Genomic DNA, 72,089 nt, shown 5'->3' with positions numbered 1-72,089 from the left:
AAAAAGAGAATAATATTGATCTAAATTAAGGAATTAACCTATTAATTCATACTTGACCTGATAGAACTATAGATCCACCGACTGAACCCCTAACTTGTTTGGAAGAACTGTAAATCGGTTGAAAGACCTAAAAATCAGTTCCTAATCCTTAAGATCAGTAATAACTAAAATAACCCTAAAAAGTTATCTTTGATCTAATAGATTGTTTATTCACTTGATAAATACTCGGTTTGTTCAGAAACATCATGTTCACCAATTTTAATTCCCGAGGCGATAAAAGATATAGAATTTATAATTTTGGAATAATCACCCGATGATTAAATTACTAGAAATGTTATATATATGACTGAATCAAAGAAAAAGATTGGAATACCTTGAACTCTAAGATGAATGAAGCAATCTCGAGTAAACAATGACCCGACTACCCTCATAACCTAGAAATAAGTAAATGTTACTTGATAATTATTGAAACACCGAGAAATCCTAAGTATTATATCGCCCCTGAAGGTTGTGGAGTACGACCCAAGTACGTCATTCATGTTGGAGACTATTGCAATACATAAATTAAACAAATACCATCAGAATACGTATATTTTCTCAAGATCTGTTAAACAATGGTTCTAAAGATGATCAGTTCGATTAGCATTATCAGTATTTTAGGTGTGAATATTCTTAAAGTGCATCGATTTGAGTGGTTGACAGGTATCGTAGTGCTGAGGATTGTTCAGTTCGAGTTGACTGATATCCTAATAAATTAACATGAATCTTGAATACCGTAAATCATCATTTTACCCTTATTGGAATAAGTTACTAAGAATCCATTAGAAATCAAAGTGTCCAAAATACCCCTAATGGAATAAATAATGGAATCGCTCTAGTTATATATGAAATATTAATTTATTTTGATGTAAATGTTCCTAAATACCTTTTTGATACACCTGAAATCCTAAATGGTCCTGAAGCACCAATCTCTGAATGTTTATTTAGATTCGTTAGCAATTAAACCCCTTTTTAGTAGGGATCCAATTTTTGAAATCCAATCAACTTGCAGAAGCTCGTGTTCCATTTCCTAATAATTACTACGTGCCTCCAAAAAATAACTGAATTTTTTAATGTGTTCCATATGTACTATATGATTGTTTTATCGGTCATGGAATATGATTTACTGAAGTTACTGATTTACTGAGTCTTTTAACTACTCAAAATTCTGAATATCTGATTTATTGATTTAATAGCTGTGAACTATGGCTACATGATATATGTCATTTGGTTACATGTTTCCATTGAAAAATATAATTATGCCTGATTTATGGATCATGTAATTTTCTATTTATGATGTGAATCGATTATTGGGATACTATCTGGGTAGGATTATGGAGTATGGAGGTTCAGCTTTGATCAAGATGTTAATTCCTTACATACCTAAGATGACCTTGGGTAGGCTCTCAAGCCGCAAGGCATTCCCTTAGGTTGGCTCCTAGGTCCATTGAGCCTAGGGTAAGTCCTTACGGATGCAGTTCTTGGGAATTGCATATAATGTCTGGGTGGAAGCACTTTTGTGATTTAAATAACTACATTGTCATTTTTACAATATTTTATTTGATCACGATTTTGATATTCTAGTTTACTGCTCAATCTGATTTCTACTAGATATTGTATTGGTAGGAGCCTGATGTACGGAGGCTCAGCTCTGATCAAGCTAGTAATTCCTTACGCACCTAAGGTGACCTTTGGGTAAGCCCATAGGCCCCAAGGTACTCCCTTAGGGTGGCTCCTTTGTTGTGTGCCTAGGTAAGCCCTTATAGATGTAGTGTACAGGGACTGCATATGGACTGTCCGATGAAGGTATTACAATGATTTTAAAAATTTGTTTTTACTGAAATAAGATACTACTATTTTTAATCTATGATTTATTTATTCTGGATTTGTAGGAACACACTAGACATCATATTGTGATATCCTAAACCTGGTCCTCTAAACTTTTTCTCTAAACTTTAAGCTTCCTATCTTTTACTTGAGGAAATATCGGTGAAATCTCAACTCATCACGAAAAACCTGTAGATTTTTGAATCGATAAGAATTTTTTTTATGCTTGCTATTTATCTACATGTTCTTCAACATCACTTGATGGTTCTGTATTACTGAGCTTCCCAAAGCTCACTCTTTACTCACCATTTAGGTTAAAAAAATTGATCCAGTGCAGCTATCAACTTCAGTATTATGAGCTCCTTCGGCGTTGCTTATAGAGTACGGTACAATGTGTAATTAGGGGGCATGTAGGTCAGATTTGATTTTTTATATAATGAGTCTAGAACTTATATGATTTTAATTTCATTTGTAATATATGAATGGTTTTATTAACTTATATTTTATTTATAAGTTGTTTTATTATTTTACATGTTTTAATAAAAAATTTAATTTTTTATTGGATTTTTTTCTGTGGGTCATTTCGGTGGCCCTGATGTGATACCTCAGATCGGATCGGGTCACCTGCATCGGCCTGAGGGTGTTACATTTAGTGGTATCAGAGCTTAGGTTGAGTTGAGTCTTCTGGGTAGATCGGTCGATCGGCTGTCATAGGATGTCTGGTTTGTACATGTCCTTCGATTATGACCATACTCTTCTGAACCAAAACTCTGATGTCAAGTAATCATTTTTTAATAAGTATACCAAAGTATCTTATCTTTTATTACTCAATCTGTTCAAAAAAGGAATAATATCAGTATTCATCCCAATTTTGGTAGTTACCCCGGAGGTAACGTGGGAGATTATTTGTTCGAGAATTTTAACCCGACTCCAGACCTAAATTTGGGTTGTTACCCCCCAAACGTTCAGTGATGATAAACTCGTAGCCAATCTTTATAATTAAAGTTTTGAGATTAAGATCTGCTACCTAAGTAGATTGGGTAACAAAGTATTTGGTCCAAACTTAGACAAAGTGTTTTGCCCCCAAAAGGTTCTACATTGATGTACTGAATTGAAGAATTTTTAGAATTACACTTGTTGAAATTTTACGAGTTTGAAACCCCAATAAGTGATGAGCTTTATACCCCAATGATTTGACTTGTATGATATTAAAGGAAAAATGTTTGTATACTTGGTAAAAGTGTAAATCTCGAGACGATTTCGTTACGTCTAAAAGAAAACAGCTATATATGCATGTTGCACTAAAGTTAAGCAAGTATTATTATTAAGGATTGGTATTTAATGTATGTTTAGTTCTACGAGGAGAATTATGTTTAGATTCTGGAATTTTGAAAAATAAGATATATGTACATAATCAGTTGGTTAACGTTCGGTAGAGGAATCATAACCCTTTAAAAGATACCTGCGATAATGAAGAATTGATAAAACTTAGTTTCCACATTTCTTTAACTTGGGTAAATTTTGTGGACGAATTTTTTTTAAGGATGAGAGAGTTATCACACTCCGAAGTTGAGGCAAAGTTTTAATGGGCCAAAATAGATAATTATAAAGATTTTTGGGTCAAGTTTGAATATATAGGAAGTTTAGGGACTAGCCCCATAATTTTTCCCATATGTAACCTGACACAAAAATTTAAAATAGGGTGGTTGGGGAGGCTTGAACCCATGATTTAAGGGTTGGTCTGCCATCCCTCTACCATCTACCCTATGTCATTTTTTGAGTATAATAATAATAAAAATATATTTTGTAATAAATTGGTTTGGGTTATAACCCAAAATCAAAGGAAAATAACCTCCCCAATTTGTGAATTCATTCCCAGAAACCCCCTGGTCAAGTTTTCCTCACCGGCTTGCCTTCTCGTCAACCCGTCTATGGGTGTCACCACCGGCGCCATCTGAAGTGTTAGGTCACCTTGAAGCAAACCCATACGGTACTCGTCGAATTACCCCACCGTTCGTCGTCAAGGAGCTTTTGAAAGATTCAGTGAAAACCCAAACTCTCCATTCGATTTACCTCATTTTCCGACCGCTCCAACCATTGGTTAGCCTCACGCCAGTCATCGTTGTGTTCCCTAGGAGCTTTTGACCAGAACCTGACCAAAACCATCGCCCATCAGTTTTGTCGACAACCTTGGGTAAACTCTCCGAACCAATTCCGATCATTTTACATTGTTTTGGCTGAATTTTTTATCTGTTTTGGGTTGAGTTTGGCAAGTGAGAATGAGGAGTGCTTGGTCATTCGAAACTAACCCTGTCGCCACCACACGCACCGCCACAAGCTTTCAATGTGCATGGGTCTTCTTGGTCGGCTCATAAAACCTTCTAGATTGTTCGATCGGTTTTAACCGACCCGAATCAGTTTGAATCGGTCCAAGTCAACCCGAACTGACTTTAGTCAGCCAAACCAGTCTGACCCATTGACCTTGACTCGAATCGTTGACTTTGACCTGCCCGTTGACTTTGACTTTGACCATAGACCGTTGACTTTGACCAAAAAGTCAAATTTTCCAAAAAGTCATAATTTATGTTTTTCGACATCCTGAGTCTGAATCCAAAGTTCGTTTTGCCAAAATTCAAACTTGGTAAGTTGTTCTTTGGCATTTCATCTCCAAATTCAATATGAGTTTTCACGTTTAAGTTCCATTTCTAATGTAATTGATTTTTTCCATGTATCCGATACACTATGGGACGTGGAATTAAAGTTCGAGGGGTGATCAAATGGAGTTTAATTGGTTAACCGAAATGGCTCAAAAATTGAGGTAATATTTTACTACCTCTTTGCATGCTTTATAGAACATGTTGATACTAGATAAATGAATGGATGTAAATGATGGGTCTATATGTTTGGTTATGGATGAACTCGAATTGAATACAATTTAAGTGATAAATTATTTAAGACTCAATTGAATCGCACAAAGAAATCTATAGATTGATAACAAATATATTTAAGGTTAGTGATCAAAAGATAAATGAATTAATATTAGAATCCTTAAACTTTGAATATTATTGTTAAAACTTTTGATGTCAAAAATGTTTGGAAAAGAAATTACAAAAATACCCTTGTAAAGTAAAAAGAGAATGATATTGATCCGAATAGTGGAATTAACTTGATAATTCATACTTGACCTGATAGAACTACAGATCCACCAACTGACTCCTAACTTGTTTGGAAGACCTGAAAATTAGTTCCTAATCCTCAAAATTAGTATTAACTAAAATAACCCTAAAAAGTCATCCTTGATATGATATACTACTTATTCACTTGATAAATAATCAGATTGTTCAGAAACATCATGTTTACCAAGTTTAATTCCCGAGGTAATAAAAGATTTAGAATTTCTGATTTTGGAATAATCACCCGGTGATTAAATTACTGGAAATGATATATATATATATATATATATGAATCAAAGAAAATGATTGGAATACCTTGAACTCTAAGATGACCGAAACAATATCGAGTAAAAAATGACCCGATTACCTGATAAGTCCGTAAAATAACTAAATTTCTAGTCTTTTCACTTAAGTTGTTGCTCGTCTAAACAAAGTATGCAAAACATTTTAGTTGCATTTAGGTTATATTTTCTTGTGGTGGAAAAGTTTTACTTCGGCAATATTTATTTAGTTTAACTAATGCTGTTGAGGAGAAAGGGCTTGTGTAGATTGTGTGTGTGCAGGAAATTTACAAAGGAAGAACATTTCAGCCACGACAACATAATTTGTAAGGGCCAAAGGAATAGAGAGACTAAAGAACGTTAGGAGCAGATTTATCTCACCAAGGCAAGGTTTATCTGGAAAGTCTGAAGCGGATATGACGAAATCACCTATGTCAGAAGCCAGCTGGATGACTTCCTTCACGTGCAACCAAGCCCTCAAAATTCTGACAGTCGCCAGCCGCCTTTTTCTTTTTTAGTATGGACAAAGTAATAGCGGTTATTTAAGGAATCTCCAATCATGCGAAACCCTAGAGATTCTCCTCTATAGATATCTAACCGTAACTACCAAAGATGTAGGAGAAAATTAGAGAGCTTTCTCGAGAGTGTGAGTGAGTAACTGTAGAGCTTCTCCACCGTTTACCAACCGACCTTTCTTGGTGTCCTCCATAGTCAGACTGTAGCAGAGCAGTGATCAGGTCTCAAGAGAGGCTGATCACCAAGGCAGGCACAGTGCTGATCAGAAGTGTCAAGACAGAGCCCTCGGTTTTGGGAGTCGTTCTTCCTTTGTTCTTAATTTCTTTACATATTTGGGGTTGTATTAAACAATGATATTTGGATGACTTTTTGATAGCACTATGACTATCTTACTTGGTGTTAATCTTTGTTTTCCCTAGACAATTATTTTATGTTTTATGAATGATGAATTATGTTTTTTCTCATGACTGTTTTGTTCATTGTTTGAATATTTTACCTTGACACTGTAAGATCTTCGAGAGATTGCCTGGGGTCTTGGTGAAACATGTCTTGGGAATGTAAGAGCATCGAGAGATCGCTTTTTGTCTAGATAGTGTTTCTTAGATTCAAGAGAATTAAGATAGATCTACATGAACAATGAAATGGATCTGAGATGGTGATGTTCTAACTTGTCTACCTTAGAGATAAGGAGCGGGTTTCATTCGACTAAAAGGGATAGATTCTAGAGTAGGATAAACAACGACTATAGTTCACACCGAGAGGTATTGCTACAACAACAGTCTGACAAACCAATGGTTGTAGTTAACGCTGAGTGGTATTGACATAGCAACCACTTAAGAATACTTAGTAATCCTGTCGGACAACTTAAGAATGTCATAATAATTCATTATGGACTTAGAATAATTGTTGTCAATGCAAAAGATTAGCATAAGTGCTCCGTGATAAGTCTGAATATGCGAGGTTGTTTGAATTATATTTAAATCAACGTTTTTCCTTGTTTTATTTTATTTCGATAGTTTACAGATTTATTTTGTCTCGACCAAACTTTTCTGCAATTATACTTTATAGTATTTTCTTGTTTTATTAATAATAGCGTTTTAGTTTGATAAGATAGTAGGAATTAGCTTGTGATAACTAGTTCTGGTTGTGGTGAAGCTTAAAAAAATTAGACAAATCCTTGAGGAGACGATACTCACTTATCCTATATTACTTGATTCGATTGTGTTACTTGCACAGAACTGTTTGCTTTAGCATATACATTTACAAGCGATCAAGTTTTTGGCGTTGTTGCCGGGTATTGGCCACTGACGAAATTTTTATTCGCCATAACAAGTTTTTTTGTCACCTTATATTTATCTAGTCTAACGTATTTTATTTCCTTTTGTAGGTTTTTATTATTGCATGACCCTGAGATCTACTGGTAAACCATTGGAACCATTCGACCCTGAAGTTGAATAGACTTTCAGATAGAGGCGACGTGACCAACGTACCATAGAATATTTAAACCAACTACAATTACAAGGAAACAATATGGGAGATCACGATATCCCTGATGTAGCAATTAATCTTCAAGTTGCAAGACCAAGAGCAATACGAGACCATTTAAATCCAATTCTTGATGACCTCAATCCAGGCATCGTGGCACCTGAAATACAAGCAACTCATTTTGAACTAAAACCGGTGATGTTTAATATGCTAAATTCCATTGGCCAATTTGGTGGTTCGCCTAATGAGGATGCTAGACAACATATTCGTGTCTTCCTTGAAGTATGCAATTCATTCCGACAACAAGGAGTGCATGAAGATGTGCTTAAACTAAAACTTTTCCCTTTTTCCCTACACGATAGAGCGAGACCGTGGCTCAGTGGAGTTCCTTCAGGCTCAATGGAATAATGGGCAGATTTATGTAAGAGTTTCCTACTCAGATACAATCCTCCCAGTATGAATACACAACTTCGCAATGATATTGCAAGTTTTCGCCAAAGAGACGATGAATCAATGTACGAATGTTAGGATAGGTATAAAAGTTTACTTCGCAAATGCTTCAACCATGGGTTTCATGACTGGACTCAAGTAGTAATGTTTTACAATGGAGTTAATGCACCAAATCGAATGATGTTAGATGCCTCAACAAATGGCACCTTACTTGATAAATCACCTAAGGAAGCTTTTGATATCCTCGACAGGATAGCAAATAATGATTATCAATTCCCAAATATAAGATTGGGAACCAGTAGAAAAACTTCTTGAGCATATGAACTAGAGGGCAAAGATTCAGTAGTGGCTCAACTTTCTGCCATAACTAATATGTTAAAAAATTTGCAGCGTCCTAATGAGGTAGGAGAAGTCAAGGTGACCAATAATGCATGCATATTTTTTCATGGAAACCATCATGAGTGTGAATGTCCAGAAAATCATGAATCTACCAATTTTGTGGGCAATTACAACCGGAGAAACAATAACCCCTATTCCAACACATACAATCCTGGTTGGAGATAACATCCAAATTTTTCATGGAGTAACCAAGGGAACAATAGCAATCAAGAAGCAAGTTACAACATCCCAAAACATAATAACTCATACCATCAACATTTTTAGAATCAACAACTTCAGCTGCCCTGGCAAAACATTAAAAGTACAGCTTCTTCCTCTAATACTAATTTCAATACTAACTCCTTGGAATTGTCATTATAGGAATTTATGGCCTCAACAAAAGATTTCATGGCTTCAACAAAGACCTTAATGCATGAGCATTCAGTAACAATTATAAACAAAGGAAATTTATTACAAAGCCAAGCTACACTTTTACAAAGCCATAGTTTATCTCTACGAGCATTGGAGAATCAAGTGGGACAAATTGTTATGGCATTACATTCTCTCCCACAAGGAAATCTCCCTAGTGATACTGAAATCACTAAGCATCATGGAAACGAGCAATGCAGTGTATTTACACTAAGGAGTGGAACACAGGTCAAGCAAAATGACAAGTTTGAGGGAAAACTTCTAAATAATTTTCACCGAGGCATAATAGACCTAGAGGATCGACCAGAAAATGAGGAACATGATGGAGCAACCAAAGAGAATGAAAAGGTTGAAAGATCAGAAAACATCATCCAAATAATGAGAAATTATGGCCAAGGCCAGAGATTCCTCATCACCAACAACAGATAATGTGAAACCTCCACCATCGTTCCCTCAACGATTGAAGAAACATAACGATAATATCAAATTAAAAAATTTTGTTGATGTTCTGGATCAGTTGTATATCAATGTGCCCCTACTTGAAGCCATCGAGCAAATGATTTCCTATGCCAAGTTTCTTAAAGACATCATTACAAAGAAGAGGAAGGTAGAACATGTTGCCACGACAACAGAAATCTGTTCTACAGTCAGTAAGCTCTCACGAAAACAAAAAGACCCTGTCAGTTTTATAATACCATGTTCAATTTGTAATAACTTTGTAGGACGAGCTCTTGTTGATTTGGTATCGAGTGTAAACTTGATAACAAAGTCCATATTTCTGAAACTAGAGGGATGTCACGCTTGTCTAACCAAAGTTATCCTACAACTGGTCGATCGGTCTTATGTGCGGCCCGAGGGTAGAATATAAGACGTCATAGTAAAGGTGGACAAGTTCGTATTTCCATTCGATTTCTTCATCTTAGACTGCTAAACCGATGAGAATGCACCTATCATCCTGGGATGACCCTTTTTAGGCACTGGAAGAATCCTAATAGATTGCAAAAAGGAAGAGTTCACAATGCAAGTAGGAGAGCAAAGCATCACAATCAATGTCTTCAATTCCATGAAATATGTGGACAACTCAGAAGAATGCCAATGCATTAGAAAAGTGGACTCAATAGAAGAGGAAGAAAAAGTAACTCTTGGCCATGATGAATCCTTAAAGCTAGACGAATACAACCCTTTGTGCCACGAACCTCTAACCGTATAGCACGAACAATAAAATCTTGGCCCAGGAAAAGTATTTTCAGAAGATGATTCTGAGAGTTATGGCCCTGACAACAGTAATATAATACACAATGGATTCCCTGAAAATGACACCAAGGAAGAAGACAAAGGAAAGTCAAAGAAACAATCAAGTCTCCTTAATAAAAGAGCAGGTACGAAATTTGAACCCTTAGATTTTGATGAAGTTAATTCTCCATAATCATCTTTACAACATGCACCCAATTTAGAGCTTAAAACTTTGCATCACATTTGAAGTATGCATACCTAGGAAGTAATGAAACTTTACCAGTGATAATCTCTGCCAATATAACCTTTGAGCAGGAGAATAGTTTGTTGAATTTTTTGTCACAGCACAAAAATGCTCTTGGGTGGACAATGGCAGATTTGAAGGGAATTAGCCTACCATATGCATGCACAAGATCAATCTAGAAGATATCCATAGTACTTTGGTAGAACCCCAAAGAAGGCTCAACCCGATCATGAAGAAGGTAGTCATGAAGGATATTATAAAATGGCTGGATGCGGGAGTGATTTACCCTATATCTGATAGTTCATGGGTCAGTTTGGTGCAGTGTGTACCAAAGAAGGGTGGTGTGATAGTGGTTAAAAGCGATCAGGACGAGCTCCTCACTACTAGAACAATCACGGGCTGGCGCATATGTATGGATTACAGGATGCTCAATAAAGCCACAAAAAAAGACCAATTCCCCCTCTCTTTTATCGACCAAATGCTTGATAGATTAGCGGGAAAAGCCTTTTATTGCTTCCTCGATGGATACTCAGGATACAATCAAATAGCCATAGCACCGGAAGATCAAGAGAATACTACTTTCACATGCCAATACGGTACCTACACATTTAGAAGAATGTCGTTTGGGTTGTGTAACGCTCCAGCTACCTTCCAAAGATGCATGATGGCCATCTTTTCAGATATGGTAGAAGAATGCATGGAAATATTTATGGATGATTTCTCCGTCTCGGGTGAAGATTTCAACCAATGTCTCAGAAATTTATCCAAAGTACTAAAACGATGTGAAGAAGCCAACCTAGTACTAAATTGGGAGAAATGCCATTTTATAGTAACCGATGGAATAGTTTTGGGTCATAAAATTTCATTTCAAGGCATTGAAGTCGACAAATCCAAGGTGGAAGTAATCACAAATCTTCCTCCACCCACCAACGTGAGGTGTGCGCAGTTTCCTTGGATATGCAGGCTTCTACAAGCGGTTCATAAAAGGTTTTTCTCAAATCTCTAAATGCTTGTGTGTTTTACTTCAACAAAATCATCCATTTGAATTTACCAATGATTGTCTGAATGCCTTTACAGATGTGAAGAAAAAACTTTCAGCAGCACCAATTGTTATCCCACCTGACTAGAATGAACCCTTTGAGCTCATATGTAATGCTAGTGATTATACAGTCGGAGCAGTGCTAGGGCAATGAAAAAGTAAAACATTTTATGTTATCTACTATGTGAGTCGTACCCTTAACAATGTACAAGTAAACTATACCACCACTGAAAAAGAACTTTTAGCAGTAGTATTTGCATTTGATAAGTTTACGTCATATCTCATAGGCACTGAGGTGATTGTGCATACAAATCATTCTGCCATTAAATATTTGATCAACAAAAAAGATGCAAAGCCCGGACTAATCAAATGGATATTATTACTATAAGAGTTCAATTTAGAGATCAAAGATGGAAAGGGTACAGAAAATCAAGTAACAGACCATTTGTCTAGACTAGATAACAAATATGATTGTCATGACATAACATAAATTCAAGAGGATTTCCCTGATGAGAAAATATTGTTTGCCACGGCTGTGTCGTGGTATGCTGACCTAGTTAATTTTCTTGTTAGTGGTAATGTTCCTCTTGATTTATCTAGCCATAGCAGAAAAACATTTCGACACGATGTGCGACACTATTATTGGGATTAACCATTTCTTTTCAAGCAATGTGGAGACCAAATTATCCAAAGATACGTTCTAGAAGAAGAGCACAAAGAAATTCTACTTCAATGTCACTCGTCACCGTATGGAGGACACTTTGGTGGAATAAGAACAGTGGCGAAAGTACTACAATGTGGATTCTATTGGCCAACCCTGTTCAAAGATGCGTATGACTTCTACAGGTCATGTGATAGATGCCAACGCATAGGAAACATATCAAAACGATATGAGATGCCATGGAAAAATATTCTGGAGGTGGAACTTTTTGACGTATGGGGAATAGACTTCATGGGACCCTTTCCCACATCCTTTGGAGATTTGTACATCCTCTTGGTAGTGAATTTGTATCCAAGTGGGTTGAAGCTATTGCAACTCCCAAAAATAATTCCAAGAAGGTGCTAAAATTTTTGCACAAGAACATATTCACACTTTTTGGAACACCATGAGCTATTATTAGTGATGAAGGCACACATTTTGACAACAAATTAATTGGCAAGGCATTGAAAAGATATGGAGTACGACATAGGATCGCTATGGCGTATCACCCGTAGACTAATGGACAAGCCAAATTATCTAACCAAGAAATCAAACATATCCTTAAGAAAGTAGTCAACCTAAGTCGAAAGGACTGGTCGCTAAAGCAAGATGAAGCACTATAGGCTTATCGTACATCATTAAAGACACTGCTAGGAATGTCCCCGTTCAAACTAGTCTACGGTAAAGAATGTCATCTACCTGTGAAACTTGAACATAAAGCCTACTGGGCCATCAAAAAGTTAAACATGGATGCCCAGCTTGTTGGAGAAAGAAGACTCTTCGAACTGAACGAGATAGATGAATTCAGAGCACACGCATACGAAAATGCCCACCTATAAAAAAAGGAAACAAAGAGATGGCATGACAGAAAAATATTTCCTAGGCAATTTTATTCTGGACAGCAAGTACTGCTCTACAATTCACGTCTCAAGTTATTCCCAGGCAAGCTAAATTCACGATGGTCAAGATCGTTCATTGTACATCAAGTTCATTAAAATGGAGCAATAGAAATCAAGAACTGACATGATGGTTCCATTTTTAAGGTGAACGAGCAAAGGCTAAAGGAATACAAAAGAGCCCTAGTTATGTGAGACAAACCGGCATCAACGACACATGATGCCCATGAGTTTGCCTTACTTACTTGAACAAAATTTGTTCCTAGGCAACGAAAATTTGAATTCTGTACATAAATAAATTAAGTTATTTTATGCATTCATTATCTATTTTGTTTTATTTTCTTTCTTTATTTCATGTAGGCATGCAAAGTACACGTGGCATCATGGGGAGATAGTTCACGCATGAAAGGAGAGAAAACCCTAGGGAAAAAAATTTGGGCGGCATAATTAAAAGAGGGAAAGTATCTTTTTCCCAACTTTACGTCCAATCAAATATCACACAATAAATTCCAAATCTTTTCCCCACATGTTTTGACCGAATTACCCCAAAGAAACCACCCAATACTTTTCATCGTGTTTCACTCTCTCTCTCTACAACAAGAAATTTTCTTTCAAAAAAATTTCCCCATCGCCTCTACTAAACCCACTGCACCAAACAAGTATCATTGCTAGATCGAAGGAAAAACCAGCCCCAACACTAAGCTTTGAGCATTTTCAAACAGCCGAAGCACGCTTTAAAAACCTCCAAAAAAGGCAAGTGTATTTAGAAGATAGGTTCGTATTTCCATCAGAATACGAAAAACCATTTGTACCGGAGGTCATTGACGTGATTTGGAAGCACAATTGGGAGAAGTTTGCTCGCCACCCCAAATCCGTAGCACCAACAATGGTTAGAGAGTTCTACGCCCATCTCAAAGACCCATCCAACCAAACGGTGTATGTCCGAGGGAAGCTCCTTCGATTTTCCCCTTCATCACTCAATAGATACTTCAAGTTGGGGAAGGTGGAAGAGCAGCATAAGAAATTTGAGGCTGAGGCTGACCAAGAAACCTACCACGGAGTACTCGAAGATCTTTGCTTCGGGTGGGCTAAGTTCAAGGGGAATGCGCCAACAAGGAAGAGAGTCGATCGACGAGCCCTTAAACCGATCGTAAAGTTATGAAACCATTTTCTCAAGGGTAAACTCATGCCAAAATCTCATAACAAAACCGTGCTCGTGAAAAGACTGAAGCTTTTACACTCGATAATATGCGAGAGAAAGATTGATGTTGGAGAACTCATCTTCAAGCAAATCCATGAGTGCGCCAAAAGAAACCGGGGCAATCTCTTATTTCCCAACTTGATAACTACTCTGTGTAGGAAAAAAAAGGTCCCCAAGGAGCCCTTTGAGGATTTCATCAAATCTAAAGAGGGTATCACCAAAAAGAAAGTACCAAAACTGATGCGTTTCGATGGCAACGCCCCACATGAAGGTCTGGAGCGAGGAGAAAAATCTGTTGTCGTGGCCAAAATGGTAGTAGTGGTCACGTTCACACGAGAAACGTGTAAGAAGATCGGGCGCCTTGAGAATCAAATGGAGATCTTCTTCGAGTACGTCAAGTCACGGGATGCACAACTCAACGCCATTTTCAAGGAGTTGCTCCTGATCACAACCGTTAATCTGTAGTCTTTTCCCACCATCATTCTGAAATAAACTGCTAGGGGCAGCACATTCCATGCTTCGACATCGAATGTTCCCCTAGAAGTACCCACAAACGTTCCACCATTGGCCACCCATGTCTCGTCTATACCAGAGGAAGACCATGGCGACACAGACGAGTTCCTCAACTCCTCCTTCTTCTCAACCTCTGAAAGCACTCAAGAGATTCCACCTAATTTCTTCACCGATGAAGATTTCACTCCAGCCCCAACGCAACCAGAGGAAGCTCCAGTCCAGTCACCCGTCTGTCATGCAATGCCAATCCCCCAAACAGCGCAAAGCCAAGCTTCAATTCCTGAACAATCCACTCCTACCGCAGGTCAACCAACACCAGCACGAGCTCCGAGCAACAAGAGACGCATCAAGCAAACGGCAAGCCATGTATTTCAACCATCACCCTCAATGATAGCAGCAGTAGACTCATGATCCGAGTGTCCCCCTCCGCTTAAACGACGCCAACCGAGGGCGTCTAGTCAAGCCACACCACTTCAATAAGCTCGCATTTAAATTTTTCTCTTTTTTTTTTTGCATTTGTATATAGATTCATGTAGTTTAATTTCTCATGCATTGAGGATAATGCACCCCTCAAGTTTGGGGGATAAATTGTAGTTTATTTTGTTAAAAAAACAATTGATAATATTTAGTTGAAAATTTTGGTTGTCATGACACAAGCATGTTAAGTTTATTGTTTGGAATGGATTAGGGATGCCCAATTATGATTGCATAATTTTATTACTTAGGCCATAATTATTGTTAAGACTATCTAAAGAATAAAACCAACCCTAGGCTTGATTCTTTAAAATTTACAAACACGATTGTAGGTTGTCCCTGCTTAAGGTAGTCAGTGAAATTTTTAGGAAAGAACTATCTTCTTGTCGAGACATAAAAAATATTTTAAGGTTAAGGTTGAACTCCCTAGTTTTTAAAAACTTGAAAATAAAAGGGACACTCCTCTGTGGAAGGGAATAAACGGAAAAACTCCATAAGAAATTGAGGGTTGTCAAGGCATATGAGTGAATGAAAGAAGTCACAGGATGAATCTACCCGACTAGCTTGGGAGTATAAGGTATGCTCCCTTTCACCTAGAGAGTGGCAGGGTAGGTGTGATGAACTGACTCCCCAAAAAAAGAAAAAAAGAAGTTGATAAATAATTAGGAGTATAAACTAAGCCTGACAAATAATTTGATGCCTTGACAAACCAAAATCACTTACTTTAAGTTTTCTAATTACCTTAATGCATAGACTGATTACAATCACGCACACACAATAGCAAGGAATCCTGACTAGGAAAGGGACTCGACTGATAAGACCGTCAAACATGTTAAGGCCAACTATTTTTTACTGAGGACTGAAATCTCAAACCATATGATTTTCTTACCACTGCTTTTCCATGACAATTTTAATTTTCTTCTAGCTATTGTACATTACTTGAGGACAAGCAATAGCTTAAGTTTGGGGGTGTGATAACTCCGTAAAAAACTCAATTTCTAGTCTTTTCACTTAAGTTATTGTTCGTCTAAACAAAGTATGCACAACATTTTAGTTGCATTTAGTTGTATTTAGGTTATATTTGCTTGTGATGGGTAATTTTTGCTTCGGTAAGATTTATTTGGTTTAACTGATTCTGCTGAGGAGAAAGGGTTTGTGTGCATTGTGTATGTGTAGGAAATTTACGAAGGAAAAACATTTTAATCGCGACAACGTAATTTGTTAGGGCCAAAGGAATAAAGAGATTAAAGAACGTGAGGAGCAGATTTATCTCGCCAAGTCAAGGTTTATCTAGAAAGTCTGAAGCGGATATGACGAAATCACCTATGTTAGAAGCCAGCTGGATGACTTCCTTCATGTACAAGCAAGCCCTCAAAATTTTGATAGCCGCCAGCGGCCTTTACTTTTTTAGTCTGGAAAAAGTAATAATGGTTATTTAAGGAATCTCCAATCATGCGAAACCCTAGGAGATTCTCCTCTATAAATATCTAACTGTAGCCGCCAAATAGGAGGGAGAAAGTTAAAGAGCTTTACTGAGAGCGTGAGCGAGCAACTGCAGAGCTTCTCCACCATTTACCAACCGACCTTCCTTGGTGTCCTCCATAGTCAGACTGTAGTAGAGCAGTGATCAGGTCTGGAGAGAGGCTGATCACCAAGGCAGGCGCAGTGCTGATCAGAAGTGTCACGATAGAGCCCCCAGTTTTGGGAGTCGTTCTTCCTTTGTTCTTACTTTCTTTACGTATTTGGGGTTGTATTAAACAATGATAGTTGGATGACTTTTTGATAGCACCATGACTGTCTTACTTGGTGTTAATCTTTGTTTTGCCTAGACAATTATTTTTTGTTTTATGAATGATGAATTATGTTTTTGCTCATGATTGTTTTGTTCATTGTTTGAATATTTTACCTTTACACTCTTAGAGCTTCGAGAGATTGCCTGGGGTCTTAGTGAAACATGTATTGGCAATGTAAGAGCATTGAGAGATTGTCTTTTATCTAGATATTGATTCTTAGATTCGAGAGAACTAAGATAGATCTACATGAACAATGGAATGGATCTGAGATGGTGTTGTTCTAACTTGTCTACCTTAAAGATAAGGAGCGGTTTTCATTCGACTAAAAGGGATAGATGCTAGAGTAGGATAAACAACGACTATAGTTCACACCGAGAGGTATTGCTACAACAACAGTCTGACAAACCAAGGGTTGCAGTTAACGCTGAGTGGTATTGCCATAGCAACCATCTAAGAATACTTAGTAATCCTGTCGGACAACTTAAACATGTCATAATAATTCATTCTGTACTTAGAATAATTGTTGTCAATGCAAAAGATTAGAATAAGTGCTCTGTGATAAGTCTGAATATGCGAGGTTGTTTGAATTATATTTTAATCAACGTTTTTCCTTGTTTTATTTTATTTTGATAGTTTACAGACTTATTTTGTCTTGACCAAACTTTTCTGCAATTATACTTTATAGTATTTTCTTGTTTTATTAATAATAGTTTTTTAGTTTGACAAGATAGTAGGAATTAGCTTGTGACAACTAGTTCTGGTTCTGGTGAAGCTTAAAAAAGTTCGACCAATCCCTGAGGAGACGATACTCACTTACCCTATATTACTTGATTCGATTGTGTATACTTACAGAATTGCTTGCCTTAGTATATACATTTACAAGCGATCACTACCTTTATGACATAGAAATAAGTGAATGTGATTTGATAATTTTAGACACATCGAGAAAACCTAAGTATTATATCGCCCTTAAAGGTTATGGAGTACGACTCAAGTACGTTGATCATGTTGGAGACTGTTGCAATACATAAATAAAAAATATCATCGAAATATGTATATTTCCTCAAGATCCATTCAAAAATGGTTCTAAAGATGATCAGTTTGACTAGCGTTGTTAGTATTTAAAGTGTGAATATTCTTGAAGTGTATCGATTTGAGTGGTTGACAAGTACCGCAATGTTGGGATTTGTTCAGTTCGATTTGACCGATATCCTGATAAATTGACATGAATCTTGAATATCGTAAATCATCGTTTCACCCTTATTGGCTTAAGTTGCTAAGAATCCATTAGAAATCAAAGTGTCCAAAATATGCTTGATGGCATAAATAATGGAATTGCTCTGGTTATATCAGAAATCTTTATTTATTCTAATATAAAGGTTATATGATACACCTGAAATCCTAAATGGTCTTGAAGCGTCAATATATGAATGTCTGTTTAGATCTGTTAGCAATTAAACCCCTTTTTAGTAAGGATCCCATTTCTGAAATCCAATAAACTTGCAGAAGCTCGTGTTCCCCTTTGTGATAATTATTACGTGCCTCCAAAAAAATAACTGAATTTCCTAGTGTGTTCCTTATGTACTATATGATTGTTTTATTGGTCTTGGAATGTAATTTACCGAAGTTACTAATTTACTGAGTCTTTTAATTGCTTAAAATTTTGAATTACTGATTTATTGATTTACTGCTGTGAACTATGGCTACATGATAGATGTCCTTTGGTTACCTATTTCCACTGAAAAATATAATTATGCCTAATTAATGGATCATAGAATTTTCTATTTAAGATGTGAACCAATTATTGGGATACTATCTGGGTAGGATTATGAAGTATGGAGGTTCAGCTTTGATCAAGATGGTAATTCCTTATGAACCTAATGTGACCTTGGGTAGGCTCTCAGGCCCCAAGGCATTCACCTAGGTTGACTCCTAGGTCCATTGGGCCTAGGGTAAGTCCTTATGGATGCAGCTATTGGGAATCGCATATGGTTTCCGGGTGGAGGGCATTTATGTGATTTAAATAACTACATTTTCATTTTTACAATATTCTATTGGATCATGATTTTGATATTATAGTTTACTGCTAAATCTGATTTTTACTAGATATTGTATGGGTAAGAGTTTGGAGTACGGAGGTTCAGCTCTTATCAAGCTGGTAATTCCTTACAGACCTAAGATGACCCTTGGGTAGGCCCATAGGCCCCAAGGTACTCCCTTAGGGTGGCTCCTTTGATGTTTTCTTAGTGTAAGCCCTTATGGAATCAGTCTTGGGGGACTGTATATGGAGTGATCGGGTGAAGGGTATTGCAGTGATTTTAAAAATTTGTTTTACTGAAATAAGATACTATTATTTTTAATCTATGATTTGATTTATTCTGGATTTGTGGTAACACACTAGACATCCTATTTCGATCTCCTGAACCTGTTCCATCGAACTTTTCCTCTAAAATGTAAGCTCCCTATCTATTACTTGAGGAAATATTAGTGGAATCTCAGCTCATCACGAAAACATGTAGATGCTCGAATCAATAAGAATTTTTTTATGAGTTTTAGTTATCTGCATGTCCTTCAGCATCACCTAGAGTTCTGTATTACTGAGCTTCCTAAAGCTCACTCTTTACTCACTATTTCAAGTTAAAAGAATCAATCAAGTGCAGCTATCAACTTCAGTATTGGGAGTTCCTTCAGCATTGCTTGCAGAGTACGTTATAATGTGTAACTAGGGGCCATGTAGGTCACATTTGATTTTTTATATACCGAGTCTGGAACATGTATGATTTTAATTCCGTTTGTAATATATGAATGATTTTATGAACTTGTATTTTATTTATAAGTTGTTTTATGATTTTACACATTTTAACAAAAATTTTAAATTTTTCCTAGATTTTTACTATAGGTCGCTCTAGTAACCCTAATGTGACACCTCGGATCGGATCGGGTCACCCTCATTAGTCTGAGGATGTTACACGCATAACAAATTATATAAGCATAGAAATTTCAATTTTGTATGAAAAAATCCCTAACCAACATGTGTAATCAAAACAGCTTCAGCATTACCCATCAGAAGGGAACTCTTGCTTGTGCAAGGAGTTTCTGCATGAATATTGGATTGATTGTTCGTAATATGGTGCGTTACACTGGATTCAGGGTACCAAGACATATAATTACTCAAAATTGAATTCAACACCATAAGATAACCGACGAAAGCACCACGATGCCCAAACACAGGGCCCCTCGGGAAAGAAGGAGGAGGAAAAGGATTTGAAGAACCCAAAAAATTTGCAAAACCAGAACCAGATGGTGAAGTATAAAACAAAGATCGATTCAGTTGGTGCATTAACACCTTGTCTCTTGACGATCCAATTGTCGAGACACCATTATTGAGAGTGGGAAAAGAAAACGACGCAACAAAACTGGGAACTGAATAAACAGGTCTCAAAATATTGCCTTGAAAATTAGGATCATATCAACCCAATGGAAACGGGCTAAAACCAAAAATTGATCTGAAACCAAAATTAACCATTGGAATAGAACTGGATTAAACAGAAATAGTGGATTGAATAAGAGCAGTAGAAACACGAGAGGCCTATGTTCATCATTCGTCCAAGCAGCGTCACTGGAGGACAAATCACTCTAAAAACTATGATTAAAGCGATAATAACATTTCTGGACAAGGTGCCCAAATGTTTCACAAAATTGACATTAAGGACGATTTTTATTCCTTCCAGGTCCTTGTCCTCAACCATAATCTGCAGAACCACGATATCCACGCATATATCCATGGGAGTCATAAGCCAGAAAAATGAGCTTCAACTGAGGAAGACTACCCACTATCAGTCACACTTGGCAAAGAACCATGTTGAATCGCAATATTAGCTTGAGCAACCAAATTATCATTAAAAAAATCGTTGTAATAAAAGAGAGGGAACCTAACAAAAAACCTAACTGCTCTGCTAAACTACTAGCTAAGGATAACAAATGCTTAAAAAACCTAACATCATCTGGAACAAACCTCACATAATTATAACATACTCATTATATGTATTTGTATTTTGTTTCGAAATAATATTGTGTTTGTGTTGTATCATATTTTGGTTTGTATTAATAAAATTGTGTGACTTATAAAGTTTATTGAGTGCCCATTCACACTTTCAACAAGTGGTATCCAGAGCTTAGTTCGAGTTTACGCATCACTGAAGATGGCTAACATGATTTAACCACAAATCTTGAGATTGAGAAAGACGAACTATGGCAATTGGAGTATCCAAATGAAAGCCTTACTCGGTTCGCAAGATTGTAAGGATATCATCGAGGAAAGTTACGTCGAGTCTGAAAATATAGTAGCAGAAGCAACTTTGACCAATGAAAAGAAAATGGCACTGAAAAAATCCAGTAAAAAGACTAGAAGGTGTTATTCTTTATTTTTCAAGGAGTATATGGATCTACATTAGAAAAAAAATCTCAAATTTGAAGACCGTAAAGCAGGCATAGGAGATTTTACAAAAAAAATCTTTTCAAGGTGTCGAAAAAAGAAAAAAAAAAGTATAAACACTCATAACTGAATTTGAAATGCTGAATATGAAAAAATAAAAAAAAAGTATCAACAATTATATTAGCCTTGTAAAAGCGATTGTAAACAAAATAAAGAGAAATAGTGAATTACTCAACGAAGTTAGAGTGATGGAAAAGATTTTGCGACTGTTAGCATAAATATTTGACTACGTGATAGTTATAATTGAAGAATCAAAAGATTTATCTGAGATATCAATTGATGAGCTTATGGGATCACTCCATGCCCGTGAACAGAAGATGAAACAAAATGAAGATTCTGAAAATTTGGAGCAAGCTTTGAAAAGTAAGATTAATGTCAATGAAGGAGAAGCCAGCAGCACCTACACACAAAGTCGAGGAAATCGTGGTGGTTATTATAGAAGAAATAGAGGTGGATGATAAGTTTGTGAACGTGGAATTCGATCTTATGACACTACTCAAACGAGTGAAATTTTCCAAACATCACGTCATGGAGGAGGATTCTGATGTTGAGACTGAAGAAAATATCAACAAGGAAATAAATCCCAATTACAGTGCTATAATTGTAAAAATTATGGTCACTTAAGCTATGAATGTATATTAACTCCTAAACGAGAAGAAAGAAATAACGTAGCAAAAGTTGAAGAAGAAAAAAGTGAAAAATCTCATGTATTTCTCACTTTAAAAAGAATTTAAGAATTTAAGAAAAAAATTGGTATCTCGATAATTGTGCCAACAACCATATGTGTGGCCAAAGAGAGTTGTTCGTGAAGTTAGATGAAACAACCTATGGACGAGTAACTTTTGGTGACTCGCACACAAAAGTTAAAGGAAAAGGAGAAGTCATGATTACTCAAAGAAATGGTGAAAAGAATTATATCTCAGATGTTTCTTATGTACCGACTTTGAAAAGTAAGATCATCAATATTTGTCAACTTTTGGAAAATGATACGAAGTGGAGATCAAGAATTTCTCCCTTGACATCAAAAATAAAGATGAAGAATTAATTGCCAAAGTTGATATGACACGAAATTGTCTTTTTACCATTGACATCAAGTCAGGATAAGTAAGGTGCATGAAGACTGCAATCAAAGATGATTCATGGTTGTGGCATCTACGATATGGGCATCATGGAATTTTTGGCCTAAAGTTGTTATAGAAGGCAAATATGATGAATGGATTTCCATATATCAATCCTCCAAATCAACTATGTGAGGCTTGCATTAAAAGAAAGCAACACATACAAAGCTTTGAAGTTGGCATATTTTGGCGAGCCCGAAGGCCGTTAGAGATAGTACACATAGATATTGTCGGTCCTTTTGACATCCCATCACTTGGTGAATATAGATACTACCAAACTTTTATTGATGATTTTAGTAGAAAAAATTGGATCTATATTTTGAAAGAAAAATCAGAAGCATTGGAGAAATTGAAAGAATTCAAAACAATAAGAGAATAGCAGAGTGACTAATATTTGAAGATATTTATATTCGACATAAGAGGCGAGTAAACATCAAATTTATTTGAAGACTTCTGTAGAAAGAATTGAATTATTCATCAGCTAACAATTAGTTATACACCACAATAAAATAGAGTTTCAAAAAGAAAAAATCGCACAATCTTTGACATAGCGAGAAGCATGATAAAAGATAAAGGCCTACCAATAAATTTCTAGGCCGAAGTTGTTCGTTGTTCAGTTACCTGTTGAACCAATGTTCAACAAAAAGTGTCAAGTATATTATGCCAAATGAAGAATTAAGCGGTCAGAAACATGGAGTTTGACACCTCAAGATTTTTGGGTGTATCACATATGCCCACGTTCCTGAGCAAACAAGAAAAAAGCTTGATGACAGATGAGAAAATTGTATTTTCATTAGCTACGATGAAAGAAGTGAAGCTTATAAACTACTTAATCCCCTTACCAATAAGGTAATAACTTCAAGAGATGTCGAGTTTGATGAAATAGAATATTAGAGATAGAGAAAAGAATAAAATAAGGTTGAAGGACTATTTGCTAATGAAGATAAAGATGATAATGATCTTATCAATCAAGATGAACAAATGATGATCAAGGTCCTCAATAAAATCCTACTGCATCACTGTCATCAAGTAGCAGCAATAGTGATAGTAGCATAATAGAAAATTTTGAAGCACCTCCCACTGAAGTTCGAAGATCTACAAGGGAGAGAAGAATATCATAAAGGTACAATGATTATGAATTACAAAATATTTCACTTTTCTACTTATGAATAGTGATCGAATAACATATGAAGAAGCGGCTGAAGATGACAAGTGAAAGAATGCTATGGGTGAAGAAATTGCAATGATAGAAAGAAATGAAACGTGGGTAACAAGTCGACCAAAAGGTCAGAACCTAATTAGAGTCAAGTGGAGAAATACAGAGCAAGACTAGTTGCCAAAGGCTACAAATTTGATCTATGTTACTTACATATTGTATCAATTTCATTTTAATTTTAATTTAATTCAATATTTTTTCTCTAAAAAGATGTTGACACCTATTGTTAACTTCCTAAAAAGGCTACTTTTAAAGCCTTTTTCACTTAAGTTATTGTTTGTTTAAAAGCTCATTTTAGTCATTTTAGGATCATGTAGTTGCATATAGTTGCATTTGTGGTGGTTGTACTATTTTATTTCTTAATGGTGTTGTTTGAGGGAAAGGTGCAGTTTGTCTATGGTGTTCAAGGAATAGCAAGAAAAAGGATTCTTTGGGAAGAATGTCGCGGCATCACATGTTGCTAAAGCAGATTGAAATGCCTTAGCATTTCTGGCGCAGAAAAAGACAAAAAGATATTTCTGCATAAGGACAGCTGGCACTGGACAGCTGTCTCTGCACGTGAAGGACTGCTGTAACCACCTGCCAGAGCTGCCAATGTACCACTGCCACTTGGAGGATAAGGTTCATGCACAAAATGTGATCCTAGGGGTATGAGGGGTGTTTTGCACCCAACAAACTCATCATTACCCCTAGATATTTTATTTATTATATATGACACCTCATGGGGGAGAGAGGAGAGGGAGAGAGCACACGCAAGCAAAGAAAAAATCACATTTTTATTTTCTTTTCCTTTCTTCTTCCTGGGGATATTCCTCCATTGATAAAGCTCCAAGGAGTGGCAAGCTAGGCGCCGAAAGGAGCTAGCAAGCTAGGTGGCTCGTGGTGGCCGAGAGGAGACCTCCGGTGGCGCGTCGAAGGCTTCTTCTCACTTCCCTTTTTGCTACTATTTTTATATTATTTTGTGGGTTATTGGAACGAATTTTCATGACTTTGTGTTTGGATATTTCGAACCCCACCATGAACTAACTTATTTGGTGGTGGTTGGTTGAATGGTTGTTTGAACTTTATTTTCAATAGTATATTTAAGTATATTTTGGTTCTTTATTTGCTTTGCTTATGAATGCTTCACTATCTAGGCTTGTAAGAGGCATGGAAATGTCCATCTCTTAGATGAAGGTTAGGTATTCGGAAGAATCCTAAACTAAAAATACTTGTAAGTATTCGGAAGAAACGCAAGATAAGATCCTCATAAGCAATGGGTTATGGTATTTTCAAGGGGCTTTGAACCGGCCTAGGAATATTATAACTTAATCCCTTAGATCTCAGAAGAGACTAGGATAGGATTTCAACGACTAAAAAGGGTGTCCAACTAAAAAGGATGTGATCGATGCTAAGGTCCTGCAATCAGGCTTTTACTGGCCAACTTTGTTTAGAGATGCCCAAGCATTTTACAAAGGATGTGATCGATGCCAACGGACTGGAAACATCTCCACACGACATGAGATGCCGTTGTAAAATATTTTGGAGATAGAGCTGTTTGATGTATGGGGCATCGACTTCATGGGACTATTCCCATCTTTTGAAGGAAAATTATATATATTGCTTGCTGTGGATTATGTGTCAAAGTGGGTGGAAGCAATAGCAACATCAAGGAATGACTCCAAGACCGTACTTAAGTTTTTGCACAAGTATATTTTCACTCGGTTTGGAGTACCTCATGCTATCATCAGTGATGAAGGAACCCATTTTGATAACAAGTTGATTGCCAAGGCATTGCTAAGATATGGAGTTCGACACAAGATTGCCACGGCATATCATCCGCAGACAAATGGCCAAGCTGAGATATCTAATCGAGAGATCAAGCAGATTTTAGAGAAAGTGGTGAACCCAAAGCGAAAGGATTGGTCGCCAAAGTTGGATGAAACACTTTGGGCGTACAGAACAGCATTCAAAACTCCTTTGGGGATGTCACCCTTTAAGCTAGTATATGGGAAAGCTTGTCATCTCCCGGTTGAGCTTGAACATAAAGCTTATTGGGCTATCAAGCGATTGAATTTTGATGTTCAACTAGCTGGGGAGCAAAGATTACTAGAACTTAATGAAATGGAAGAGTTTAAAGAACAAGCATATGAGAATGCTCGGATATACAAGGAGAAAACCAAGAAGTGGCATGACCAAAAACTGATGCCACAGCATTTTCATGTGGGGCAACAAGTCTTGCTTTATAACTCCAGACTTAAACTCTTTCTTGGGAAGCTAAAATCTCGATGGTCAGGGCCATTTGAGGTGCATTATGTCTATCCCCATGGAGCTGTTGACATCAAGAGAATAGACAATGGGAAGATCTTCAAGGTCAATGGCCAGCGTCTGAAAGCCTACAATGGAATTCCACCACCGCACAACAAGGACGTGTTACGGCTGCACGATACTGAAGCGTGCCTAGAGGAGAACCAAAATTCGATGCCTCGGCATTGAATTTGTGTCTGTGCATAAATAAAATTTAACATTCAAGTTTTTTCTTTAGTTTTATTTTATTTTATTTTGTAATTAATTTTTGATCTGATTTGTAGGGACCACACTGCTGCAAACCGTACAAGGAGCGGTTACCAAAGGGAGGAAAGGACAAAGTATTAATTGGAGAGATATTCTTTTGATTTGTTTCTTTTTTATTTAATTTAATTTCTGACATTTACTTTTCTCTTTCCACAGTTTTTGTCCCATCATCATCATTGCTTTTTGGCAGTTTTTCCTTCCCCATACACGCACAACCCCCACCCACTAATTTCTCTCTTAACCGTCTTATCACCCCTTTTCCCTCCCAAATTTTTAACTTTTTCTTTTATCTTTCATTATTAATTTTTCTCTTTCATTATAACTTTTACCTTTTCTCTTTCTTTCATTCATCTTCTTTCTTTGTTATTTCTCCATAGCCGAAATACATCCAAGTTTTTAAAGCTTTCAAAAGCTTATTCCTTTTTCATTTTTCTTACTTCAAAAACACTGAAAATGGTGCGCTCAAGACCGGCTCCAACCGACACGACCGCTTGGCAACAGTTTGAGAACGATGAGGCTAAGGCTCAGTTCCAAAAATTCAAGAATCGAAAACTTTTTTTTGAGTTAGGATTTATTTTTACCGAGGAAACCGATGGTGGTTTTGGACCCGATGTTATGGACATCGTGATGCCGCTCAACTGGCAGAAGTTTACCCGTCATCCTGGTTCGGTGAACGCCTCATTAGTTAAGGAGTTTTATGCGAACATTTCCAAGCCCAATCAACACTCCATCTTCGTTCGAGGTAAGCAAATCCGTTTTACATCCACTGCTATTAATCGTTATTTTCATTTGCAGGATGTTGTGGATAACCATGCCACGTTCGAAGAGGAAGCAGATAGCAACACATACGATGGGATCTTGGAGGACCTTTGTCTCGAAAACACTGAGTGGAATGGTCGCCAGACGAGTAGATACTCGGTCAACCGGGAACGTCTTCAGCCGTGCGCAAAGCTATGGAATCACTTTCTCAAGCATAAACTAATGCCCACCTCCCACAACACTACGGTATCACTTTCATGCTTATTGCTTTTGCATTCTATAATGATATCCCGTTCGATCGATGTGGGTCATATCATTGTTCAGCAAGTTCACGACTGTTTGGGTAAAAAGGCAAGTGCTTTGGGATTTCCTAATTTAATTACCGCTTTATGTCGTAAGAAAAAGGTTGAGGAAAATGCTTTTGATGAAATTTTACCTGGATTATCGGGCATCACTAGGGCTAGACTTCCACTGTTGTTGGGAATTAAAAATCCCAAGTCTAACGACCCTGTTCATGAGCAATCTACAGGTGCTACATAATCGAATGCCGAGGCAAGGTTACTTGCTCTCGAGGAAGCTGTGACGCAGACTCAAGCTCAACTGCATGCTTTACACGGTGACATCCGTAACTTCTTTGGATATGTGAAGCATAGAGATGCTGTGGTGGAATCATTCTTTTAAGAAATCATTCCCCACGGACAACGGAATTTTCCTGGATTCCCAGACGAAATTCTGCCAGCATTCAATGCCGAGGCATCTTCAGAGCCTGAGCACGATGCACCCGATCCTCCTGCTACTGACCCTACTCCTGATACACACCGGTCCGAGACTCCTGAATATCCGCCCACTGTCCCTGTCGAAGAAACACCCAACACCCAATCCTTCTCATGCACAACGTAGTGGTCGCCGCACCAAGACCACAGCTGGACGCATTGCGCACTATTACTCCAATTATTCCGAGTCCAGCCCAGCACCTATCCGAAAGCGCACCCGACAAGGAGCTGCTAGCACCTCCAAGGCCTCACCACCACGTAAATATTGAGGTACCTCTCTCGCATCCATTTTCATTTAGTTGCATTTCATTGCATAACATATAGTTTATAGTTAGTTTAGTTCTCTTTAAAGCATTGAGGACAATGCTTCCCTTAAGTTTGGGGGAGGTATTGTTCTTGGTAGGTCATATGAATGATAGCATTAGCATAGTATTATGCCATGGCATCAGAAAATGGTAGGACAGTTAGATAAAATGTTTTGAGGATACCCGATGATGATAATGTTGTTAGGCTAGAATCTGAATGTAAATGACTGTTGAGAATGATAGAACTCACTCTAGGGCTTGATGCTTTGTGAAAAATATTTACACGATTTGTATATTCTCTATACTTAGAAAATTTAGGAAATTTTTATGAAGGAACTTTAGTTAGTCTTGGCATTGAAATATAGTATGGTGTTTAAAAGAAAAATCAAAAACAAACTCCCTTAGAAATGAAACTGTGAATAAATGCTTAAGCATAGTTGTAGAGGGACACTCCTCTTTGCCGTGGCATTTCCTGGAACTTTCTTTAATAAATGGAAGCCTTGTGCATATGAGTGAATGAAAGAAGTCACGGGATGACTCTACTTAACTAGCTCGGGGATGGAAGGTATGCTCCCTTTCATCTAGAGTGTGGGAGAGTAGGTGTGATGAGCTGACTCCCTTCGTAACAGTTTAAAAAAAATCAAAGAAAAGGGAGTAAAAATGTGCTTAATGATAAGTAAATGCCTTGACAAAAACTAGGGGACTTGATTAGAAATTGTCTAAATTCGCTAAGTATAGATTGGATACAATCACGCACACACACTACCACAAAGGATTTTGACCTAGGGAAAAGTACTTGAATTCTTGATAAGTCTAGCATGTTGAAGCCTATCATTCTGAGGGTTGAAATTCAATTGTGTCCTGTTGTCTTACTATCGAACTTTGCCATGACATTATGCTTATGTAACTGCTATCCATTGCTTGAGGACAAGCAATAGCTTAAGTTTGGGGGTGTGTTAACTTCCTAAAAAGGCTACTTTTAAAGCCTTTTTCACTTAAGTTATTGTTTGTTTAAAAGCTCATTTTAGTCATTTTAGGATCATGTAGTTGCATTTGTGGTGGTTGTACTATTTTATTTCTTAATGGTGCTGTTTGAGGGAAAGGTGCAGTTTGTCTATGGTGTGCAGGGAATAGCAAGTAAAAGGATTCTTTGGGAAGTAATGCCGCGGCATCACACGTTGCTAAAGCAGATTGAAATGCCTTGGCATTTCTGGCGCAGAAAAAGACAAAAAGATATTTCTGCATAAGGACAGCTGGCACTGGACAGCTGTCTCTGCACGTGAAGGACTGCTGTAACCACCTGCCAGAGCTGCCAATGTACCACTGCCACTTGGAGGATAAGGTTCATGCATAAAATGTGATCCTAGGGGTATGAGGGGTATTTTGCACCCAACAAACTCATCATTACCCCTAGATATTTTATTTATTATATATGACACCTCATGGGAGAGAGAGGAGAGGGAGAGAGCACACGCAAGCAGAGAAAAAATCACTTTTTTATTTTCTTTTCCTTTCTTCTTCCTCGGGATATTCCTCCATTGATAAAGCTCCAAGGAGTGACAAGCTAGGCGCCGAAAGGAGCTAGCAAGCTAGGTGGTTCGTGGTGGCCGAGAGGAGACCTCCGGTGGCGCGTCGAAGGCTTCTTCTCACTTCCCTTTTTGATGCTATTTTTATATTATTTTGTGGGTTGTTGGAACGAATTTTCATGACTTTGTGTTTGGATATTTCGAACCCCACCATGAACTAACTTATTTGGTGGTGGTTGGTTGAATGGTTGTTTGAACTTTATTTTCAATAGTATATTTAAGTATATTTTGGTTCTTTATTTGCTTTGCTTATGAATGCTTCACCATCTAGGCTTGTAAGAGGCATGGAAATGTCCATCTCTTAGATGAAGGTTAGGTATTCGGAAGAATCCTAAGCTAAAAATACTTGTAAGTATTCGGAAGAAACGCAAGATAAGATCCTCATAAGCAATGGGTTATGGTATTTTCAAGGGGCTTTGAACCGGCCTAGGAATATTATAACTTAATCCCTTAGATCTCGGAAGAGACTAGGATAGGATTTCAACGACTAAAAAGGGTGTCTTTATCAATAGAGTAGGCTGTCCAACATCGTTGAGTGAGAGCAGATGCCTTGGCATCCTATTCTGTTAGGTTCTTTTGAACACCTTAGGAAAGCCCTGTCGAGTAAGTAAAGACAAGATAGCTTAAATATACTTGAGAAATAAGTTTAGCAACCTTAGACCAATCCTTACCATTCATTTCATTGGAAGCTTATCACGTGAGGATTATTTTCTTCTTATTTTATTTATCTTTTTATTTACTATTTTTATCATTTCTCATTGCCTTGACATTTCACCATACTCAATATTAAACATCCATCATTGCCACTGCATTTTCATTTGCTACACCATTACACCATCAATCCGCATCCACCAGCATACACATATCCATTGCCGTGGCATTTGTATATATCAAGACTAACTATACTTAGATAATTTAGTGCGTTGCTTTGGTTAGACTTTCGTAATTTCACCCAATCCCTGTGGAGACGATACTCACTCATCATTATATTACTTGAGCGATTGTGTATACTTGCACATTATTTGCGTATATTTTATAGTACTCACAACACGCGAACACCTATCATCTTTTTATAGTTAATGACAGAAAAAAAATATATAGTTGTGAGAACATTCAAGCATGAGTTATCTTAGGAGTATGAGAGCACCTAAACATTAAAACAACTCAAAAAATTAATTTATAATTGATTATTATATGTGTGTGTGACAAGATAGAAGCTATCGATTTTATTAAAAATAGAAAAATATTCAAATTATAATAAATGTTTACAACCATAACTGTAAACTATACACATAATAATGACATTTTCTTATAATAATTAACACAAGAAACTAGTCACTTAAGATCACACAATGACTATACAAGAAAAAGGTTAAAGACCTAACCAAATAAACTCGAATATAAGGTAAATACAAACATATCTGATTGCATTTACAAACAAACTATAAAAGGGAATTAAGTTATTGAAATATCACCGATAAATAGCAAATCAGAATTGAGCGACATGAGAAAACTATCCACAAATGTAAATCTTGTATCTAAATCTAATATGAGTGTCCAAAGCAGGGAGATCGTTATGATAACAAATAAACGTCATCTTGATTAGTCATGGCGATGTCAAATCCAACTCTAAGAAAATGGATAAACGAAAATAACAGTCAAATAACTGAAAACGTGTCAAATGGTAGAAGAAAACGTGTCAAAAGGTAGAAGAAAACATAACATAAAGACATAACTATTAAAAATTAAAAAATAAGAAAAAACAAAAATATGAAATAATAAAAAGGAAGAACAAGGAACATTAACAGTCGGTGACCAACACTAAGGATGGTTAGAGATGACAATTTAACCCGAAACTAACAGATTTTGACCCAATCCTACTCCATATGGTCATATTTTTTAAAAAAAAAATTGGGCTCGGGTCAAGTCAGATTTTATATATGGGTGAGTTCGGGTGGAGGGTGAAAAATCTTCGACCCGACTCGATCTGGCAGTAATAGTGTAATTTTTTATATAAATTTATGGATAATTGTTATAATATCATTTTCTCTATAGTTTTTTAATTAGGCATTATTTTATATCGGGTAAGATCGAATTTATACTCTAAATATTTTCGTCGGATCGGATTCGAGTGGAGGAAATATACTCTTTGGATTAGGTCAGGTGAAAAATATATATTTTTAGGATAGGTTCATGTTGAAAAAAAAAACCCCGACCCATTGCCATCTCTAAGGATAATGCCTTTGTCGGTCACATAGATGATGAAAAGGAACTAATGACCGCACAATAAAAAGAAATAAAAGGGAAGTTTTGTACAGCCTTAATATACGGCTAAGGAAATGCGCTACAAGAAATATTTTTTTTTAACATTTCCAGTAAAAAAATACCTAAAACATTATTTTTTTTACCTAAAACATTAATGTTTTCTAACATTTCCGGTAAAGTGTCCAATATTAACATTTTCAGTAGAAAAAAAATAATGTTTTAGGTAGTGCTTTACCAGATATATTAACAAACCCAGTAAAACCCCCAATAATAACATTTACGGTAGAAATAATAATGTTTCCGGTAATTTTTTATCGGAAATGTTAAAAAAATAATAACATTTCCGGTAATGCATTTCCTTAGTTGTATATTAGGTTATCGCACGTGAGACTTTCCCAGAAAAAAAACTAAGACTGGAACCCTCAAATTAGATTAATGCATTATATTTTATTTTATATGCATATATATATATATATATTAAATTAATAAAAAAATAAAAATAAAAATGAATTTTATATTTTTAAATTAAATTTAATATTTTTTCTATATTAAAATACACACGATGAATAAAATAAAGTTGGCCTGATGTGAAGTGTGAAAACAAATGAAGCCCAACCCAAAACTCCAAACCCTTCTCACCTCTCTCACAACGAAACCCTAATAATTGTCATCTCTTTTTCCTATTTATAGTTACGCGATGCTGCAGAAGCCAATTCCATGAATTCCTTTCTTTTCTTTTCTTCTCTTTTGCGCGATGAATTTTTGAAGCTTTGATTTTGTAATATATTCGTTTTCAATTACAGAAGGCTGTGATGTTGAAACCTACCTATTTCATGAAGGGTTTTTATAGCCATCTCGTGATTATAAAGGCATCAATCGATTCTTCTGAGCCTCCTTCTATTGTGTTCTTCCCTCGGCCCTGCAACTTTAGTTTCTGAGTTTTTTTTATTAAATTATGAATCAAAATCTGATTCAAAGCCATTGAGATGATGATATCCTTTTTCTGAAATAAATCATAATGTAGCACGTACATGATATTCTCAGTCAAAGTACATTGGGCTATGAATTAAATACAAGAGAGGTACAAATTTATAAGACTATAGTATGGAAAATACAAGTTATATGAATTGAAAAATAATAAGTGGTCTACAGGGCCGTGGCTAGGTTGTCAGGGACCCTGTACAAATTCTTATAAAGGAGCCTCTATTTTCTAGATATATTCTATTTTGGGGCAACAATAGTGGCATTGTTTTGACAAACGCCGCAATAGATCGATCTATATCAGCGTTTTTTAATAAAAGCCACAATAATAGTGGTGTTTTTTTGAAAAACGCCACTATAGATATACTTTTTTTGCCCCTATTTTTTGGGGGCCCTGCGTAGTCGCCCATTTCGCACCGCCCCAGCCATGACACTGGTGGTCTACCAAATGCGTAAGTTAGTTTAATATATTTTATGTGTGAAATAACTTAAAAAATTTTATGTAATAAAATTTTGTTATTTTTAATAATTTTATATACTGTGATTTTATAAGACAATATGTTACTATTTGGTTTTATTAGAATTTCCCTAATGCCTCATTATGTGAAAACTTAGCGTGTGAGTGTTTCACACGTAGGTGCAATCTAAGAGGATAAAATAAAGAGCGTGTCAGTATCATTTTTGAGGAATCATTTATGCAACAGAGTCAGTAAGTAAGGACAACTTGTCTGTTAATTTATTTGGTAGTGACATGTATATTAAAAAAAGTTTCTAGCTGCTCTGATTCAAGTCTATTTGAGATATTTTTGTTTAAGTTAAGAATATTAGTTATTTAAATCATAATTATTTTTTTATACAAACGATTTTCAAATCAAGCAGTTTTCTGATACTTTTGATTTACGATACATTACAGTATATAACTGCCTAAATGTTATCTAAATCGATTTTAATTTTTACATTTAAATAGTAAATGTTTCGTATGACTAATATGACATTTTTGACTCGTATACGGGTACATATATAGGTTAAGGGTGTTACACTTAATGTGATTCTTTTTTATAAGTTTTTAGTTTCCCTTTGTAAATTGTAATCTTATCTCATCGATCATATTCCTACATTTCTCCTGCTCAAGATTCTTACCCTATTTCCTTTTCTCATAAATTCTTACACATTTCCTGCTCCAAATTAAATTTGAAAAATTTCAATTCATTCTCAAGTACTCAGTAATCGATTCTTCTTCTAGAGTCAATACCTAGTAAAAAAAACATAAAAAACCTCAATTTTTTCACACTTTCATCGATTCTTCTTCTAGAGTCAATACCCAGTAATCGACAACAAGCCAACTAAAGCTTAAAAGTAAAATAACTTCAATTTTTAGTAAGGTAAGTACTTCTTTTCATGATTTTTGGCTTGTTAATTTTGTATATGTAAAAATATGCTATTTATCGAACATATAATCATGCATTCCTGCTCAAGATTCTTGCCCTAATTCCTTTTCTCACAAATTCTCACCCATTTCCTGCTTCATATTAAATTTGACAATTTTCAATTCATTCTCAAATACCCAGTAATCGGTTCTTCTTCTAGAGTGAATACCCAATAATCGACAGCTAGCCAACCAAAGCTTAAATGTAGAAGAACTTGATTTTTTAGTAAGCTTAAAAGATCAACAATGATTGGAAGGAAATATGCAACCATTTCCAAAAAATATTCAATGGTGAATCGAAAAATGGGACAAGTCACTTGTGTGATCATTTGAAAAGGTGCATAAAGTGCGTTCAATTAGACATTCGGCAACAAGTCTTAGTAGCTAATCAAAAGAAGTCAGATGTAAAATTGACAATAGGAGATTTCTCACTTAATCAAGATGTGGCACGGAAAGAGCTTTGAAGATGATAATCATGCATGGATATCCTTTATCGATAGTGGATCATTCACATTTTAAAAAGTATTGTTCTAGTCTACAACCTATGTTTGAAATGCCTTCTCACAAGACTATAAAACGTGATATTTTGGACTTGTACGAAGAGAAGGTAAATATATTATCAAAGTTTGTGGCTTATGAAGGAAGAATTGCTATAACAACTAACATGTAGACTTGAGATCACCAAAACAAAGGATATATGGATGTTACCGCTCATTACATTGATAACTCTTATAGTTTACAAAAGTGCATTATAAGGTATTTGTTTAAATAGATTTATATATTTAGTTATGTTTTGATATATTTAAAACTAATTCATTTTATTTGTTGTTTAATTAGGTTCGGATATGTACCAGCTCCACATACCACAGATGTCATTGCTTCTAGTTTGATGAAATGTTTCCTAGATTGGAATATTGATAGGAAACTTACATCTATTACAGTTGATAGTTGTATTGTGAATGATGGTGTCATTAAGTTGTTGGTTGATAGGATAGGAGGTAATACGTTGTTGCTTAACGAAACTTTTTTTCACATGCATTGTTGTGCACATATATTGCATTTGATTGTTAAAGATGGATTAAATGTGATTGAAGATGGTATAGAAAGAATATGTCATAGTGTTCTTTTTTGGAGTGCTTCTCCAAAAAGGTGGGAAATACTGGAAGAGGCAGTACGACAATCACGTATTTCAACTATAAAAGGGTTATGTTATGATGTTAGAACATGATGGAATTCTACTTTTTGATGCTCCAAACAACTTTATATTATAAGGATTTTTTGCTTGTTGTGTGTAGTTACATCGTGATCCTTCGTATAAGTATTTTCCAACTGATGATGATCGAGTTTTTGCATTGGTTATTTGTAATAAGCTGAAGTTATTCCACTAGATCACCGATGGTTTTTCATGTACAAAATATACGACAACAAATCTTTATTTTCCGAGTATTTGTAGGATTAGGGTGGTATTGAATGAGTATATTACACAGTAATATCATTATTTCAAGAATGAAAAAATGCATGGTTGAGAAATTTGAAAAATATTGGAACGATATGAATGGTATCATGGGTGTTGACACACTTTTATACCCAAGGTACAAAACAACATTGTTGGAGTATTACTTTGAAAATATTTATGGGGTTACTATTAAAGATGAAGTTGAAAGAATTATGCAATTATGTCGGGATTTAGTCACAGAGTATGAAGAAATAATGATATCCTCAAATAATGAACCTCAACCTTTTAACGGTGCATCTTTGGATAGGGTTCCAGTTGATTTGGGTAACCCAGGATATTCTGAGTTAGAACGTTATTTAGAAGTGGATGTTATTTCTAGGACGTCAAACTTTGATATATTGACTTGGTGGAAGACAATTGGGTCACAATTTCCTATATTGCAAGTTATTGCAAGAGATATTTATGTCATTCCAGTTTCTACTGTTGCTTCGGAGTCTACTTTTAGTACCGGAGGGAGATTGGTGAATGTAAAATGTAATAGACTTCATCCATTAACTGTAGAATCTTTGACATGTTGTCAAAATTAGTTATGGGCCGAAGAAGGTACACACATATTTATCTTGTAATTTTAATTATTTTACTTATATGTTTTGTCATTATTTCTTATTAGAATTTATTTTCATTTACGATGTTTTAGAATCAAACTCAAATGAAGGAAACTTTTATGAAGATGATGAAATCAAACAAGATGAGATAACAGTAAATAATAATTTCATATTTGATACTTTTATTATAATCTTATTTTTAAATATTAATTTATAATTTTATTTTATAGGATTTGAGTGGTTAGCTAAGATTGAAGAATGTGAGCTTGTGAAGCCAATGATAATGTATGATTTTTTTTCATCAGACGTCCGTATTTATATCTCGTTTTATTATAATTATCTTTGAACTTTGAACTTATTTAAGTATAATATGAATTTATAATTTTAGTTGTGAACATGTATTTTAATTATAGGTTGGAGTCTGGAGATGTATGTTGCATGTTGTTTTTCTTTAAGGGATTGTTTCCTTAATTGAATTCTAGTTCATCCTTTTGCATCTTTAGCCTCTGAATTGAACTTATTTAAGCTTAATTTTCATTTAATATTGTTTATGTTGCATGTTGCTTTTATTATAATCTGTTTATTTATGTTTTTATTAATTAATTTTACACTTTTACTTTACTTTTTCCATTTTATTTATAAAAGAGTTCGATTTTGTATTATAATTTATTTGATTTCTTGTATTTTCATTTTTTAAATATATTTTATTAAATGAAAAATTATATTGTGTCTAGTCGGATCGAGTCAGGTTTTAAGTTATATATCGGGTCAGGTGAAATCTTGTTTCATGCGGGTTGGGTCGGATTTTAGGTGGATGAGTCATTGTTCTCGTGTCGGGTCGGGTAGACCCAAAAAACCAACCAAACCCAACCTATGTCATCCCAGGTAGGGAAGAGCATGGGACCCGAACCCGACGAGTTCTGACCCAACCCGATCGGGTTGAGTTTTTTTAAAATTCGGGTTCAGGTTGGGTTGGGTTTTAAATTAAAATATTTGGGTTTGGGTTGGAGTCGGGTTTAGGGTTAAAAATATCCTACCTAACCCGACCCGAGTACTTAATATAATATTTTTTTATAAGTTTTTAGTTTCCCTTTGTAAATTGTAATCTTATCTCTTTGATCTTATTCCTACATTCCTCCTGCTCAAGATTCTTACCCTAATTCATTTTCTCACAAATTCTTACCCATTTCTTGCTCCAGATTAAATTTGACAATTTTCAATTCATTCTCAAGTACCTAGTAATCGGTTCTTCTTTTAGAGTCAATACCCAGTAAAAAAACCATAAAAAAACTCAATCTTTTTCACACTTTTATCGGTTCTTCTTCTATAATCAATAATACCCAATAATCTACAACAAGCCAACAAAAGCTTAAAAGTAGAAAAACTTCAATATTTAGTAAGGTAAGTACTTCTTTTCATGATTTTTGGCTTTATTGATTTTGTATGTGTAAAAATATGCTATTTATCGAACATATAATCCTGCATTCCTGCTCAAGATTCTTACCCTAATTCATTTTCTCACAAATTCTTACTCATTTCCTGCTCCATATTAAATTTGATAATTTTCTATCTATTCTCAAGTATCCAGTAATCAATTCTTCTTCTAGAGTCAAAACCAAGTAATCGACAACAAGCCAACCAAAGCTTAAAAGTAGAAGAACTTCAATTTTTAGTAAGGTAAATACTTCTTTTCATGATTTTTGGCTTTGTTGATTTTGTATATGTAAAAATATGCTATTTATCGAACATATAAACAACTATAGAGTTCAAAGAATAATTTTTCATCTTATTTTCGTGCTTTTCTTTTGATTTAATATTATAACATTTGTTTAGTTTGCTAATTAAAGTTTAAAAGCATGAAACCATCGATTTGTCTATTGTAACTTTTGTTCTTAAACTAACTAATTGCTTATACCAAACTAATCAAATAGTAAATATTATAAAATAATACTTAATTATATTATTTGTGCATTTTCGTTCCCAAAGTATATGTGTTTTAAACATTATAATTCCAGAAAAATACTCTTTAGAGAGAAAGAGAGTTGTCTAAACAGTAGGCTAAAAAAATTAATAAGTTCAACACTTAAACTCCCTTAAGAAGTTAAACTTCATGTGATTGTAAGTATCGAATTGCTTTGTAAATTGAGTCAAGTTTAGTTGCTCTGTAATTGTAAGTATAACAAGTCAATGATTATCACCTTTTTCATTTAAAAATTGAAGTTTAGGAGAAGTGACCAGTACAGTTTCCATTTGTTTACTAAGATATTAATTAACATTTGCAATTTAGCATAACTTAAGTAGTTAAGTTACTCTGACTATTAATTACCATTTTTTTTAATTTTTTTATCATTATTTGTATACATTAGTTGCAACTTTTGATTTAAGTTTAGGAGAAATAAATGTCCATCATAGTTTTCTTTTGTTTGCTAAGATATTAATTAACATTTGCAAATTGTGATGATCATTCATATCTCCTAAACTTAAATCAAAAGTTGTAACTAATGTATACAAATAATGATAAAGACATCAAATATGGTAATTAATAATCATAATAACTTAGCTACTTAAGTGATGCTAAATTGCAAATGTTAATTAATATCTTAGTAAACAAATGAAAATTGTACTAGTCACTTCTCCTAAACTTCAATTTTTTAAATGAAAAAGGTAATAATCATTGACTTGTTATACTTACAGTTACACATCAACTAAACTTCACTCAATTTAAAAAGCAATTTGGTACTTACAATCACATGAAGTTTAACTTCTTAAGGGAGTTTAAGTATTGAACTTATTAATTCTTTTTTTAGCCTACTGTTTAGACAACTCTCTTTCTCTCTCAAGAGTATTTTTCTGGAATTGTAATGTTTAAAACACATATACTATGGGAACGAAAATGCTCAAATATAATAAATAAATACTTATTGTTTTATAATCTTTACTCTTTGATTAGTTTGGTAGAACTAATTAGTTAGTTTAAGAATAAAAGTTACAATAGACTAATCGATGGCTTCGTGCTTTTTAGTTAGCAAACTAAACAAGTATTATAGTATTAAATCAAAAGAAAAGCACGAATTGTTCTCAGAACTCTATAGTAGTTTATATGTTCGATAAATAACATATTTTTACATATCCAAAATCATCAAAGCCAAAAATCATGAAAAGAAGTACTTACCTTACTAAAAATTGAAGTTCTTCTACTTTTAAGCTTTGGTTGGCTTGTTGTCGATTACTGGATTTTAACTCTAGAAGAAGAACCGATTACTAGGTACTTGAGAATGAATTGAAAATTGTCAAATTTATTCTGGAGTAGGAAATGAGTAAGAATTTGTGAGAATGCAAGATTATATGTTCTATAAATAGCATAATTTTACATATACAAAATCAACAAAGCCAAAAATCATGAAAATAAGTACTTACTAAAAATTGAAGTACTTCTACTTTTAAGCTTTGGTTGGCTTGCTGTCGATTACTAGGTATTGACTCTAGAAGAAGAACAGATGAAAGTGTGAAAAAGATTAAGGTTTTTATGTTTTTTTTTTTACTGAGTATTAACCCTAGAAAAAGAACCGATTACTAGGTACTTGAATTAAAAATTGTCAAATTTAAACAGGAGCAGGAAATGGGTAAGAATTTGTGAGAAAAGAAATTAGGGTAAGAATCTTGAGCAGGAGGAATGCAGGAATAGGATCGATGAGATAAGATTACAATTTACAAAGGGAAACTAATAACTTATAAAAAATAAAAAAATGTTACATTAAGTACTCGGGTCGGGTCGAGTATGATATTTTTAACCTTAAACCCAACTCCGACCCGAACCCAAATATTTTAATTTAAACACAACCCGATCGGGTTTGGATCCCATGCCCATCCCTACTAGTGGTTGTGGAAGAGAAATGTGCATAATTGAAGGCATAGGGGCATCTGGTTTTATAGGACTAAAAAATAGGCTTATATAATATACTATGGTAAACTCTGTATTTAGTCACCCAACTATCACTTTGATTATGTTTTGGTCACTCTACTATTCTTGTTTTCAAAATCATACCTAAAGTTATGTTTTGGTTTTATTTTAGTCACCCGCCATTAAAAAATTAATAGTGATGTTGATGTGCCATCATAAGATAACACCACGTAAACATTGAAAATAAAAAAATTGCCACGTCAGTGGTTCTATTTATTTTTTAACGGCGTGTGATTCAAACGTAACGTTAGGTATTAGTTTTAAAAAAATAGTTGAGTGATTAAAATGAAACTAAAATGGTAATTAGATGACTAAATATTTAGTTTACCCTGTAAATTATATATTCTCTTGAAAGTTGAGAGCAAGTTTTTGAGTGATGATGTACCATGGACAGAAGAGACAGTGGTATTAATTATAAAACTTTTAATCCAATTCATCCTCTTAATTTCCTACTTCAATGAGACCTGTAAATTATATAGATACTTCTTCAATTATAAAATTATAAATTAATCATATAAGTTATAAATAGATTATCAATTTTTATACAAATACAATTATAAATTTAAATCTAAATATTTAGATATTATTTTACCTTTATCATAATTTTAAAAATTTAATCTTAAACATTTAAAATTTATACAAATTTTATCCATACTAACCTATTTTCTATTTTTTATCCTCCATTCGAAGCTTTCTTCTCCTCTTTGAAAGCCTAAAGCTTTAAATTACCACTGGAGTCATCTACTTGCCATTCGATGGGCAAAATTAGTTAGATAATGTGATAAAAAAATTGCCGTATACTGTGTGGAGAGAATTATTTTCTCAAATATTATGATTGTTACAGTGTACGTTGAAGGATGTCCAGATGACAAAATGACTTTGGAAAGACGTTCGAATGACACGTCGTCTTCCTTCTAGTTGCATGCATGCCTAAAAGCTTATAGCATACAGTCTTGCAAAAGATATTATATCGTCCGAACGTCTTCCTGAAGACACCATATTATCTAGATGCCTTACGACGTACACTGTAACAATCATACTAGATTTGCAAATAATATTTCTCACACACTACATGACAATTTCTTTCCCATCACATTATCTAATCAATTTTACCTAATTCAATGATTTTCTTCGACAACTGGAATTATTGAATTAATGCTCCTCTCTTCTTCTTTCTATCTAACAGCTTATGTTCTTCAAACAATCTCAAACGTTTAAAGAATCTAATCGAAATTTTTTAAATTTCTTCTCTTTTTATCTCTACCATCAATCGTTGGAGAGATATAATTTTGCTTTATATGTTTTTTTTTAATCTAAATTTTTTAACGATTTAATTTTAAAAGAAGATATTTTATGAAAAAAATACAATTGAAATAGAATAATATGAAGAATATAACAAGGAAGAAAAACAGGATAACCCAAAATTGGTTGTAACAAATTTTCCTTCTTATTAATTTTTTTTGGATATTCAAAAGTTTTTTGATAATTAATTTATTTATACAAAATAATTGATGATAAAATTACGTGTGAGAAAATTATTTTAACAGTTGTCTTTTCTTTCTCAAACTTTCAGAAGTAAAAAGAAACAATGAATGAGAGCTTGTTTATGAACTTTTATGTTGTCATAAGATAATAAAAATAATAATTTATATTCAGAGGGAAAAAGAATCTTTTGGGGAGAATAATAAAATAAAATGAGAAAAAACGATTTCTTTTTTTTTTGGTGTGAAGATCGGATGATGAAAGATCAATAGAAGAAATAATGATAATAATGATTAAGGATAAAATTTGTATAATATTTATATAATAAAGGTCAATTTTTTTAGAATTAGCGTTAAATTAAAACAGGTGTAAATGCTGATGCTCAAATTTACTATTTTACTATTTTTATTGTTGTCATATTTTTTTAATGAATATGTCTAATCCGCATGATTAGGTAATAACATACTTATAGTAGGGTGGTCCTAAAACATCACGATCGAGAATGTGCTGAAGAGACTAAGGAGGCGAGGGAAGCATCTTGATCTGGTATGAGTTCATTGGTGGTATTTGACAATGATATCAGCAAGCATATTGCTTTTTCGGGGTATGCAAGTAACGACTGTCATCCACGCTCGTTGTTGTAACTGGTGTATAGCATGAACAAGGGAGAATAGACACAAGGATGAATCATCATCAACGAGGAGCTTTATTGCTGCTAAGCAATCAGATTGTGTCTGCATCTTCTTAAAGCCAAGAGACCAAGCAGTGTGAAGTCCGATGTAAAGACCTTAGAGTTCTGCTTGTAAGGCATTGGTTATGTCAACTGCCATGTGAAAGCCGATCATCCAGCAACCATCCTGGTCGCAGATTGCACCGTGTTTAGAGCCAGAACATGAAAGGGAGACAACAACATCAGTGTATAAACAAGATCACCCAAGGGGTGGGTTTTTACCATTAGACGAGTGACATGACAACAAGCTACGTGTGAGGCACGGTGATCTGCGAACAATAGAAATTACGAGCCCAGGTGACGCTACGAGGAAGGACATATTCAAGTGAGCGAACAACGTTATTAAAGACGAGGCCGTTGCTCCCAAGCAAGAGAAGATAACAAAATATTCCAGGGAACACCATGCGAATCCAAGAGTAGATGGTTGTTTATATTCTTTCCCAGCCAACTCGTGAGATTAAGGGATAAGTGTTGAAATGTCAAAGCTTGGGCGGCAAAAAATTGGTTCAAGTTAAGCACCTAATATACAATGTCAAAATTAGGTGCAACAATGTTTGAAATTTAAATGGGTAAATTACAAATTTTAGTCACTAAACTTTATGGTATTTATAAGATTAGTCCTTAAGCTTCAACTATAAATACCCTAGCTCATTTAGCTTCAAAATCATCCCAAATCATTCTAGCTTTCTTCCAATACTAGAGAATTTAGAGAGTTTCTTGAGAGTTGTTTTCTCCTTTTTTATCAAGAGAGAATTATCATTGTTTCTCCTTGGTAGATCGACAGAAGTTATAATTCCTATTTTCTCATAGTGAAATTCTTCTACCATTTCCCGTGGTTTTTACCCTATATTATTTAGGGGTTTTCCACGTAAATTTTTTAGCTCTTTTATCTTCATTTTTATTTTCTCAAATTATCAGTTGTGATTTTGCTCTATTCGATAGCCGTCTTCCGCAATAATTGGTATCAGAGCCAGATTTGAGTGTGTAATATCTGTTTATTGTCTTTGTGGTTGTCACCAAAAGGTGGATCCTTCAACATAAGAAAGTAAGAAGGTATTACCCATTCTTTGAAGGTTCCAGAGAACTATTCACGATAGTGAAATAGTGGGAGTTATCCGTAATAGAAGCTATGACAACGAAATTTTATATTGAAAATTTCAATGGGAGAAATTTCTCATTGTGGAAATTAAAAATGAAGGTCATCCTGAGGAAAGACGGTTGTCTAGCATCTATCAGTGAAAGACACGTGGATTTCATAGATGACAACAAATGGAACGAGATGGACGGGAATGCTATGAAAAACTTTCATCTAGCATTAGCGGATGAAGTATTGTCAAGCATCGAGGAGAAGAAGAAAGCTAAGGAGATATGGGATCATCTCACTAAATTGTACGAGGCCACATCGTTGCACAATAAAATTTTCCTTAAGAGAAAATTGTACACTCTCCGTATGCCAGAATCTACTTCAGTAACGGAGCACTTAATTACACTGAACACTTTATTTTCTCAGCTTACATCCTTAAGCTGTAAAATAGGAGAACAATAACGTGTTGAACTTCTACTTCAAAGTCTACCTAATTCGTATGATCAACTCATCATCAACTTGACAAACAGTAATGTCACCAGTCTAGTCTTCGATAACGTTGCAGCTGCTGTTCTACAAGAAGAAAATAGGCGCAAGAACAAGGAAGACATACAAGTAAATCTGCAGAAAGCAGAAGCGTTGACAATGATGAGAATGAGATCAATAGAACGTGGCCAAAGCAGCAGTCACAAACATGGTAGATCAAAGTCGAGAAGCAAGAAGAATTTAAAGTGCTACAACTGTGGAAAGAAGGGTCACTTGAAGAAGGATTGTTGGAGTTTGAATAAAAACTCCAATCCAAAAGGCAATACCGCAAACACTTCAGATGATGGAGATGCTATATGTTGTGAAGCGTCAACCACCGTGGAGGGTAGAAAGAGATATGCAGATATATGGCTCATTGATTCGGGAGTAACATATCACATGCCCTCAAGAAGAGAATGGTTCCATCATTATGAACCTGTCTCAAGAAGATCTGTCTATAGTTGCAATGATCATGCCTTGGAGATCGTTGGCATGGGAACCATCAAATTGAAGATGTATGATGGAACAATTAAAGTTGTTCGAGATGTGCGACACGTGAAAGGCCTAAAGAAAAATTTATTATCCTATAGATTGTTGGATAATAATGCAAGCAAGATTGAAACACGGAAAGGAATCATGAAGGTGTTCCATGGAGCGCTTGTGGTACTGAAAGGCGAAAAGATAGTAGCAAACTTGTACATGCTGAAGGAAAAGACTTTGCTAGAAGCAGAAGCCTCTGTTGCCTCATGTAGTTCAGATTCTGCAATGCTATGGCATCATAAACTTGGACACATGTCAGAACAAGGAATAAAAGTCCTTGCGGAGCAAAAGCTACTTCCAGGCTTAACAAAGGTATCACTTACTTTGTGTGAGCATTACATAACAAGTAAGCAGCACCGGTTGAAATTCAACACATCAAATTCTAGAGGCAAAAGTGTTCTAAAACTGGTTCACTCTGACGTATGGCAAGCACCAGTTACATCCCTAGGCGGAGCAAAATACTTTGTCTCATTTATTGATGACTACTCCAGGAGATGTTGGGTGTACCCTATTAAGAAGAAGTCAGATGTGTTTGCAACTTTCAAAAACTTCAAAGCGCGGGTGAAACTTGATTCTGAAAATAAGATCAAGTGTTTCAGAACAGATAATGGAGTATAATACACAAGCGAAGAATTTGATGACTTTTGCAGGAAAGAATGTATCAAAAGACAGTTCACAGTGGCAAACACTCCTCAACAAAATGGAGTGGCAGAGCGGATGAACAGAACCTTGTTAGAAAGAACAAGAGCAATGTTGAGGGATGCAGGCCTAGAAAAATCATCCTGGGCAGAAGCAGTCAATACCGCCTGTTATTTGGTGAATCGAGCTCCATCAACTGCAATAGAGCTGAAGACACTAATGAAGATGTGGACTGGTAAACCAACTGATTATTCAAACCTCCATGTATTTGGAAGTGTTGTGTACGTGATGTACAACTCCCAAGAAATTTCAAAGTTGGATCCAAAATCCAGGAAATGCAAATTCTTGGGGTATGCTGATGGAGTACAGGGGTATCGCTTGTGAGATCCCACTGCCCGCAAAGTAATCATCAGCAGGGATGTTATCTTTGTAGAGGATAAACTATAAAGAAAAGAAGACGATGATAGCGCAGAAAAGTCAGAGACTACACAGATACATGTGGAAAAGGAGGATGAACAAGGAGATTCTTATGAAGCAGAACCAGCACATGATGAACAAGAACCAGAGAGTTCTGAAGCTCCAACAACTCGTCAATCAGATCGTGTGAGAAGACGTCCTAATTGGCACTCAGATTATGTTATAGAAGGTAATATTGCATACTGCCTTTTAACAGAGGACGGTGAGCCATCAACATTTCAGGAAATAATGAGCAGCTCAGATGTTTCATTGTGGATGATGGCGATGCAAGAAGAAATTGAAGCCCTTCATAAAAATAATACATGGGACCTTGTGCCACTACCACAAGGAAGGAAGCCAATTGGTAACAAATGGGTCTTCAAAATCAAGCGAAATGGTGACGATCAAGTGGAGAGGTATCGTGCAAGACTGGTTGTCAAAGGATATGCTCAAAAAGAAGGTATTGATTTCAATGAAATCTTTTCTCCTGTGGTTCGACTAACAATAGTTCGAGTAGTCTTGGCAATGTGTGCTACATTGAACTTACATCTAGAGCAGCTAGATGTTAAAATAGCTTTTCTTCATGGAAATCTTGAAGAAGAGATTTACATGCTCCAGCCTGAAGGTTTTGAAGAATACGAAAAGAAGAACTTGGTTTGCAGGTTGAACAAATCTCTGTACGGTCTAAAGCAGGCACCGATGTGTTGGTATAAGAGATTTGATTCATTCATTATATGCATTGGATACAACAGACTTAATGCAGACCCTTGTGCTTATTTCAAGAGGTCTGGTGATAACGATTTTGTTATTTTGTTGTTGTATGTGGATGACATGTAGGTTGCAGGACCCAACAAAAATCATATTGAAGAATTGAAGGCACAACTGGCTAGGGAATTTGAAATGAAGGACTTGGGATCAGCAAACAAGATTATATGGATGCAAATTCACCGAGACAGAAGTAATAGGAAGATTTGGCTTTCACAAAAGAATTGCTTAAAGAAGATATTGTCACGATTCAACATGCAAGATTGTAAGCCAATTTCTACCCCTCTTCCTATTAACTTCAAATTATCCTTCAGTATGAGTCCTAGCAGTGAAAAATAGAGGATGAAGATGTCTCGAGTACCGTATGCATCGACAGTGGGAATTTTAATGTTTGCTATGATATGCACAAGACCAGACATTGCACAAGCAGTGGGAGTGGTTAGTCGGTACATGGCGAATCCTGGAAAAGAACATTGGAATATAGTAAAGAGGATCCTGAGATACATCAAAGGGACCTCAAATGTTGCATTATGTTACGGAGGATCAAACTTACTTATAAATGAGTATGTCGATTCTGACTATGCAAGGAATTTGGATAAAAGCAAATCTACTACAGGATATGTGTTCAAAGTTGCTGGTGGAGTTGTAAGCTGGGTTTCAAAATTGCAGTCAGTTGTGGCTACATCCACAACAGAGGCAGAATATGTAGCAGCTACACAAGCCAGTAAAGAAGCAATTTGGTTGAAGATGTTATTGGAGGAGCTTGGGCACAATCAAGAGTATGTCTCTCTGTTTTGTGATAGTCAAAGCACCTTGCATCTAGCAAGGAATCCATCATTTCATTCAAGGACAAAACACATACGAGTTCAGTACCATTTCATTCGTGAAAAGGTGGAAGAATGGACGGTGGATATGCAGAAGATCCATACCAAAGACAACATAGCAGATTTCATGACAAATGCAATCAATGCTGATAAATTTACCTGGTGTCGATCCTCTTGTGGTCTGACAGAAACGTAAGCAACATGAAGGTACAAGGTAGAAAGAATGGTGTGAAGATATGATTATTTCAATCAAATCTTCAAGTGGGAGATTGTTGAAATGTCAAAGCTTGGGCGGCAGAAAATTGGTTCAAGTTAGGCACCTAAATATACAATGTCAAAATTAGGTGCAACAATGTTTGAAAATTAAATGGGCAAATTACAAACTTTAGTCACTAAACTTTAGGGTATTTATAAGATTAGTCCTTAAGCTTCAACTATAAATACCCTAGCTCATTTAGCTTCAAAATCATCCCAAATCATTCTAGCTTTCTTCCAATACTAGAGAATTTAGAGAGTTTCTTGAGAGTTGTTTTCTCATTTTTTATCAAGAGAGAATTATCATTGTTTTCTCTTTAGTAGATCGAGAGAAGTTGTAATTTCTATTTTCTCATAGTGAAATTCTTCTACCGTTGCCCGTGGTTTTTACCCTATATTATTTAGGGGGTTTTCACATAAATTTTGTGTCTCTTTTATCTTCATTTTTATTTTCTCAAATTATCAGTTGTGATTTTACTCTATCCGATAGCCGTCTTCCGCAACAATAATAAATCTAAAGCTACAAATGTGGGGATTAGTCGCATCTATAGAAACCTGGCGACGAGACAATTACATAATGTATAGAGCGTGGTTTCGAGTAGGGCAGCAGAATTAGGGCAAGTGAGATCATTTGTAAAGGAGCATTTAGAGCGCTCAAGATTAGTCTTGACTCATGAGTTTATTTCAAAAGGTGGCCTAGAGGAATAGCTGAATACGTTATGACACATCTATGTGCCAAAACAGATTTCCAAAAAGATTTTTCTCATTCTAGAAGGAGGCCACGATGGTAAAATATGTCGAGTCAATGCTAAAAGTATGGAGAGAAACCCCAATGCCATAGACACGAGTCAGCACATCTTGCATCTGGTGGTTTAATGCTTAAAATATATGGAATAGCTTCAGATTTGAAAAAAACTGAAAATGCGTCTTCATTCCAATGATCATCACAGGTAATTAAATCAGTGAATCTAACCTGGTTATCAAGAAGCTGATAGTGGAGAGCATAATGTCGAAGAAGGCCAAGACTATGGACCTAAATGTCATCCTTATCGCGAATGCCAAGCCTATTACCGATATACCATGCAACATTTTGACAAAAGTCATCCCATATATTGGAGAGTGCACGCCACAAGGATGAACATTTAACACGAGCAATAGGGCGGGGGCATAATTCCATGACCTTATACTTTTCTCGAAGAAGGGCCATCCATAGAGCATAACGTTCCGTAATAAGAGCATGACCAATCTTCATCAAGAAAGCCACATTTTGTTCATAGGTATGAAAACCAAGCCCACCTCGATCTAGGGGTTGATCAATTGATTCACAATTAACCAAGGGGGGATTTTTAGAAGTTACTGTAGAACCCCGTATAAAACGACGAATAAGAATATCATGGCAAACCTATTTAAGGAGCAAACAAGTTTGCATGAAATATAACAGAATTGTAGCCAACACTGATTTGGCAAGGGTAACCATTCCAGCAAGTGATAAAGATTGAGTGGACCAGTAACTGAACTTGCTTATCATCTTTTCACGGTTAAAATCATAATCAAAGAATTGAGAATGATTATGGATAAATGAAACACCATGATATTTCCCAAGGGAATCCACTGCTTAGAATCAAAGGTTCATACAAATGGGGTCACCTAGATCAGAGGGGATATTAGGCGAAAAGAATATGGGAGTTTTCTTTTGTGCTTACCTTGTGACAGAGAGAACATGATCAATAACATCAGCTTGGGCATTGGAGGCTCGACCATAGAGAATGAGGCTGTCAGGGAAGAAGATATGAGAAATGTCAGTACCGTGATGGGTCATACGAAAGGGGGTCCACACACTAGCCTCCACAACATGATCAATATATTGGCCACGTCTCTCTATTATAAGGACAAATAGGTACGGTAATAGGGGATCGCTTTGGCGGATACCACGTTCAGGAATGAAGGAGTGAGAGTAAGATCCACACCGTTGAACTACCATGGAGGAAGAAGAGATACAATGCATGATTACCCAAGTTATTCCAAGCAGATAGCCAGCGTAACAGAGAGATTCATGAATAAAATCTCATCTCAGCCTATCAAAGGCTTTTTCAGACTTTTATTGCTATCCAACCGAGTTTACTCTTGAATTATCTCACTGAGTGAATTATTTCTTGGTTTGTGGTAATATTTTCTATGATAAACCTCGCAGTGATGAATCTTGTTTGGGTCGATTTTATAAGCAAGGACATGATATCCTTCAGTCTTCGAACAATAACCTTTGTTAGAAGCTTATAAACAACAATGCATAAACTTATAGGTCGAAATTCTGAAAAAGATTATAGATTCTCAACTTTGGGGATGAGAACAAGAACAATTTTGTTGAGATCAGGATCCAAGTTACCACCGACGAAAACACCACGGATTATGCGACAGACAGATTCCCTCACAATGGACCATTGCCTTTGAAAGAATTCAACATGTACTTCATCATGTCCCAGGGCCTTGAGGGAGGCCATGTCAACTAAGGCATTATAAATTTCTTTATCGGATGGGATATCATCCGATGTAGCAAGTAAGAACGCTGGAATAGGAGAAAACCGATTAGAAGCGGTAAACGTGCCATTAGGCGTAGCATCAAGAGAGAAAATGCCCTCGAAAAATCGGACAAATGCCTCTTCTAGAGTATTGACATTATGACACCAAGCATCATCATCCAATCAGAGACAATCCAATCATAGAACCATTTTTGATGCAATAAAAGTTCTTCATCAAGAAGGCGTTTCAATTCAAGGAAGAGCTCGGATTCAAGGGAAGATGAGAAAGACGAATAGCGTCGAGAAAGGGATTTTTGAACGCCCCGCAAGTGAGCCATCACAGTTCATTTTTTTGTGCCCACATAACCACAGAAAAAAATTGTTCCAGACCTTTGTTGCCATTATGAATGAATGAATGAATTCTGATAAAGAAGAGGTATTGCTCCAATTGTCGGCGACCATGTGAGAAAAGTCTTCATGATATAGTAAACCTAAAAAATATCTAAATTGTGGATAAGAGTTGCAGTGTTTATCCTATTCCATTTGTAAAATAATGGGCATATGATCTAAACATATTCATAATAAATGGAAAACTGATGAGTCTAGGAAAGATTCATCCCGGTAGGTGTTCCAAAGGACTCAATCAAGTCAAGCATGGGCCATGCCCCAGACCATGTGAAATCAGGGTCTTAAAACCTCATATCACGCAGATCATAATTAAAAGGAGCTCCTAAAAATCCTTATTAAGCTTCGTAGATACAACACATCCCTTTCGGTTTGAAGTCGTAAGGGATGCATTGAAGTCGCAAAGAATAACCCAAGGGGAATGAATATAAAAAGCGAGATGATTGAGATATTGCCAAAGAGGCTAACGCTTCATAACAGTGACTTTAACTGAATCATATCGACAAATCCAGATACCTCATGAGAACTCTGTTGCCTCAGGCCCTCAACACTGTGAGAGTGACGGAAGCCTAGTGAAGTGATAATAGTGTCAGCTTTACTATTGCTGATGCGCGACTCAACGGTACCAAACGATTTGACTTAACTGGCATCTTTTAAACCTAATATATTTCATTTAACATCGTTTAATCAATATTTTTTAAAGTAACACCCTTTCGATTGAATTGGCACAAAGACGCATTCTGGTAAAGCGTTTTATCTGAGTTTTAGCTGACTTGGATGTCACGCGGGTAAGGCGTATCCCTAGAGATGCGTTTTCATGTAGTTTTAATGAGTCGGATGCCACGGGATAAGGCGCATTCCTGAGGACGCGCCTTCCATTAAATATCATTAATGCACACCCGTTTTTTCCTCACCTACCACCCTCCTCCTCTATATAAACCCCTTCAACTCTTCTCATTCTTCACACCAAAACATTTCTTCATCTCTTATATAACTCAAATTCTTATTTCATTTGAGTTTTAAATTTCTTATTAGTGGTAAGAAATTTTTGTTTAAGTTAGTATTTTTTTAAATAGTTGTTATATTTTTTATTATTATATTTATATAAATATTATTTTTTATTAAAATAATATTTATATAATTATTATTTATTTAAATTTATTAATTAATTATTATTTGTGCTAATTATATTTTTTTGTCTATAGTTATAATGGAAAGCGAAATACTGCTGCGATTAGATACAAACCATATCTCCAGACATTTTAGTGATGTGGTAATAATTTTTTTAATTTATGTTAATATTTATTATTATTTTTAATTTTAATTTATCATAAATTTATATTAATTTTAAATTTTTTAATGCTTATTAATTAGGAAAATGATCATATTTTAGAGACATTTATTAAAAATCCACGTACACCGACACCAACACGTATTTTTCCATATCTATCTTCTACCGAGTTCGGGTATATTGCACATATTATTGGTGGTTGCAAACTCGAACTTGTCCTAATTTTTGCATTGATTGAGAGGTAGAGGCCTGAGACACACACATTTCATCTTCCATGTGGAGAGTCTATAATTACATTGGAGGATGTCTTCATGCATCTGGGGCTTCCTATCGACGGAAATATTATGTGTGGTATGGCCGATGGTGATTGGAAGTCAATGTGCATTGAGTATCTTGGAGCTACTCCGCCAGAGTTTAATGGAGGTAGAATAGCTTTATCATGGCTGAAAGCTAATTTTGAAGTTTTGAATGAAAATGCTTTTGAGGATGAAGCAAAGGCATGTGCTCGGGCTTATATTCTACGAATCATTGGAGGAATATTGATGCCCAACAAATCTTGCAACCAGGTGCATTGTATGTGGTTGCGTCATCTAATTAATTTTGATGAAGCTGGAAGATATAGTTGGGGCACTGTAGTTTTGGCATTTCTCTTTAGAGAAATGTGTCGTGCAACAAATTATAAAAAAAATGCTATCGGTGGATGTCTTCTTCTTCTCCAATCATGGGCGTGGTTCTGCATGCCTTTCTTATGCCCGATTGTTAATGAGCCATACATATTCCCCTTATTATTGAGGTAATTTCTGAACTAAATTTTGATTTAAATATTTTTAATTAAATAGGGTGATATTTAGTTTATAATATATTTCATAGGTGGTCGATGAAAAGGAAAAATCATAGAGATATCCATACTAAACTAGAGGAAATCCATTACTTATTTATACAAAAGCTGGGTCTGAAGTATGTTTTTAAATATGTTAAAATATGAATATTTTAATTTAAAATGCTAGATATAATTAGAATATTATATTTATTTGAATTGTATATTTATATTTCAGTTTCAGTGGATACCTTATGCGAGCGATAAAGTAAAGGCTTGCATCCCACCCCACCTGAGTGGGTCATTAGAAATTTGGATGTCAGTTGTACCTCTTATATGTTATGCTATTGTTGAGTGGCATCCGGTTGATCATGTACTCCGTCAGTTTTGTTGTACGCAATATTCCTGGAGCACCTAGGAATTTAGACAACATGCATAACATAGACAGACGAGGAAAGAATGAGGTCAACTGGGTGGTGATACATAGAGATTGGATTGTGATTTGGGAGAACCGGTATGCACAGTTGCCCCCTCAACAATTTTACACTGAAACTGGTCATATGGTTACGGATAACTATATGGAGTGGTTTAATGAAAACGGTAAGCCGTTTCTACTCTCGGCGGAAGCACGAGGGGTTATCATTCATAGGCGCCGAGATAGACGTCCACCGTCTCAATATCATCATCCCTTGACTCGTGGACGGAGAGAAGGCGCTACCGGTTCAGCATCAGTCCCACCACAACATCCATATCCACCGATGATGATGCCACAGGGGTACATGCCCAGCCCTCCAGTTCAGATGCCATATCCGCAAGGGTATATGCCAAGCCTACCAGTTCATATGCTATATCCGCAGGGTTATATTCCTAGCCCGCCAGATTACATGCCTAGCCCGTAGGGTTTTATGACACCATATGGAGGTGCATATACGACTATGTTTAACGATCTAACATATGGTTCATATGCATCTCATTTGGCTGGTGGTGCTTCTCCACAGACACCTCAATCTCCATCTGGATCACAGACATCGATGCCAATGTTTTCACAGTTTTCTCAATTCTCTATGAGCGGTGGGATTATTAGTAACTGACAACTGTCATTTTCGATGTCAAAATAATTCCTTTTTCTCAATTAATCAATAAGGAAATGCATAATGTAGAGAAATAAGGGTCGAATCCTCAGGGACTTAGAAAATAGCAAATTTATGTTTGATTGTTTTAAACCAGGCGTGAAAGTAATAAAAGGGGGTTTTGGTATAAATATATTTAAGTGATAAAAGCGATTAAATAAATAAAAGTAATTTAAATAAAAATAAGAGAGTAGAGATTGTGAATAAATACTGTAAAAATAGCCTCAAGCCTTGCTTTGACTCAATTTCATTATGATCATCGAATAAGATTTTCTCTCTGGGATTCACGTCGGTTACTTTGTCTACAAGGGCTATCCCCGTGACTCTATCTTGTATACCGAATACCCAAGGCAATCTTTGATTCCGACTTCGGTAATTGATTCTAACAACATCAATTGTCGTAGATTAATTACCATTTAAGTTCATGGCGTCCGACTCGGATTGTTGCTTTGATAACCGTCAATTTCGATCTCAATTCCCTCTTGGCGAAGCTATCTCGCCAAGTGTGTTCCCAGGAAGTCAAATTGCTTTCTATAAGCCGAATCTTCCTTCCACACATTTAATCACAACAACCTCTTGACCAAAGTCAATCTTTAATTTTGAAAATTGTTTTGATTTTGAAAAATAAGCGCAGAGATTGAGAGAGATATTCCGAAGATATTAAGGGTCTGTTTCAATTCTGCCGATGAAATTGAGTCATCGCGACAACTCTCGGCTTATGAAAAGTTTAGCTAAGCATGACAAAAGTCATACTTAGCATTTTGAAAACAAAGCTTGAAAAATAAAAGAAAAATGAAAAGAACTTGAAAAGTAAAAAGAGAAAACTTTTATGAAAACTAAAGAGAAAAGAAGAATATAATTTGAATGATGAGTTTAGGCTTACCCCAAGTACGTATTTATAGTCTCTCAAAGCCTAAGGGATAAACAAAGAAAATAAATAAAATAATCCTAAGATAATAGTTTTTTTTCAAATTTAATTTCAAACTTAAACAAGTCTCCTAATGCAACTCTTCTCGTCAATCTTCCAGAAGGCGTGCGGAGGAAGTCTTCTAGAAACCGTCGTTGACTAGACCTTCTAGAAACTACCACGTCAGACCGCGTCATGCCCAGAGTCATGCCCATGTCTCTAGTCGTGACTAAATAATAAAAAAATGCATAATACGCCCGTTTTGTCACTAATTCTGGAAAGTAAGGACCTGCACGAAAACAAACATAACACAACCAATTTAGCAGTAATAATTACACAAAACTGAAGAAATTACGAGCAAAGATTAACGATTTTGAATACTCATCAAATTCCTCCTCACTTATCTCATGCTTGTCCTCAAGTATGATTAATCAAATTAGTCAAAAACACCTTTTATCATTCTTTGTCAAGTTTCACATTCAAGAAAAGCAAGGTAGAGACCGCAAGAAATATTCAAGTCAAGAAATCAATCAATTGAACATCACCAATTGGAACAAGTCAAGTTCAATTGTAATATTCATTCATTCATTCATCTCAATGCTCATAACTCAACATCTTACCAGGATTCACTCAAATCACTCAATGTTTTTGGGGTAAAGAAACGCTCAATGTTAGAATCGACACGATATTACCATAAGCATGCCTGCAAGTAAATCAAATTTCCACTACTAATAAGAACAAGATGCATAAATCAAAGGGTCTTTTATTGGTTGTAACGGTGCTTAGGTAAAGGTGGAGAAAAAGGCTAAATATATGGCTAAATATTCGAGGCAAGGAACTAACAAATGATAATCTCAACTCCATCAAAACATTAAGCACACCAAGATAAAAAGGTAACATATCAAACAACAAATTTCTTTTTGCAATGCATTTTTTTCTATTTGTTGTTGTTGTTTTGTTTTCCATTTTCACGTCTTTTTTTTCTTTTCTTTTTCCGAATGTTGCTGTTTTTTTCTTTTTCTTCTTTTTCATGGAGCATACATCGGATAATTGCTCAATTGCCCTGAAAAAGGTAAAAAAGAGGGATAAAACAAAAAGGCTCAGGTTTATAAATGTGGTAAAAACAAAGAAATGGAAATGACTCAAAAGTGGTTAACTAGGAGAAAATAGCATGGGTAGGCAATTTAGTGGGGAAACGGAAAGGTTAATCCTAAGGTGGCAAATCATTTTTAAGCATCATGTTCATGTGTAATCTCGACATTATTTAACATGCAAGTTCTAGAATACCAATGTTAAATTCGACACAATCAATCCAACAAAATGAGAGCGAAAATGATATGCTCGTAAAGGATCAAATCTCACCAAATTGTTTCATGCATTGAGCTAATCACATTTCAACCAACAAAGGCATGGAATATCTCAAAAGCACCAACTTGATCACAATTCATGCTATTCGCTTTCAAGAATATCCTAACCTAAACAATTATGTGTTCCCAAACAAGCATAGCATTCCAAAAATTTTCCACAAGACAAAGACAATCAATGAAATTTTCGACAAATCCAACTAACACATACTAACATCAAAACATAAAGACAAGCAAAGGGAAATTCAATCATACACTCTACTCCCCTTTACTTAAAGTGTTTTGCCTCAAAATGAAAAATTAAAGTGTAAGAAAAGGAATAGAGTACTCCCCGGTTTTAATGTCAACCACGGCCTCGGCCGTGATGGGAGGCGCTAGGACAGTGAAGTAGGCTGCCCGGTTTGATGTCATGAACTGGAAACATTATCAAGTGGTGTCGTCAGTGGAAAACCATCATCTAAATCTCCTGTAAAATCATAAATGGGATAGTACATTAATAATGGATTAACAAAAATATAATTGAAATTTACCTCATGAGTATTTTCGGATGTTGCCGAATTCATCGAACATGATGGGATGCCCAATAGGCGTGATCGAGAGGAAGAGATTACCACAGTTGGCATGGACTAGAATGATGGAGACGACGAGAGCAGTGCTCGATCTGGGGTGGAGAAGCGTTGGCGTTGTCGGGTTAGTTTCGTGTGCGTACCATCGTGGAGTAGAGAGGAATGGATGGTATGGAAACTCGTTAGCGAAGGCGTTAGGGTTCAGTGATACCGTCGACTGTGAGGGGAAGAAGGGGAGATGGGTTCGTGTGTTGGGAGGGGAGGAGAGCTCTGTTATGGAGAAGATGAAGGGAAGAATTTTGCTTGAATTTGGTACTTTCGTGCGTGGGAGGGGATGAAAGTTTGAATATGAGTTAAATGGGTTTGTTTTTTAATGATAAAGTATGTTGAAAATTGAAAAAGCTAGACAAATGGTAATAGGGTGGGGTCCATGAAATATAAAAAAAGGTGAAGGGGATAAGGTGGGCGATAGAAGAATCAAACTTGGGGGGAAATATTTGGGCTTCGCTAATGTGCCCCGAGCCTCCCCCCCCCCTTGGGTTCTGCTAACGTGCGTCGTTAATGAAACGGTGCGCACAGGCTTCTCATTCCCTTTTTTTTTCTCTGTTCGATCGTGTACCACACTGTAGGTTCTGAATTTGGCACTGTTCGAATGTAAATTTCGCAATTCTTCGTCGTTTAAGTTTGAATAAAAATATTTGGTTCCTGCAAAATAAAAATAAAAATTAAACTAAACATTCTCAATCGAAATAAAAAAATTAAATAAAAATAAAAGTAACGAAATTAAAAACAATGGGTTACCTCCCATGAAGCGCTTTTGTTTAACGTCGTTAGCTCGACGACCTGATTTAGACTACAGGTTCTGTGACAGGCACTTCCACTTCATTCGCTTTTTCCAACTAAGAAATTTCTTATGAGAAATTTGAAAATTCTCATTAAGATTTCTTCAGATATTTCCCAAATTAAGAATCTTGTCGAAAAGAATGGGCGTCAAAACATATTTTTTACCAAAAATTGATTTCTTCAAATGATTCCTCGATGGTTTCGACTTAATTTTTGGTGCTTGCAAAAGGGAAGGTAAATCTTTAGTTTTTAAAGGAGTTAAGATCAAATTTGAATCAACAACTGAAATATTTTTCAACTCCCTTATGTTGTCTTTTTTATCATCTGATTCCTTGCATAAATCATCAACAAAGTTAGATTCATCATCAACAGGTTTAATAACTCCAAACAAAATTAATATTATGCATGTTATCCGGATATCTCATTACTTTATAAACATCAAATTTTAAGATCTCACCGTCGAACTCCATAGTAAGAATACTACTTCGAACGTCAATTTTTGCATTTACCATGCTCAGAAAGGGACGACCGAAGAGGATTTCAGAACCAATTTTGCTATGATCATTTTCCATATCAATCATATAAAAATCAGCAGGGAAAATTAATTTTTCTACCTCCACTAGAACATTTTCTATGAGTTCTTCAGGATAAATAATTGATTTGTCAGCTAGCTGAAGTGTAACTCTCGTCTCATTCAAAGGTTTGGTGGAAATTAAATTATAGACGGAGAGAGGCATTAAGTTGATAGAGGCACTTAGATCATACATAGCTCTCTTGATTTTAACCTCACCAATTTTACAAGGTATTGAAAACATACTTTGGTCTTTATACTTTGGTGGAAACGGACGTCGAAAAAATGCTGAGACGTTCGCACCTAAATTCACCTTCTCGTTTCCGGTAAGTCGCCTTTTATTACTGCAGAGATCCTTCAAGAACCGAGCATACCTTGGAACTTTTCGAATAACCTTAAGGAGAGGTATGTTAACTTCTACCTTCCGAAGTATGTCTAATATTTCCTTTTCCACAATTTGTTTTATCCTTTTTAACTAACCTTGATGGAAAATGTGGTGGCATGTCATAGGGAGATGGTGTCGGATCGTCCATTTGTTCTTCATCATTCCCTTTCTGGGATCCTGCGTCATCTGCTTCTTCTTCCCTTTGGGAGTTCGAAGTTTCTTCTTTCTTCTGGGATCTTGCACTTACTTCCTTTGGGTCTAGTTGTTCAACAATTGTACCGCTTCGGAGGGTGATGGCACTAACATTCTCTATTAGATTCAGCTCAGTTTGTGATGGTAGCCTCCTGTGACTCTAATCTCCCTACGGCTTGAGTCAGTTGGCTTATTTATTTGTCCATATCTTGGAAGTGAGCTTCAGTTCGAGTATAGAATATTTCCTGGGATAGTGCTAACCTCTCGACAATCGATTCTAATGATGACTTCTGCGGTTGTTGCGGTGGTGGAGGTCTCGCTTGATAGCCTTGATTCGGTCTCGGGTTTTGAGCATAACTGAAGTTCGGATGATCCCTCCATCCTGGGTTGTATATATTACCGTAAGGATTATAAGATCTTTGGGGAGGTCCCGAAAAGTTTCCGATTGCGTTGACTTGAGCTGTTGCGTCGTCTTGAATTAGTGGACAACCGTCTGTCGGATGATCATGTAATGCATATATTCCACATAATCAGTTTTGACCTGTCTTTCCTGCAACAAGAGAGTTTACGACTTCATTTAACTTGTCTATTTTATTTTCTAAGGAAGATGAACTTATCTCATGAACCCTTCGAGAGGCTTCATTGTTTGTGCGAAATTGCTAGGAATTTACGGCCATCGTCAATATTAAGTCTCTAGCCTCAGTATGAGTCATATTCACCAAGGCTCCACCGCTGGCAGCATCGATCATCTTCATTTCCAAGGGAGATAATCCTTCATAAAAGTATTGAAGGAGTGTTTGTTCAGTTAACCCATGTTGTGGCAACTAGAACATAACTTCTTAAACCGCTCCCAGTAGTCGTAAAGTGACTCTCCATCAAGCTGCTTGATTTCAAGTATTCTCCATCGTAGTTCACATACTTTTGCCGCAAGGAAAAACTTGTCAAGAAAAAGACGAGTCATTTTAGCCCATGTAGTAATAGAATTAGGATAAAGATAAAATAATCACTCCTTAGCCGAATCAGCTAAGGAAAAAAAGAAAAGCTCTAAGTTTTATTTAGTCATCGGTTACTCCCTGTGGTCTCATGCTGGAGCAGACCATATGAAATTCCTTGAGATGTTTGTGTTGATCCTCGTTTCGCAATCCATGAAATGTAGGGAGGAGATGAATAAGGTCAGTTTTCAACTGGTACGGAGTTTCGCCTTGAGGAAAATCAATGCACATAGGCCCTTACTCAGTAGCAGCGGCGACTAACTCCCGAATAGTAAGATTGGCCATCAGATTTATATTACCTGAATTCGAATCTTCTTCTGGATTTGTTTGTTGTCTCCTTCTTTCCCGAAGTGTCTGTGCGTGGAGTCTCCTAGCTTTGGCTTCAATCTCCAAGTCGTACTCCACTAATGCTCCTGGATTAGACCTGGTTATAAATAAAAAACAAACAACAATTTGTAACTTTGGCGAAGTCCCCGGCAACGGCGCCAATTTGACAACTATCGTTTTCGATGTCAAAATAATTCCTTTTTCTCAATTAATCAATAAGGAAATGCGTAGTGTAGAGAAATAAGGGTCGAATCCTCAGGGACTTAGAAAATCACAAATTTATATTTGATTGTTTTAAACCAGGCGTGAAAGTAATAAAAAGGGGGTTTTGGTATAAATATATTTAAGTGATAAAAGCGATTAAATAAAAAAAAAGTAATTTAAATAAAAATAAGAGAGTAGATATTGTGAATAAATACTGTAAAAATAGCTTCAAGCCTTGCTTTGACTGAATTTCCTTATGATCATCGAATAAGATTTTCTCTTCGGGATTAACGTCGGTTACTTTGTCTACAAGGGATATCCCCGTGACTCTATCTTGTATACCGAATACCCAAGGCAATATTTGATTCCGGCTTCGGTAATTGATTATAACAACATCAATTGTCATAGATCAATTATCGTTTAAGTTCATGGCATCCGACTCAGATTGTTGCTTCGATAACCGTCAATTCTGATCTCAATTCTCTCTTGGCAAAGCTATCTCACCAAGTATGTTCCCAGGAAGTCGAATTGCTTTCTATAAGCCGAATCTTCCTCCCACACATTTAATCGCTACAACCTCTTGACCAAAGTCAATCTTTGATTTTGAAAACTATTTTGACTTTGAAAAATAAGCACAGACATTGAGAGAGATATTCTGAAGATATTAAGAGTCTGTTTCAATTCTCCTGATGGAATTGAGTCATCGCGACAGCTCTCGGCTTATGAAAAGTTTAGCTAAGGATGACAAAAGTCATACTTAGCATTTTGAAAACAAAGCTTGAAAAATAACTTGAAAAGAACTTGAAAAGTAAAAAGAGAAAACTTGTATAAAAACTAAAGAGAAAAGAAGAATGTAATCTGAATGATGAGTTTAGGCTTACCCCAAGTGGGTATTTATAGCTTCTCAAAGCCTAAGGGATAAACAAAGAAAATAAATAAAATAATCCTAAGATAATTATTTTTTCAAATTTAAATTTAAATTCAAACTTAAACTAGTCTCCTAATGCAACTCTGCTCGTCCATCTTCCAGAAGGCGTGTTGAGGAAGTCTTCTAGAAACCGTCGCTGACTGGACCTTCTAGAAACTGCCACTTCAAACCGTGTCGTGCCCATGTCTCCAGCGATGACCAAATAATAAAAAAAATGCAGAATGTGCCCGTTTTGTCACTAATTCTGGAAAGTAAGGACTTGTACGTAAACAAACATAACATGACCAATTTCGCAACAATAATTACACAAAACTGAAGAAATAACGAGCAAAGATTAACGATTTTGAACACTCATCAGTAACACTCCTCCAGGGTCGTTATTTTATACAGGCCCTTCAGCGTCATCTACGCCAAATGAAGAAAATGTCGATGATGATGATGATAGTGAAGATGAGGAGACTGAAGAGCAAGTTTTACGAAGAAATCCTCAACGAAATAGACAACCACCGCAATGTGGAACTCATTCGAGAAGACGACATCGGTGATCCAGTTGTATTTTAATGTTATTTAAATAGTTATATTTCATAAATTTATGTAATTTTGTAATGTTATTTAAATGTTTAATGGTTGCTACAACAATATTTTTAATGTTATTTTTTATTCAAATTTAACATTAAGTGTTTGTTAAATGCTTTTAAAATACAAATCCAAATTAGAAATTCAAAGTTATATTCCAATTATAGTTCACAGTACTTAAATTGAAATTAAATTATATTGTCTTGTAAAAATTATTTAAAAAATTATTCCACAGTACTTAATGAGCATCATTATAAAACATATACATTAATCCCATTAACAAAGGCTCACAATGGAAAATAATTTGTAAAAACATATTTCGATGCTCATTCCATACAATTTCAATGTCACAACATAAATGTTGACTTTATCACTTCACGTTTATTCAATTTATCCATAACATTTTATCCAATTATTCAAACTTCACATAACGTTTTAATTTAAGTTATGAACTTAAATTTATCCATATGTATATTTTATCCTTAATTTGTTCAACTTCCAAAAGAACTTAAATTTAGGTTATAATTTACCCGATTTCACCACTTTGATGCATCTCCGTGGACATGAGTGACATAATAAGGCAATGATAACATATTCTCTGACAAAATAATGGAAGGCGCGCCCCCGGATACGCGCTTTCACCACTTTGTTGCGTCCCCTCAAACATAATAGGTACTGACATAAATAGTGCCCCAAGGGACATAAGTGACATAATATGGCAATTATAACATATCCTCTGACATAATAATCGAAGGCGTGCCCCTGGAAACGAGCTTTCACCACTTTTCTGCGTCCCCTCAACATAATATGTACTGGCATGAATAGTGCACCAAGGGATATGAGTGACATAATAGGGCAATGATAACATATTATCTGATAAAATAATGGAAGATGCGCCCCCAGAAATACGTTTTCACAACTTTGTTGCATCCCCTCAAACATAATAGGTACTGACATGAATAGTGCCCCCGGGGGACATGAGTGACATAATAGGGCAATTATAACATATTCTCTGACATAATAATCGAAGGCGCGTCCCCGGAAACGCGCTTTCACAACTTTAGGTACTGACATAAATAGTTTCCCGAGGGACATGAGTGATATAATAGGGCAATGATAACATATTATCTGAAAAAATAATGGAAGGCACGCCCCCGGAAACGCGCTTTCACCACTTTAGGTAGTGACATGAATAGTGCTCCTGAGGGACATGAGTGAAATAATAGGGCAATGATACCATATTCTCTGACAAAATAATGGAAGGCGCGCCCCTAGAAACGCGCTTTTACCACTTTAGATACTGACATGTATAGTGCCCTCGAGAGACATGAGTGACATAATAGGGCAATGATAACATATTCTCTGACAAAATACTGGAAGGCACGCCCCCGGAAACGCTCTTTCACCACTTTAGGTACTGACATGAATAGTGCCCCCGAGGGACATGAGTGACATAATAGGGCAATGATAACATATTCTCTGACAAAATAATGAAAGGCGCGCCCCCGGAAACGCGCTTTCACCACTTTAGGTACTGACATGAATAGTGCCCCCAAGGGACATGAGTGACATAATAGGGCAATGATAACATATTATCTGACAAAATAATGGAAGGCGTGCCCCTGGAAACGCGCCTTTACGTGAATAGTACCCCAGTTATAGACACTATTATATGCAATGTATTATAAACTTTGAAAACACACTTCAGCTCCCAAGCTTTCAAAATCTCAAACTCTAAATTTCTCAAAAATCTCAATCCTCTATCTTTGAAAATGAGTCATCTTTCTGCTGTTATTTTATATGATGGAGAAATTAAGGAAACTGAAGAGGGGGTGGTTTTTGAATCAGATCATTATATCCCCTAAACCTTGAAGAGAAACATCACTCTTGAGGAATTAATCACAAAAATTTCGTTAAAGGTTCGTGTAGCAGGTCGGAGAAGACTATCTTCACTTCAGTATAGATTTTCTACTTAACTTTTTCCACTCACATATACATCATTTCAGTTTTCCAATGATGATGATGTTTCTATGATGGTTGATACTCTTATGGTAAGTTCACAATCTCTTATTGAAATGTATGCCACTTTTATTGAGGTTCGTGCTACTCGTGGTCTCTCATATTCCTCTCACTTTGGCATTGCATATCAAGCTGATCAAGTTGATAGCCCGACGCAACTGATCTGTAATGATTTCACATCATTAATGGTAAATCCAAGGCCAGATGCCATGACATCAAGTTCAATAGGAAGGCATTCATCAGCAACTGCTTATGATCTTAACCCACGTGGCTTCACCAATAATCCATATGGCAACATCTCTTCTACTTCAAGGGGAAGACATTCATCTTCCACTATTTTCGACTTACACATGGAATTGCCATTGAGACGGTAGTCTGATCACAACCCACATGATATAATGGCCTCAAGTTCAAGGGGAGGACACGCAAGCGACAACTTCTTTGACCTCAACATTGGATTATCTGAGGAACCCTCATCTCCACCAGATGAACCTCTTCAGGAGCCAGGTGCAGATGGTGTTGAAGCGGGATTATTCGTTGAACCTGACTCACCACAGTTTAACATACACTCTGATGATGATGAGGATGACGTTCCCATAAATACAACACCAGCCGAACTTTCTGTAGATATGTATGGGGCTGATTATGATGCAATGTACTAGCCTGAATTTCCGGATCTCCCTGATGTTGGCAACTATGGACTTCAGTCATCTCTATAAAAATTTATTATTAATTTTAAAATATTATAATAATTCCACCTTCTAACTAGAGAAAAATATTTAATTAAACAAATTAAAAGTTAGAAAAAAAACTTTATGTATATGATGACACATATCATGTTCTGATTGGATGATTAAATTTATTAAATTAAATTAAAATTAAGACTGAATTGATAAAATATGTAAGTATTGAAGATTAAATGTGTAATTATAGTAATTTTATTAACTGATGCATCAATATTTTTGTTAAATATTGACAACAGATGACTTTATTGATAACATTTAAATAATTAAGTGATAAAATTAATAGATTGATAATCAAAATAGAAAAAAAATAATAGATAAATAACCATACGTGTAATATTATAATTTCATACATTTTTCCTAGAACTACAATACGATCAAAGCTGGTTTTCATCTATTGTTCCGTTGTCCGAGTGTTGGACACCGTTTATTTCCATCCGATTAATGTCGCATGGAATGGACGAATACCAAAGTCCCTGAAACATATAACACTTTAACCTAAATTCACTCCACCTTTAACACACATTTAAAAAATACATTCGATGATTCTTAAATTATAACGGAAACACTTTACATAATATATTACTAATTTATAATAACAATAAAATTTAATCTTTAGTAAAAAAAACCAGTGTGGCATCCGACCCAGCAAAACCCCGTGAAAGCGCGTCCCCAGGGATACACCTTACCCGCGTGGCATCCCAGTCAGCTAAAACCCAGGTAAAGCGCGTTCCCAGGGATGCGCCTTTGTGCCACCTCAGCCAAAAGGGTGTTACTTCGGGAAATATTGGTCAAACGGTGTTAGATGGGGCATATTAGGTTCAAAGGGTGTCAGTTAGGTCAAATTGCCACAATACCAACTATGTCAGGCTTATTATCCCTCAACAATTACTTGGAAGCAGTGAGAAATTTTGGATGTCCACAACCTTGCACATTTCAACAAACGAGTTTTAAATTAATTATTTACAATATTTTCAAATAAATAAACCTAATTTTTAATTTAAATAAATAAAATAAAATAAATAGAATAAAATAGAAAAATAGGATCTATCCAGGACTAAGGAATTTCCAATTAAATTTGATTTGATCTCTAACCAGAAAATTTGTAAAATAAAATAAAAAGGGGTTATCGGATTTGATTGAATAAACTAAAATTAAATAAAAATAACAAAGCAATAAAAATAAATAATTGAAAGATATAATGATAGGAGATAGTCTCTAGCTTTGTTTTGACTTGACTCATCTCGATCAAATAAAAAAAATAGAAAAATATCTATCCAGGACTAAGGAATTTCCAATTAAATTTGATTTGATCTCTAACCAGAAAATTTGTAAAATAAAATAAAAGGGGTTATCGGATTTGATGAAAACTAAAAATTAAATAAAAATAACAAAGCAATAAAATTAAATAATTGAAAGATATAATGATAGGAGATAGTCTCTAGCTTTGTTTTGACTTGACTCATCTCGATCCTTCAAATAGATTTTACTTCGAAATATTGTCATTTACGGTCTACAAGGCCAACCATTGTAACTTACTTTTTTCTCATGTGAATTAATCCCCATAATCAATTCTTGAAAATTAATCCTTGTTTGGATTTAACTTCGACTTTCGTTGTTAACGTCAATATTTTCTTTAATGGTGCAAAAGCCTGTGCTCGGATTATATGTCTCAATGATAAAAAAATTTGTTGGGATTTGCGAAAGCTCAAAATGACAATCGAGAGAGTTGTAAAGGGGGGAAATTGATAGAATTTGTTTAGGGGATAATGAGATAAAAATATAAGAAAATTGACACAAGGATTTATAGTTGTTCGACTTCTCAAATAAGTCTACATCCACAACCATAGCTCCTCACTAAGGATTTTCTAACAAATTCACTAATTTGTTCTTTCTTTTTCAAGGATCAAGAGCAACCTTTACAAACTCCCTATCTTTTTACTCGGCTAAGATAGAACCAAAAATCCCTTTACAAACGGATAAAAGAAGTAAACAAAGAAACCTCTTTAAGTTAGGTATTTACAAAATTTAGCTCACTAAAACACAAATATTTACAACAGAATTAGAATAAAGAGTGGAGAGCTCTTCTCTTGTGTTTGATTGTTTGGACATGTGTTCTTACCCTTCTTCAAGTGTCCTCAACTTGTATTTATATGTTGGAATGTTGGTGTGGTCGTTTATAGCTGTTGGAAGCATTTTGGAGCCATTGAGAATTAATTTTCGTGCAAAATAAAACTGCCTAGAATAGAGGTTATCAGTACTCCTAAAGGGAGTATCGATAATACCTTTGTTATTTTTAAATCAACTAGTCGTTACTAGCCGTTGGGGCCTGATGGTATCGATACTATGACTATGGTATCAATACTACTATATAGAGTAGTATCGGTACCCCTTTGGGTATCAGTACCATTTTTGCGTTCTGAAATTTGAGCATTACTGGTAGTATCGATACTACCTAGTGAGTATCGATACTTCCTTTAACTTTGATATCGGTACCATATGAACATTATCGGTAATGTTCATGAGCTATTGATACTGTAAGAACAATATCGGTACTGCTTATCTAGAAAATTATTTTGTGCTCAATTTCAAGCTTTAAGGACTTTGAATTATTTTTGAAAAACTTTGAATAAATTTAATTCAAGTCCAAAAACATTTTGCCTTAATTGTTATATCAAAATATAGTTCAACAATTTCTCCTTTTTTGATATAACAAAACATTTGAAAAATTGTTTTTGGCAAATCTCCCCCTTAATAAAATGTTTAATGAAAAAGATACCAAATGTTGGAAAATGTATGAAAATGTTTAGTTTCCCCTTTTTCATTAAGAAATTGAATTTTTCAAACCATACTTCTCCCCCTTTTTGTTAGATACAAAAAATCAACTTTAAATTTCAAAAATAACATTGGAGAGTAAGTGGTGAATTTGACATAAAGAGCATTTGAAAAAAATCAAAGCTCCCCCTTAAAAAGTGAATTCCAAACAAAAATTGACTTTAAAAGCTTGACACTTAAACAAAATTGAATTTCAACAAAGAGTAACAAAAATATTAGTAACACATAAAATTCAATATATCCAAGTCTAAAATAAACTTTATGCGATATCAAATGTTGAAATTAAGTGCATATGCATAAAGCTTTCCAAAAATATTATGCATTTGAAAATTTTGATATCAATTGTTAGAGAGATATCATTTGAATTTTTAAGTTTCATGCATAAACATTTAAATTTAGGTCATAAACTTAAAAAAAATTAAAATCGAAATATTTTGAAAATTTTATATCAATTGTTAGAGATATATCATTTGAATTTAAAACCAATTTTGACCAAAATTCATTATGATGAACTAAAAATTATGAAAAATCATTAAAAATTTAAAATGTTCATCATAACACATTTTTAACATACACGAGATGAAAAACAAAACATAATCATTTAAGATCAAAACTCATGCATGCCAAAAATCAAATGAGCAACCAATTATGCAAAAACAAAAGGCTTTTAATCTTAGAGGTTACCCATTCCTTTTAGAGTGTGGCTAGAGCATCTTGATTTCTTCATTTTCATGACCATTGGTCTCACATACCTACAAGAGACATTTAATTGGATTTTGGTATCAAAATTGCTTTAGATCCTTGGACGTTCGTTTCAATGCCCCTTGTTCCCTTAGGAACCCATACTTATCTAATTTAAAAAGATTTTATTTTCTTTATGGGACAAGTATGTTCGAAATGACCATAAAAATGGCAATGTGAGCATTTTTTCAATTTTAAACATAATGAGTTATTTTGAGAAATTGATTCTTTTTCTTTTGTTAAGCTCTCAAGCTTAACTTTCAAATCTAAATTTTCTTTTTCTAAATCATTGATTTTGACTTTTGAAAGCTCTAAATCATTTTTCAAAATTTCTTTTTGATTTTCAAAATCAACTTTGGCTTTCAAAATCAAATCATTTACAACTTTAAATTTTGAAATTAATTTCTTATATTTGGAATTCATGGTCTTAAATTCCAAATACAACTTATTTCTATGAAGGTTAGAAGATACCTCGTGCTCTTCACGAGCCATTAAGGACACCACCTTTGTTAGTTATTCTTTCTTGTTTCTATGAAGGTTTTCGAGCTTATTCCAAAGCTCATTGGCACTTGAACAAGAAAAAAAATCCTTCATTTACTTCGAGACCAAATGCAAAAAACAACATGTGCATGGCATTGGCATTAAGTTGAGCTTTCTTTTGTTCTTAGGAACTCCACTCCTTCTTCTTCTTCTTTGGAGATGAGTAGCCGTTCTCGATCATCACATATGCATCAAGATCATTAGATTGAATAAATAGCTTCATTAGTTTCTTCCAATGATGGTAGTTGGCTTCATTGAAGTATGGAGGCTTGTTGATCAGTTGGGAGTCTTTCATGTGGAACGAGCCTGAGGTGGAAGCCATCATCTCGATTACTTTGGGAATTGGTAGAGCTTATTCGATGATTGTCTCAAGGTGGTTAAACCTTTTAATGAGTCAAGCTCTGATACCAATTGTTGGGATTTACGGAAGCTCAAAATGACAACCGAAAGAGTTATAAAGGGGGGAAATTGATAAAATTTGTTTAAGGAGTATGGAGATAAAAAGATATGACAATTAGCACAAGGATTTATAGTGGTTCGACTTCTCGTCTACATCCACTAAGGATTTTCTAACAAATTCACTAATTTGTTATTTCTTCTTCAAGTATCAAGAGTAACCTTTACAAACTCCCTATCTTTTTACTTGGCTAAGATAGAACCAAAAACCCCTTTACAAAAGGATAAAAGAAGTAAACAAAGAAATCTCTCTAAGGTAGGTGTTTATAAAATTTAGCTTACTGAAACACAAATATTTACAAGATAATTGGAATAAAGAGTGAAGAGCTCTTCTCTTGTGTTTGATTGCTTGGATATGTGTTCTTACCCTTCTACAAGTGTCCTCAACTTGTATTTATATGTTGGAATGTTGTTGTGACCGTTTCTAGCCGTTGGAAGCATTTTGGAGCAGTTGGAGATCAATTTTCGTGCAAAATAAAATTGCCTATAATAGAGGATATCGGTACTCCTAAAGGGAGTATCGGTACTATCTTTGTTATTTTTAAATTAACTAAGGCCTAATGGTATCGATATTATGACTATGACATCGATACTACTATATAGAGTAGTATCGGTATCCCTTTGGGTATCGGTACCATTTTTGCATTCTAGAATTTGAGCATTGCTGGTAGTATCGATACTTCTCTTACCTTTGGTATCGGTACCATATGAACAATATCGGTATTATTCATGAGGTATCGATACTGTAAGAACAATATCGGTACTGTTTGTCCAGAAAATTGTTTTGTGCTCAATTCCAAGCTTTAAAGACTTTGAATTATTTTTGAAAACTTTGAAAAAATTTGAATAAATTCAATTCGAGTCCAAATTTTTTTTGCCTTAATTGTTATATCAAATTATAGTTCAACAAAATCTGATCTTGATTACCCTTAGCGGACAACCGCTAAGTTTGGTCTTAGGGATTTGAATTCGCTACAAGCCAACTCTCCTCCCCAATGAAAATTCAAAACAATCTTCCAAACTAACGTCGACTTTTTGAATTGAAAGAGTAAAAAATTTAAAGATTAAGTTGATTAGCTAACATTGTTTGTGAAAATCAAGAAAGAACTTTGAAGATGTGAAGCGTGTTCTCAATTCTCACAAAACGGATTGAGTTGTTGCACAACTATCGGCTAAAATAGGTTTAGCCAAGCATGCATTGGATCATGTTTAGCATTGTGAAAAGCAAAATAATGAAAGAAAAGTAAAAAGATGAAACAAAAGTAAGACTTCAATAAATAGCCAAGGGAATATAAATTCCAATATGAGTTCAACCTAAAGGTATTTATAACCCAAAAGTTCTAAGTAAATAAAATGATTAATTCCTAATCAAACTAAAAATACTACCAAGAGTTCTAATAAAATAACTAATTCCTAAATAAAGTAATAAATAAAATAATCAAACTAAAAATCTTAAATCTAAAAGGTTTATTACAAAAGATAAAAATAAATATAATAATCAAACTAAAAATCTTAAATCTTAGAGGTTTATTACAAAAGATAAAAATAAATATTTAAGTCATGTACTTCTAGTTGAATTTTGCTTCATCTTATCGATAACCTCATGCCAGATAAATTCCAATTAAATATTAAATTTCAATTAAATATTCAAGATGCTGACTGGACCATCAAAATATGCTACTTTTTGGGCTAATTAATCCAATAAAGATCATATCTAAAATAAAAAAAATAAAGATAAATCAATCATAGCACTCTGGTCCTCCCATACTAACTGCTTGCCTTGGCTTTTGTCACATGTAACTTCACAATCTTTCGCGCCATACTTTGCATCAACTTGGTTGCCTTTCGATGCCACCACTTGCTCATGTCCCCCCATAAGGACTCGGCCTCCATAATGGCTGTGCTTGCTTCGGCTCTTGTCGCTAAATGATGAAATGGGCTAAAACGCCTACAACTGTATCTATACCGTAGGAACTCTCTTTCCTACAAGTCTTGATTTGTCTCGATTTGGACCCTTTCAGTCCTGTGGCAAAGTCTTGGATCCCCTCAAAACTTTGTTTCCTTCGCTTTAAAAGTTAGGTCTTGCTCGACCTATACTCACTTAAAATAGAAAATCAAACTCAAAAGAACACTATAGTAGTGTTGAGATGTACATTCCCCTCTGATTTCATTGGCATTTACTCAAAATTTGCGTCAGCCCTTCTTACTCCCTGAAGATTGGCACTCCTCGCATTGAACTCATGTCATTGGAGTTCTTTGTGTCATCATGCATCATCATTTTCTCACGGCAAAGTCCGATGCCTCTTCTTGCCTCCTCCCTTCTAACACGAAGGTTAGAGCTCACTTCCCACCTTGTAAATGGGCAGTTTCTCCATGGTTGCCTTGTCCCTCAACGTCTTGGCTCCCTTCAACTCTTGTCCACTAGTCTTTGAAGGATTATTCCTCACTTGAACATCCTCGGCAAGCCCCTACTTCAACCCTTCTCTTAAGATGGTCTCTGAAGCCATGTTCTTTACATGAACATGCTCGGCAAACTCCTTGGATACGGACAACTCTTCTTGCACTTGGCTTCTACTCGCCTTGGCAGAAATGAACCTTATTGAGCCAACTCTCAACGCCTCTTCGATCCTGGGTTCATCCTCTTCTCTAGAAAACTCGATCTTGGGCTCATCCATCACCTTGGATGACTCGGCTCCCCTCGGGTAATTTTGCAACAGTTCTGGCATCTTAAGTCTGCGCCCCCTCGTTTGCTCGACTTTTACCCTCGGCTTAGCATCTTTGACACTTAAACTTGTTCCAAGACTGCACACATCTTCCCCAGACTCACCATCTGGTTCATCATTGAGTGTATTTTCTCTACCACTCGAGGAACAACATTCTTCATCCTCTAACTTGCCTTCATCACGGAATCTCTTGCCGTTACCCTCGACTTTCGGCTTTGCTTTGGAAGTCTTGTTCTTCTTGACTCCAAATTCTTTGATGGACTTAGCGGTTGTCAAGGCTTTAGACAACTCCTTGACTTCCCTTCGCTCCAACACTCTCTTCGTCCATGGTTTCAATCTGAACATGAAGGTGAAGAATCCATCTTCTTCAGTCAAACTTGGGACTTTGAGCATAAGTTTTCTGAATCAACTCACATACTCTTTAAGTTTCCTTTTATGCCTGAGACGCCTCAACTTGGACCACGCCTCCATCCTGGCATACCGTGAGCAGACTTGCTCACTTTACACCCTCAGTTTAACGGCTTTATCTCTTGCTATCGCACGGGGTC

General features: G+C 35.5%; 1 non-coding gene across 1 annotated transcript; it reads left to right on the top strand.

The window, feature by feature from the left end:
* Positions 1–32,541: 32,541 nt before the first annotated feature.
* LOC120165539 lies at positions 32,542–32,637 on the top strand. Its single transcript, XR_005519826.1, has one exon. It is a non-coding gene; the product is annotated as a small nucleolar RNA R41 (small nucleolar RNA).
* Positions 32,638–72,089: the final 39,452 nt, after the last annotated feature.

Source organism: Hibiscus syriacus, unplaced genomic scaffold (assembly GCF_006381635.1).
Source record: "Hibiscus syriacus cultivar Baekdansim isolate YM2019G1 unplaced genomic scaffold, ASM638163v2 tig00111582_pilon, whole genome shotgun sequence".
Classification (NCBI taxonomy): Eukaryota; Viridiplantae; Streptophyta; class Magnoliopsida; order Malvales; family Malvaceae; genus Hibiscus; species Hibiscus syriacus.
The sequence above is the reverse complement of the archived record's forward strand: the minus strand, read 5'-3'. Positions and strand labels throughout refer to the sequence as shown.